The following is a 71,529-nucleotide window of genomic DNA, read 5'->3' on the forward strand; positions in this document are numbered from 1 at the left end:
TAAGAAAAAATATAATCTTGTGAGTACTTGAGATTATTAATTTTCAATTGTTAAAATTTATACTTATTGATAATTAAAGATATTATTAATCAAAGATTAGCAGTGACATATATGCCTAAGAGAAATAAAGCAAATATTAAAAACGGAAGAAGTATCTTTAATTTTGTAATACTCCCTCATTTTTAAATACTTGCTCCATTTCTCCATGCGCGGAATTTTAGGAAAAATTGGAGAAAGTAATAAAAATATGAAGGTAATGGGGTACTGGGGTTAATGAAAGATAAATTAGAGGAAAGAGAATCTAAATGTAATAAAATATAATTTTATTGAGTCTTATTAGTTGAGAGAAATGAATTAAATATTATAAAAGCTTTCCAAATAAGGAAATGGAGCAATTATTTAAAAACGGCCGGAAATAAAATGCAGAGCAAGTATTTAAAAACAGAGGGAGTAGAAAAATTATTACTCCGTAAAATATTATATTTTAATTATATATTTTAGAATTATACTACTTCGTATAGGGATCCTAACGGAAAAGTCATGTCACTCCTTCACCACCTCAAGATCCTCAGCCTCAATATGTGTTCACCTAATTATGTCATTCAAGCTCCCACTCCCAGGTTATGTAGCACAGTAGCAGGGTTGAATGTACTCCGTATACAATCTTAGCCTTATGCTTTTGAAACTATAATGTCATTAAATTTTCTAGTATATTTTATTTTAATTAATCATGCAACTCATTGAACTCTGGATAGATTGTCTGACCAAAATGAGGTCTAATCCTAAACTCAGAAAAATTACTACCTCCATTAATTTTTATGTGCAACTTTGGAGAGCTTTTCGATTTACGAGGCAAAACTTGAGGGGCAAATATTAGAGGAAGTAAATGAAGGTAATTAAAGTGATAGGAGAGAGAAAGTAGGCCCACCCACTTGCAAACTTGATAGGGAAATACTGGCAGTTTTTGGAGGGATTTGATTTCCCCCCAAATTTTCACCAAAAATTCGAATTGGTTGAATTTTTTGGTGAAAATTTGGGTTCCGTCCTTATTTTAAAAAAAATTCAGCAGACATTCAATTATTTTTTTTTTTTAAGGAATTACAGCCTTCATTCAGCATTTAAGAGGCATTTAAATACAAGCCTCCACCATTCATATACATTCAACAGTTACAAACTTAGAGTTTCCTCAAAAAAAAGGAATTTGTTCATCCAAAAGTTAGCACTAATTACACATGGTTAGCCCATTAAATACCCAAAAAAAACCCTAAACTGAAATTAGTGCTGCACATTAAATACCCAAAAAATCTTCATAAGCTGCATCTCCTTGCATCCTTCATCTCCTCCAAAAAAAACAGCAGCCACCCCTACATCATCGAGCTGAAGCTAAAAAAAAACAACTCAGACAACACATGGCAGAATGTGTTGAAGCTTTGTTTTTCGATGTTGATCAAATTCTAACAGAAGAAGAGCTGGCATAATTGTACTATGATCATGAAGAAAATATGCAAGATCTAGGCTTGGAGGACTACGGATCTGGAGATGAGAACATGCAAGACACACAAGGAGAAGAACATGCCCAGCAAAACACACAAGCTGAGGCTGATTCCCCAAAAATGGAACAACCAATTGAACATGGGACTCAACTTACACAAAGAAAGCAACTCACCATGCAAAAGAAAAGAGAAATTGTTGGTGCAATGTTGGTCAAAATGCATGAGGGGAACTTACCAAGGGGTCACATGAAAAATTTATCAGTTCAATTCAATGTTCACAAATCAACCATCACAAGAATATTCACAGACATAAAAAAAACAAATGGCGCATGGGAATTTGATTGATGTCAAGACTAAGAAGTATGGCAGAGCAGGTCGAAAGCCAAAGGAATTTTCTAATGAATCCTACAGTCAGTCCCTTTGCATTTAAGGCAGACAGAAAGGAGTTATGTAGCAGCATTGAAGATCTCTCATGTTACTCTTCACAATCTGAAGAAAAAAGGAAGGCTAAGAACACACACAAGCAGCAACAAGCCAGCATTGTCATCAGACCACAAGGTAGCTAGACTCAAATGGGTTTTGTCACATATTAATCCAATTACAGGTAATGAGGACCCCACATTTGTTGATATGAACCATGTCATACACATGGATGAGAAATGGTTCTATCTGAACCCTAATAAGAGGAGGTTTTATCTCCTACCAAGTGAGGAAGATCCATATAAGGCAATACAATCCAAAAGATTCAAGCTCAAGGCAATGCTTATGGCCTTAATTGGGAAGTCATTGTATGACACAAATGGGGAACTACTCCATGATGGGAAGTATGGCATATACCCATTCACTGTCAAATAACTAGCAAAGAAATCCAGCAAAAACAAAGTAGCAGGAACTTGGGAAACAAAGGCAATCCAGAATGTAAACAGAGAAGTGATTAGAGATATGTTGCTGACAAATGTCATACCAACAATTATCTCAAAGTGGCCTCAGAGTCTGGCCAAAAATGTTGTCATCCAATGGGAAAATGCAAGGCCTCACCAAGTTCCTAAGGATGCAGAGTTTATGGCAGCAACAACAGCACATGGGTTCAACATTCAATTTGTTTTAGTTGCACATAAGAGTATCTTTAATTTTGTAATACTCCCTCCGTTTTTAAATACTTGCTCCATTTCTCCATGCGCAAAATTTTAAGAAAAATTGGATAAAGTAATAAAATATGAAAGTAATAGGGTATTGGGGTTAATGAAAGATAATTAGAGGAGAGAGAATCTAAATGTAATAAAATATAATTTTATTGGGTCTTATTAGTTGAGAGAAATGAATTTAATACTATAAAAATTTTCCAAATAAGGAAATGGAGCAATTATTTAAAAACGGCCGGAAATAAAAAATAGAGCAAGTATTTAAAAACAAAGGGAGTAGAAAAATTATTACTTCGTAAAATATTATATTTTAATTATATATTTTAATATTATACTACATCGTATAGGGTTCCTAACGGAAAAGTCATGTCACTCCTTCACCACCTCAAGATCCTCAGCCTCAATACGTGTTCACCTAATTATGTCATTTAGGCTCCCACTCCCAAGTTATGTAGCACAGTAGCAGGGTTGAATGTACTCCGTAATTTTGTATACAATCTTAGTCTTATGCTTTTGAAATTGTAATGTCATTAAATTTTCCAGTATATTTTATTTTGAGCTCTTTCCGTAAATATTGTTGAAAAAATTTGCAATTCCGAAAATACAGCTTGTATTTTTTATACTCCCCAATTACCGTCCACGTCACCGGTTCAGGGGAAAATTATATGAAACCGATTTTTTTACAAACCGCTAATTGAAGTAGCGGGTTATTGTGAAAAACCGCTACTTCAGGTGGTGGTTTTCTTATAAAAAACTGTTACTTCAGGTGGCGGTTTTCTATTATAAAATCGCCACTTCAAGTAGCGGTTTATATATAAAGAAAACCGAGGTGGCGGTTTATGTTAAATGATTTTTTTTAAAATCAGTTTCCCCTCCTCTCTTCGATTTTTCACATACACATCCCTTCACTCAGACATTCCCAACAAAACCAAAACGCAACACTCCCTCCTTCCCAAAGCTGGTTGCCGACAGTACATTCACCGCCGGAAGCCGCTGTCATTGTCGGGAAACGCTGCATTGTTGACGAACGTAGGTGCCGACGCCGGTGTCAGCCAAGGAAGTGGGTGGTGGTCCTTGCTTTTCCGTTAGTTGGTAAGTGATCGTTGCCCTAATTTTTTTATTTTTTTTGGTCCAATGCTCGTGAATTTGGTCTTCAATATGGTGAATGCTCTTGAAATTGGTGTTGGTCGTGAATTTAATGATGATGTTGCTCTTGAATTTGGTGAATTGTAGTGAAATTTTGGTGAATGGTAGTGAAATTTTGGTAAAATAGTGAAATTTTGGTAAAGTATTGAAATTCTGAATGTTATTGTGTTTATCTATTATTGTTTTTATTTTTGAAATTTGTGAATTTGTTGTTGTTGTTGCTTGTGAATTGTGTGAATGGTAGTAATTTTGGTACAGTTTGTGAAATTCATAATGTTGTTGCAATTTGTGGTTGTTGTTGCTTGATATTTTTTTTTATTTTTTTTTTTTTGCAATTGTCGAATTATTTGGTGAAGGTGTTGTTTGGTGAAACCAATTGCGTAGTGAAGTTGTTAATGTTTGGTGAAACCAATTGCCTGTATCCTAACCTCATATGCAGAGGTTCACTTGAATGGTTTAAGTATGTGTTAGAGTGTAGACTATGTGAGTTGTATGTGAATGTCATCATATATTTTGCTTAAGTATAGCGTAGTTTATTCATGGTTGTCTAAATAGATTTTTGCAACACTAATATCTTTGACTAATCATGGTGATTTTTAGAATGCATCATAGAGGTACCAAACTACCCTCTATATTGCTATTGGGGTGGAGAAATTATCCACAAAGATAGCGATGTAACGTATAGGGGTGGGAATCAAAAATTTTGTTTTTGTACATCCTGGGATGACATATTCACAAGTTCTGAATAAGCTGTATGAAGAATTGAGTATTGATCCTAGTTTTGTGGAGTTGAAGGTGTTTATGCGGTATCCTATGGCTGGGGCTTATGTCGCAGTTCCGTTGAATGACGACAACGCTCTTAAGGCCATGTGGATTGCTGCGACTTAGAGTTCTTCTATTGCAATGCAATTGTACATTGAACAGGTTCCAAAGGCGCCAGTTATGCAAACTAACACTGGTTCCTTTCCGGGGATGGAGTTTTTTGGTAGTGTGGATCAACCGTTTTCCCTTACTAATCAAAGTGTGGGCGTAAAGTCATTCACAAGAATGCTTGTTGATCCACATTATATCAATGAACATCTTTCACAGTTTAGGTCTCCGGCCTCATCGCCTAATGTTGGAACCTCAACAAGCACACAACCATAAGGCATTCTTGATTCTCTTGACCCAAACAATGTTGATGTTTTTGGGGATGCGGAGATGAATGATACTGATGAAGATGATGATGAAGATGTAATTGAAGCTCGTGATAAGGCAATTAAAGACAGTGCTCCCACTACAGACTTCAATGAAGTGCCGCAAGTTGACCCATGTTAGTTTGAATAACTCATGGATGACTTGGTTAGGAAATTCAACATATAACAATGGGGGGGAATTTGAGGTTGGACAGCAGTTTGACTCATTGCAACAACTAAAAGATGCTGTGATATCTTACTCCATAGCTAGAAATCAAACAATTCGAGTTCATACTCGAAGTGTTTCGCACCAGTTCTTGATCCTTGCCACTGGTCAGCTTACAATGGGCCTACTACTATGGCCAACCGAGATTTGAAAAGAGGCCCAGGCCGACGGTCCACTAGAATCCGAAATGAAATGAATTACCGTCCCTATCGTGTGAAGAAGGCATGCAGTGTTTGTCGGTGACCTTGGCATAACAAGAGGACATGTCCTACTTTTAGTGGTGGTGTTGGATCATCTGGGTAACGACCATTACGTATTGCTAACATGACTAATTATTTATTCTTGTTTAATATTTAAGTTTTCTTTCGCACGGTTAACATTAATTCAATTTTCTGTTATCATGTAGGTCCCATGGATCCGGTGATTCGACCAGGCCCAGTTGATCCATCTATTCTACGGTTGCAGACTTCCCATAGGAGTCATGATGTTTGGACTGGCGTGGCTGATAGAGTTCTCTCAATTAGGGAGCATGTGGTCAGCGTGGGACGTGAGTGGAGGGTAGAGGGTGGAGTACTAAAGTACGTTAGGCTTGCTGGGTTTTACGGTGTGCATAGGATTTTGGGATGAGGGTTTCACTACTAGAAAACAGTCAATCAACGATAGAAAAAATCCTTCGGAAAACCTTGAAATTCCGTCGAAAATGCCCTTTTCCGACGGAATTCCGTCGGAATACACTTTGTAGGAATTTCGCGATATTTCGTTGGAAATTTCGTCGAAAAAGTCTATTTCGACGGATTATCGACGCTTTTGTTGACTTTAAGTGAAAATCCGTCACAAGGTTCCGTCGGAGTAAGATATGTTCCGACGGAAATTTCCGTCGGTGGGGGAGACGTTCCGACGGAAATTTCCGTCGGTGGGGGAGACGTTCCGACGGAATTTTCCGTCGGAAAAGTAAATAAAAAAATAAAAAAAATAAACGGCACCACAGTCCCCACCCAGATCCACCCCCGCCACCAGCCCACACCACCCACCACGTCCCCAACCCAGACCCAGACACCCACCCCACCCAGACCCCACCCCACCCAGACACCCCACCCCACCCCGACCCAGACACCCCACCCTACCAAACCCAACCCAGAACCACCAAATAACCCACCAAACCTCCCCCACGCCACCCACACCACTACAACCCCACCCCATAACCACCGACACCACCAGAACAGCCCACCCCACCACCACCGACACCACCACCATTAACCCTAAAAATCGGAAAAAAAAACCCTAAAAAATTCAAAAAACCAAAATTAAACAAGGAAAATTAATAGAATAGTATAAATATATAATTGTCTAATAAATTTTATAAATTAACATTACAATTACATATACAATTAACTAGATCTAAACATTTATTCACAAAAAAAAAAAAAAAAAAAAAAAAAAAAAAAACTAGATCTAAACACAAACCTAAATTACAAGATCTACAATTGATGTTTAGGTTGTTGTTGATGAAACCGAGTCAAGCCGCGAAGCCTCACACCACCAGCAGAGGCGGACACCTCACACCACCACACCACCAGAGAGAAGCCGCGAAATGCCGCATCAAAAGGAGGAACGAGAAACCGAGAAAGGGAAGGACCGAATGAGCAGTTTGAGAAGAGAGAGAAATCGAATCTAGGATTGTAATGAAGAAGAGGAGAGAAGGAGGAGATCGAAAAGATAGAGAGGGAGAATGAGAGGACAACCAGAAGAGAGGAGAGAGAAAGAAAAGAAGAGAGGAGGGAGAAAGAGAAGAAAAGAGGCGGGGAGAGAGAAGAGGTGAGGAAAGAGAAATGAATAGGGATGGGGGAGGGGGTCTGTATATTTAGGAGTTTAGGGTTTTTTTTTTTTAAAACAACAAAATTCCGTTGGAAATTTCCGACGGAATTAAAATCCGTCGAAATTTTCCAATGGATTTAAAATCCGTAGGAAATAAATATGTTCCGACGGATTTTATTTCCCTCGGAATTTAAAGCTAATTTCCGTCGGAAGGAATTTTCGGAGGGAATATTCCGTCGGAAGCAGTAAATTTCGAGGGAAAAAAAATCCGTCGGAATATTTTCGAGGGATTTTCCGTCGCAAGCCTATATTTTTCGACGGACTGTTCTGATAGACCCAAATTCCGTCGGAACGATTCCGTCGAAAAACGACCTATTTCTAGTAGTGTTATTGCTTGACCGTTCTCTTCTTACAACGTTGGTTGAGAGGTGGAGGCAGGAGACACATAAGTTCCATCTTGTGGTTGGAGAGGCCACCATTACTTTATACGATGTCGCCATGCTGTTAGGTCTGAGAGTGCACGGCCCACCTGTCATTGGACCTCCGTTTGAGGGATGACATGACCTAGTTGAGGAGTTGCTAGGAGTTCGACCTGGCGTTGATGATAGGGGTAAGCCGTTTTTGGAGGGATCTACTTTGAAGTTGACGTGGCTCAGACGTCACTTCTCACAGATGCCAGAGGGAGCTGATGACTTGACCATTCAGCGACATAGCCGTTCTTACATTCTCACTCTCATGGGATTTATTCTCTTCGCCGACAAGAGTGGCGATGCTGTGTCACTCTACTAGTTGCCGTTACTTCGGGACTGGGAGACAGCTTCGACCTACAGTTGGGGGAGTGCAACTCTTGGTTTTTTGTAACGGCAACTATGTCGAGCATGTCAGAGACGATCGTGTCAGATTGGAGGCCCACTCATCCTACTTCAACTGTGGTCGTGGGATCACATTATTATTAGTCGACCATACGTTAGGAGGCCTCGAGATCCGCCACAAGAGGACCTTGAGGATGAGGATGACCTTTTGGGAACTCAGCATCAGCGAGGTGTTGACCTTTTGGCGTGCAGGTTAAATGTTTGCTTTAAGTTCATGTTCTGACAGTTCTGTCTCTCGAGAACTATTATTAACGAGTTTTTACAGGTGGTTACGTGTCCATCTCTCGTGTGCGCATACTGCTTCTGGACTATCATATTACCGAGATGCGTTTGACCATCAGCGTGAAGACCAGGTATAATCGGTGTTTTTTTTGGTGCATTGTTTTTCGTTCATTATATTAATTATATACATGTTGACATACTTGTTTTGGGAATTAGATGATTTTGCAGCCATATACTGAGGCGGTGATGGATCGACTTCAGGAGATTTGTCGCTCACACATGCACATTTGGCGTACACGGGCACCTCTGATTTTCTTTGACGTCGTTGAGTTCCACCTCCCAGACTGAGTCCTTCGTCAGTTTGGGTTAGAGCAGCTGATCCCACAGGCAGTAGACACGGACGTTGCTCTACACAAGAAGGATCGAAGGGGACAACGTAATTGGGAGATTCGACATTCGGACCATGTACACGAGTGGAGTCGACGAGAGGCATTAGTCGTCCAGGGAAACCCGTTCACTGGACTTCTTCCCTGGCCATGACAGAGTACATAGCTTGGTATCGTCGGATCACGAGACTAGTCATTACCCCACCTTCGCAGGATTGCCCCCCGAGTCATTACCAGCCAGCTACCTCTGACCTAGTGCTTGTATGAACTTCATTTCATTTCAATCTAGTTCTTTCGTTTTTTATTTCATTTTACTAACATTTAAACTACACTTCAATGTAAGCACATGCATTTGCTGATTTGCACGTGCAGCTATCGGGAGCTACTGATACCATCTCTCACTTGCCACCAAAGACGGCTCTACCGTTTGCCATACAGACGATGCAGGGTCTTACATCATTTTGTGGGCAGACCTTGTCTAGGGTGGGGCATTCACACCTTATTCAGCAGCCTCGAGCGTCCTCTTCGCCATCTTCTTCATCTTCTACTGTGCACACTAGGCCGATCAGACCACCACCTCATCGTGGAGGCCATTCATCACGTGCCTTCCGTCCACCGACTCCCATTCACCCTCCCTTACATGCTCCTCCTCCTCCTCCTTCTCAGCATACTACCATCACATCTCCTCCATTGGTGCACCGCCAGTATTAGAGAAATCGACGGCGTAGCAACACTAGGTCTCTGGTTGGAGTTGGAGTTGGCCTGGATGACATTCCAGAGGAAGAGACAGCTACATTAGCTTCATCGTCACTTCATGGGAAGAAGCAACACCCGAGCTAGATGTATATTTTGGAACTGATCTCGTTTTTTTGTAAATGCTTAGAATTGGATTTAGTTATACTTAATCAATTGAAAAATATTCGACTTTGCAATTTGGACTTCCTCAGATCTTCATAAACTGGTTATTTGTGGTGGTTGTGTTAAAGATATGCTATATATATGTTTTACAGGTATACTTGCAGATTAAATAAGTTTGAAAAAAAAAAACAGCAAAAACCGCTACATGAAATAGCGGTTTATAAAGTAGAAAACCGCTACTTGAAGTGGCGGTTTCTTAGTAGAGAACCGTTACTTGAAGTACCGATTTACTTGGAAAAACCGTTACTTGAAGTGGCGGTTTCTTAGTAGAAAACCGCTACTTAAAGTAGCGGATTTCGCTGGACCGGAAAAAAAAAACCGGTTTTCGTACCAATGCTTACGTGGACGGTAAATTGGAAAAAAACAAAAAAAGAGGCTGTAATTTGAGAATTGCTATTTTCTTAACATTATTTTGGAAAGGCGCTCTTTTATTTTAATTAATCATGCAACTCATTGAACTCTGGATAGATAGTCTGACCAAAATGAGGTCTAATCCTAAACTCCAAAAATTAGAATAAAACATCATCAATTTCTCATTCTTTTCGAGGTAAGGTTATCCATGACTACTTATCATCAAGGCTTTTTTTGGATCTATCTACCTAATTCATCAAGTACAATCTTTGGATTTGTTACAATGATAAATCTGACCAAAGTAACAAAAATAATAGAGCTCGTAATACTTATTATGCTCACATTTTTCAGAAATTATTTTGGGAAATAACAAAAAAATTATTTTGGGAAGGCGCTCTTTTATTGAACTCTGGATAGATAGTCTGACCAAAATGAGGTCTAATCCTAAACTCAGTAAAATTAGAATAAAACATCATCAATTTCTCGTTCTTTTCGAGGTAAGGTTATCCACGTCTACTTATCATCAAGGCTTTTTTTGGATCTATCTACCTAATTCATCAAGTACAATCTTTGGATTTGTTACAATGATAAATCTGACCAAAGTAACAAAAATAATAGAGCTCGTAATGCTTATTATGCTCACGTTTTCCAGAAATTAACACACAAAATAAAATAAAATAAAATAAAAAAAATTAGAAATATCATCTTTGTTTTTTTGACAAGAGAAATATCATCCTACTTTATGAACAAAAGACATCTTCATTGATTTAAAAAATCGAAGACATCTATAGTTTATAGGATGTTCAATATTTGCACATGCCGAAATCTTGAAAGAGATTTATATATTTTCCAAGATATACTAAATGTGCAATTCTAATTATCTTATGAATAACAGAAGAGTTCCATAAAATATACGAACAATTAAAAAATAATAACAAAAATCAACAAACAATTACGAACTAGAAAGCAAAGATCAAGAACAAGCAGCAAAAATAAAAAAACTAAGACAATATGAAAAATATGCTACGAATTATTTTAATACTCAAGAGAAAAATTCCTCCATTTTTGGGATGGAGTGAGAAAAGAAAGAAAAGGTTGCATTTATAGAGGGAAGAAAAAATAGGTGGATTAGGTTAGGCAAGAAGATCTGTTTTAATAGCTGGGCCGCACTCAAATTTCTTGCCCAATTTGGATTATTTCATTTAATTTTCTGCCTGATAATAATGATTCCATGTGGCATTTACTGCGCTGTCTACGTTTCTATCGTAGGGTGGTACGCGTCTCTAAAATACACTCATTTCGTGATAATCGTAACACTTTTTTTTTATTTATACATAATATTCCTAATATTTTGTTATTTAGAGCATCATTATTGGTGAACACAAAAAAATGGTTCATGGGTCACTATCACCATTTCTCTCTCATCCAAATCAACCCATCAAACCATTTACAATATTCACTCTTAACAATGAACACTAAACAATGGTTCATCATCAATACTCCCTACCCCACCTTATTTTATTTTTGTAAATATAATCTTTTTTGTTTCATAATTATAATTTATTAACCCGATGTCAATGTAATTAATTGACGTATTTAATATTTTAATCGTGATTACTAATTAAGAAATTATCGCATTTTTTTATCAGCTTTTTAAAAAACTAATTCTTGTGATTAATATTTTTTAAACAACAACGCAACTAATTTTAATTAACAAAAAAAAAAAGAGGTACAAATCGTGATTACAGTTCTACAACTATAATCTAGTACATTTTATTTAACAAAAAAAACAACTACACATCGTTTTGTAAGATGTCCTTAGGGATAACCATTTGTTGTAAACCTAGTTGCCTAAGTTTTCGTTGTTACCAAATTTATTCCATATATGTTCGACCAAGTCGTTTTTTAGCTGCAAATGAGTCTGTTGATCCTCAATCTTTGTTCTACGAGACAAGTATAAGCCGATATCCACAATACGATCAGTACGGTACTCGGTAGTGTCCTCATTAGCGTTGCCTCCAGTATTCATAAACTCATTGGTATTAACGTTATTTTGATACGTCTCTCGTTCATCTTCAACGATCATATTATGTATTATGATGCAAGCGAGCATGATATTGTGGAGTATGTCGGTATCCCACGCCAAAGACGGCTTTTTAATAATGGCAAAACGAGCTTGAAGGACCCCAAATGCGCGTTCAACGTCTTTCCTTGCAGCTTCCTGGTGTTTTGCGAATAAATGATCCTGACGAGTTTGTGGACTCGTAATGGATTTCACAAAAGAAGCCCATCTAGGGTAGATTCCATCAGTAAGATAATACCCATTCGTATAATGATGACCATTGACTACGAAGTTCACAGGAGGTGTTCGACCCTCTAAGACGTCTTCGAACACAGGGGATCGATGAAGCACATTAATATCGTTGCAGCTACCTGGCATCCCAAAGAACGAATACCATATCCATAGATCTCTGTCCGCAACTGCCTCCAGTACGAGAGTTGCAACTCCTTCTCTTCCTTGATACTGCCCCTTCCATGCGTGTGGACAGTTCTTCCACTCCTAGTGCATACAATCAATGCTGCCTATCATGCCAGGAAATCCACGTTCTTCCCCAATACGTAGCAATTTTTCCATATCTGCGATGTTTGGACGGCGTAGGTACTGATCACCGAACAGGTTGATGACACCTTCTGTAAACTTTTGGAGTGCCAATCGTGAAGTTGCCTCACTTATATGGACATACTCATCACAAGCGTCTGAAGCACACCCGTAAGCTAGTTGTCTAACGGCCGCAGTGCACTTTTGAAGTGGAGACAAACCAAGACGACCTGCCGCATCTCGCCTTTGTTGAAACCAGGGGTCATGTTGGGTCACTGCGTTAAGAAGGCGCTCAAACACATGTTTACGCATTCGAAACCGGCGCCGGAACAAGGAACTTGGATAAACTGGGACTTCCGCGAAATAGTCATTGTATAACCGTGCATGACCTTCTTCGCGTCCCCTATCCTTTCGGGGCTCAGTAGATTTGCGTCGGCGTTGCTGAGTGGCAGCTTGAATAATTGGTGGAATGTACTCATGCATTACGTGTTGTATCATAAGACACACTTCATTACGTTGTTGAACTCTAAGCTCCCTTCCTTCATCATCCGAGTTAGATGAAGATGAAGAGGAATCGGTTGAGCTTTCGTTTAAACTGTTTGAATTCATTTTGTACGTAAGAAATGTAAGATAGAGTGAGGTTTGCTAATAGTAACTGCAAACGATTTATGTGTTTGTGTGTAAAAAAAATGAAAGAATGGTGTTTATTTATAGTGAACTAATTTGTAATTCTTCTTCAGAAATAACTGAATATAAAGAGACAAAGATCACATGGGCTATGACAAACAATGAATTACAACCACACATAAATTGAATGGAGAAGAAGGGTTTCACATGGCTATGACCAACACTGGATTAGAACCACGCAGAAATTGAATGGAGAAGAAGGGTTTCACATGGGCTAACAAAGGGGAAATTAAGATACTGACACAATTATATATAAAGAGACAAATTTATAGAGGGGAAAAAAATAGAGTCGTTGGTAATTTTTTTTTTTTTATTTGTATTTTGTAAAATATATCCGTTGTAAAATTACAACGGATATATTTAAAACAGTACACACGTGTCAAGCAGCGGCTGGGCCAAGTGGCGCGCTCCCAGCCGCTGATTTCTATTTTTTTTTCTGACCTTTAACAGAAAAACAACGTCGTTTTGCAACATGAAACAGCAAAACGACGTCGTTTTGCATGAATATCAGTCCAAAATATTGGTGGGGACCACAGTGAATTAATTCATGCAAGTGCTTGCTCCTGCAATCGAACCCATGACCACTCAACATGAACAATTAAAGAGTTTGCCATTAAGCCACCACCTTATTTGTTCACTCATTGTGAACTATTAAAATGTTCACCCTTAAAGATGCTCTTAGGCCCGTTGCTTTCATCTAATTTTTGCCAAACTGAAATCATTTTACTGAACTGAAATTATATTTACTGAATTAAATTATATGTGCTAAATTGAAATTATTTTTACCGAACTTAAATTATATTGCTGGACTGAAATTAATTTTACTCGACTGAAATTATTTTTACTAATTTTCAATTATATTTCCTCTTTAAAGATACTAAATTTTATTGAACTAATATTTTTTTTATTTAATATCATTTTATTAAGATGAAGTGAATAAGGCCTTAATAAGAATCCATAAGACTATAATTTTTCTTATATGAATCACTAATATTAATCAAATAGACTTTAATGGTGAATAAAGTCAAAATGTTTCACTTAAAAGCGGAGGAAGTATTTTCAATTACCATATTTTGCCGAAGTCAAATATTTTTTACTAAAATTAAATCATTTTTGTTGATCTTAACTTAAATTATTGTTTTACAAATGAAGTTTAATTTATTTAAAATTATTACAATTTATATTTTTTGGTTATCACTAATTGCTTTTTTTTTTATTTATTTAAATTAGTAAAAATGATTATAATTTATATTTTCTGATTATTACTGATTGCTTTTTATAATTGCAACATTTCCTATAATGGAAATACTCTATAGTCCATCTATTTTTTTGAAATGGAAATGTTTTGGGTAAAAATACACAAGGCCATGTGGCCCAATTAGATGGTGACAAGTGTCACCTTCAAAGAGGTTCAAATTGAACTAATCCTCTGCTGCCACGTGGCATCCCCTATCATTGGGAAAAAAGGCGGCCTTTCTGGCCCAATTCCCAAGATAGCCCACCATTCCTAGGTTTTCGTAACCTAGGATGGCGTCACGCATTTCGAGACCCTATAAATAGGGAGATGTTCTCACCTGGGAGCACATTCAGAATATTCACGAAAACAGAGCAAATCATTAATTGCAAATATCTCTCGGAATCCGAGAAAATACTTTACTTTCCGCACTTTTTACAGACTCCATATACGTTCTAACTTGATCGTCGGAGGCAGAACCCCACCCAACAGGAGTATCCGTTGTTTTGCAAGTATATGCGTCCAGAATCCGGTCTTGGAATTGTAACTCTCATGAGGGACACAAAAGACCCCGAAACAGGAAATACTCTATATTTTAAAATGGAAATACTTTATACTCCCTCCGATTTTTATAAAAGTGTTTTATGTTGGCCATTACACTTGCCAACACGTTACTTTTTATTTTATTTTTTATTTTTTTTATTTTTACGGGGACTAATAATATCTCTAATTAACAATAAATATAAATTATAAAAAATTATATTTGACTAAAAATATCTCTAAGATTAACTCCAATAGTAAGCTAATTGTCAAATTAGCTTGCCATGTCACATACACTTTTAAGCTATACTCCGTATCATTTAGCTACTTTGAGCTCTAATGACTAGCTATTATATTACTACTTAAATGAATCCTACCTCCTTAATTAACTTTTTTATATCATTTTATTTATTCTATTTTTTTTTGGCAAGTTTTTTTTCTTTGCTTGGCCAAGCTAATTGTATTTTTTAGCTCCAAAATGATCAAGCTAGTAGTTAGAGATTATTTACTATTACAAGTAAGTCCCTAATTACAACCATCGGAGTTGCTCTAACTATCAATGAATATAAAAAGTGAGTACTGTATTACTATATCTCTATCTTCACATAGTCTCCACTCATACCTAACTCACATTTTTTTAAAATTGTTTTTCTTCTCTCATACCCCTTAATTTTACATAAACTATTCAATTATGGGTTTCCTTCAATTATTATCATTTTTTTAATTTCTCAACAGACCTCTCTTGCACAAATTTTTAACAAATTCAACCCACCGCATAAAACTTCATGCCGATCTAAGATTTTGGTGAAGTAAAATTAATTTTACTTAAGTGAACCCAGGTATATTGATTTATGTGTTATTTTAGTATTTTACTTTTATCATTTAAAGAATAAAAAAAAGCTATAATTATGTTACGAGGGGAAATATATTCACAAATTTACCCTCGTTTACGTTCGTATATACACCCCGATTTTGAGTGGTAATCTATAAAAAAAATAGTCGACCCAAATAAGCTCCAGCCCTTCCATCCGAACAAAAATAGAAATGGAGCACAACTTCAATGGCGGAGAAGAAGACTCACCAAAATCAGTCGCACCAGAAGAAGAGCTTCCTCAGCTTCAATGGAGGAAAGAGACTGTACCAAGGGTTTTCATAATCGTCAGCTCCAAGCTTCCTCAGCGCGACCTCATCTCTCTCTTACTCGTTAGCCCTTGGCTTTATCGCACTCTCGCCTCTAATCCTTCTCTCTGGCAGGTCGTCTTTTGTCTCTCACATTCTATCAATCAAAGAGTTGTTTTTGATGAATTTGCAGAGAATTTGGTTGTTTATGTGGTTGAATTTTCTTCTGCAGGTTCTTGATTTTCATGAGTTGAACAATGCCGGAAATCGGCTAGTAGCTGCTCTTTCTCTGGTTAGTTTGATTGCTCGATTTTGCGCAAATTCAGTTCAAATTACATTAAGATATTGGTTACTATTATTGTGATTTTGTTTGAATTTGAGAACTGTAAATTTGAGTATTGTTGTTTGTTACTGAGTGTGAAGCTGCTCTTTTTTCAGTATTTGTTCGAGTTTCTGCGATTTGCAGTTCAGTTTTACAATCGATTCAATTGCTATGATTGAATTTGTATGAATTTAATATTGCAAAGTTGAGTATTGTCGTGTGTTATTGAGTGTGATTTTACCTGCTCTTTCTCTGATTATGACATTTGCTATTTTCTGCGATTTAAATTCTATTTTATTTTAAATTCAATTTGATTGCTATGATTGTGTATTTATATGAATTTAAGAACTGCAAATTTGAGTATTGTTGTGTGTTATGGAGTTTGATTGTCGTGTGATATTTGCTGCTCTCTTTCTCTGGTTAGTTAATTTGATCAATTTTGCGTGATTTCAGTTCAATTTTACACTCAATTTGATGCGGTGTTTCTATATTTTCTTTTTCTTTTCTTTTCTTTTCTTTCTTTTTTTCTTTTTTTTTTTTTTATGATTTTAGAAAATTGCAAAATTTGAGTACTGTTGTGTTACTGGAATTCTGTTGTGAAGTTGGATAATTGATTAGCTGATGCTGAAATTTATTGTTGCAGCCTAGGTATAAGCATGTGAAGCAAATTAACCTTGAATTTGCACAAGATCTTGAAGACAAGCATCTTGAACTCCTCAAAAATAAGGTGAGAGCTGAATTTGAGAGGTCCATGTATTATTTGATTGTTTAGAAGTTCGGTAGGTTTGTTAACCCTATTAAATGGCTTGAGTGCTTTCCATCTAGTATTGTAATGCAAAAGACTATCAAAGCATTTCATAACAAAGTTTTTAAGAGCTAAAAACACCTAACGGGGGAAGGAAAGTGGTTAGTTGTATTATATATTAGTTTACACAGATGTTATGGCAACACTTTTTTCAACCAATATAGGATGATTATTTACTAACATGGATGGCTACCCTTGTAAGATTATACGGTGGCCAATACCATTAGTAATTTTGGACATGTTTGTAGCTCTTATTATGTAGTGAATCTGAAATTCTGAAGAGCTATTTTGAAATTTGATATTAAGATACAAGAATATATATAGCTTTAAGTTGATCCTATGTTGCATAGCATGGTGGGACTAGGAATCTGTAACTAAATCATTTATATTCTTTGGCATGCCTGGATCCTCTTTAGTCTTTACTGATTAAGAATGTAAAAGTGTAAGGAAAACTTTTACTCAAGGAATTATTTAGATTTAAGAGTATATTTTTGTCATATTTTTTAGTTTAGCAATATTCCTTGGGTAATATTGAATTGCAACCCAGTTGCTAACTATGTTGCACGGATACCGACACGGACACGGACACGGACACGATACGGACACGGGAAAACGGCAATCCTGAAATAGGGGACACGGGTACGGCATATAACAAGGCATATAATATATCAAAAAAACGAGAATTTGACAACCTATTCAATAAAACACTAAATAATTAGCCTCAAAACACACAATTTTGTTAAAACAAGTAAATAAACAAAGTGTACGAACGTAGTCTCATACATATCAAGAAACCATCAAACCAAATACATGTCTTAATAATAGTTTTACAAATCATAAATAAAATAAACAAAAGTACTAATAGTTTCATTCTTCACCATCACCAAGTACATCATCAAAAATCATATTCTCCATCTCGGGTTCATCAAGTGAGAGCTCGGCCATCTCTAGAATACCAACCTCTCCTAGGTTGTCATGCTCATCTCCACCCACATCCCACAACTTAGATCTCCCCTTAGTGTATTCTTCACTTCTCCTAGAAAGTAATCGAAGGTTGTTATGAATGTATACCAAGTCTTGAGCACGTTTAGGAGTAAGCTTATTTCTAGTGCAAGAATGAATAAACTTATAGGTGCTCCAATTCCTTTCACTACAAGAAGAGGAAGAAGGTTGACCTAATAGCTTATAAGCCAAACCTTGAAGCATAGGCACTTGGGAACCATAAGTTGCCCACCAATTTTTAGCATCCATCAAAGCCATATCATGCATGCAATCAATGTTGAGAAAGATCCCCTCTGATTTTTGTGAGAATATTGCAAATTCCGTGTTGATCTTGAATCTTTCATCGGGACTTTGGAAAAGCCTTCGAAAGCATTGTAATCTTTGTGTGGAAATTTCATTGTCGGCATTTGGAGCAACTCGTCCCGGGACCTCATTAAGCCATTCTTCCGTGTAAAATCTTTAACAACAAAATAAGAATAGCCATAAGAAATTAAATAAAAAACAAGGAAAAATAAATAAAGATGAATTAAATAAGTAAAACTTACCTTGGATTCAAAGAATGTGCTAATGAATGAAGTGGAGTACTACCCTTACTCCAACGACTACTAAGAATCCCTTTAACTACATTAAAGAAGGTAGATTGTTCATAATCTAGTTTACCCTCTTTCTTGTAGATGGCATCTTTCACCTTTTGAACCATAATGTCCCATCTTTCATAAACCAAATGCAAGGAAGATTTGTCGGTGTCACAAACCCTAATCATCTCATAGATTGGGCGTGTAAAATCAAGAATGTAATCAACTTTTTCCCACCATATTTCATCCAAAATCTTTTCCCTTACATGTGAGGCTTGCCCGCGTCGATCATCCTTGTATAAGGACCAATTCTCACTAATAACCATTGATTGAAGTGATGTTTTAAGGAGTTTCAACCTTTTAAGCATGCACACAATTGAAGCAAAACGAGTGTCGGCAATGCAAAGTAGTTTTAATGGCGAAAACTTATTGAACATTGAAAGCCTCATCGAATGATTCATTATGTAATTTTTAATGAACAAGGCATCTGCATGAACTTCCGTTATCCAATTACATTCATCATATACTTCAACATTATTCAACACATTCTTAGCTGCACAGATGCTTTTCATTGCAAGATTAAGTGTATGAACAACACATGGTGTCCAATATATATGAGGATACCTACCCTCAACCAATTCCCCTGCAGCCTTACAATTACTTGCATTATCTGTGATTATTTGAACAACATTTTGATCTCCAATTTCATCAATCACCTCACTTAGTAAGGTAGCAATGAAATCTTTGTCCTTAATCTCACCCGAGCAATCAATAGCTTTCATAAACATAGGACCCGTTTCAGAAGCAATCATAATGTTAATCAAAGGCCTTCTTTGTGGATCACTCCACCCATCACTAACAATGCTAACACCTTTTGTTTTCCATGTGGCTTTCATAGGTTGTAATAACCTATCCACATTTTCTGTCTCTTTACAAAGCAAAGTTGTTCTAAGTTTGTTGTATCCGGGAGGCTTATAACCAGAGAGATTAGAATTGGCAGCCATTGTATATGAACTAACATAGTAAGGGTTTCTAGCAAGATTAAAAGGCAACCCCCCTGTGTAAAACATTCTAGCAATTTCAGAATCCAAGTGGTCACGAGATTTCACATTAAAAGCATCAGAAATTGTATTTTTTGATTTCCTCTTCTTTACATTATCAAATGAACCTAGTCTCATTGATGTAGCTTCATTTGATGTGTGAGAAGATATGGGTTCATTTGAAAAAGGTGGAACTTTTGGTAACAAAGATTTTTTATAATCCTCGGATTCACGATGAAGCGATCTTAGTTTAGCAAGGTCATCAATTTTCACTTTATTACAAGTTTGAATCCCTTTCCCTTGTTCACCTAGCAAATGAGCTTTCACTCTAGTGTATGAACCATTTTTAACTTCGCCGCAAAAGTTACATTTCCAATTATAATTTCCTCCACCACCCGATATTTTATCACCCTTAACAACAAACTTCCACAAAGGGTAGGGGTCCTTAGACTCAGATGAATTACTACTACCACTAACATTGCACGAAGCAGAGGCACTAGAACCACTAGAAGACATTCCTGACAATTTCAACAAGACAACAATACATTTTCAGCAAATCAAACATTTATAGTTTAGCTCAAACAACACAATCAAATTACACAATGCACATGTGTTATATGTATAAGTTTATAGTGTAAATGTTAGAAATATAGAGTACTGTTTCATTTATATATACAGTATCCACATGCATATTATTTCTCCAAAACAATGGGCACTAACATACACAACATATATGATATATATCAATGCACTAATGCAGCAGTTGAAGGGCAAGCATAAAGTTTAGACTAAATGATCACAAAAATCACAAAAATGCACAATAGTTTAGACTAACTGAAAGTCTGAAAGCAAGTTTTTAAACCCAAAAATGGTCAAAACTCAAAAGGGGTAAACAAATAACAAAAACGAAAACCATAAAACACTACATATCTCTTAATCTAGAACATAATATTGAAGTAATTGAACCACAAAACGGCAAAACCATGATACAAATTACTGAAATTAGCCAATTTAAGCAAATCGTGAAGTGAAGGAATGAAATAAAATTAAAAATTTAAAACGAGAATGAGAGATTGAGAGGAATACCTGAGAAAGTGAGAAGGCTGAGAGCACCGACGAGAGTGACGCCTGGACGGCGGCGACGAGCGACGATCGAGCCGACGAGTGACGGGCTGACGGCGAGTCGACAAAGGATTGAAGGAATAGAGTATTAAAGTGGCCAGGTTTCGTGATGACTGAGGAGTGAGGACTTGCGAGTTGCGACGAGCGACGAGCCGACGACTGACGCTGTGACGGTGGACGGTGGGCGACGGTCAGGCGACTTCAGTCGGCGGCGATTTGGGTTTGAGAAGGTTGAGGAAGAATGAACTCGTGAAGAGGAAGATTGAAAGCAGGAGGGTTTGAGAAAAAAGAAACTGAGGGAGTTGGGCTGGAATAACAAAATGGCGTGTCCAACATAAAACGGGCCGTGTCATAGGGAGACACGGTCCGTGTCCATGACGTTTTTTTTTTAAAAAAATAGGGACACGGATTTTGAAGTGTCGGACACGTATCGCACCGTGTCCCACCCGTGTCGGTGTCGGACACGCGTGTCGACACGGACACCTCAGCTAGGTGGCGTGTCCGTGCTTCACAGGTTGCTAATACTCATTGATTAGTACTTTAAGGCTATATTGTCTTCACCTAAAAAATTTAGAAGTTTTGGAAAGACAAATTTAGATAAGTTCTAATCGTATCATATCAGTTTTACTTTTTACAAGTGTATACTCAGTTCAATATACACTACAATAATCTCTAATAAGTTCAAATTGATTCCAACAAGTTTATAGTAAGTTTAAATAAGTGAATATCAAGTGAAATAATCATTGGGGGTGCATTTATTTCTGTAGGTAAAAATTAGTTAGTTTTTTAGTTAGATGATAAATGTGTAATCATTTCTGCTGTTTGAAATAGTTGAACATTAGTTTCAACTGTAAAACGATACTTGAAAGCAACCAAAAGCTCTATTTACCAGTCTTACCACATGTACTATGGCTAATATATTGGCCTCACTGCCTCAGTTTTGAAGTGAATCTGTCTAAATTTATACTTGTAAATTTGCTTATTTACTGCGGTGCCAAGTGTAGCTAAAAAGAGCAAGGGCCAGGTTATTATTGTTGTTATTTCTGTGGTTTATCTTATTTTTTAATTTAAGGATTTGAATACTGCATCATATGTGCTCTGCTTTACCATTATCTGTTGTGACTTAATTCCATGATTGGGCAGTGCTCCAGCTCTCTTCAGAATTTAGAGATACTGAACTTAAATGGATGCCAGAAGATATCTGATCAAGGAGTTGAAGCCATTACTAGCGCATGTTCAAACATGAGAGTCTTTTCAATATATTGGAATGTTAGGTATGTATCTAATGTATTCATTAACAGTTTAAGTTACTAATCTGGAATACTATCTATGTTCTGGCTGATAATTTTATTGCTTGTTCTAGGGTAACGGATGTTGGCACGCAGCATCTAGTTCAGAATTGCAAACACGTTATCGATTTGAATTTCAGTGGTTGTAAGGTATAAATTCATTTAGATATGATTCTTGTTTATCATGACATAATGTTACTCAATTTGGTAGACCCCTGCAAACCACTAACAGAAATAGACAATTTAATACATGAAAATGGTGCATTTTGGCCTATTTTACAAACTAGGTAGCGAAGTGCATTATCATCCCCAATCTCTTACAATTGTATTAGTGAATTAACAGTGCATGAGATATATCCTGTTTTCTTTGTATCAACGAGTTGCTTATCACAGTTGCAAAATTTATTTATTTTAAACTTTTTGTTTCTAGGTATTACACATAGATTTATCTCATTCTTTAGTAATCTTGATTCTTGCATTTAATTTGTGTAGACAGTATATACTCATGGATTCCAACAAAACAGTAAAGTAGACTTTTCCTTCAATCCAAATATTTTTACATTCGTTCAGCTTAGCTCATCAATGAGCATTACAAGGATTTAAATAGAGAATTAGAGACGCAACCCCTTTGCAAGGATATCTAGGTCACACATCTTGCAACCACTGAAAGTGTGACAACTAGCCTTAGAATTTTCTACAACCTTCCCTTAGAAACAGATAAAAGTGACAATAGACTGTCTTTTTCTTCCAAAGCAAAAATACATAAGCCGGAGGATGAGGCTGAATTTCTTGTGAATGGAACCCCAACCCAATCACTACCACAAAAAGCATTGAGTTGAGCATTGGACTAACAAGCAGGACTTGATTAGGTGATTTAGAGAGATACCACAAAACACTTTTAGCTGATTGGAAGTAAACTGCAGAGCCTGAGCACATGTACTCTATTAGCAATATCAAGCCATGTCATTGTTAATTACATGAGTTTCCCATTATAGGGATCATGATGAGATAGTTGCTCACAAATTTTTGCTTGGAATTCTTTGAGTCCTGCGATTAGTTATCCCATATTCTTCTTGTAAATCTATTACTATATTTTAAAAATAATTTACTTGAGGAGTTGAGGTAATACTGTTTATAAATTCTTAACTAGATCTTTCTAATTATAGGTTCCCTATTAAGATTTTGGTAGTGGTGACGTTAATTATTAGGAAAATTGGCTTAAAATAATCCCAACTATTATCAGTGGGTGCAAAATAATACGACCTCAGTTATTTGCTTTCAGTAGTACCACCTTTTGTAATATATGTGCAAAATGGTGCGCCATCAGAGAAGGTTCAGGAATATTTCGTCCATATTCATTATTATATTATTTTTGTATTAATTATTAATATTTTTCCAAAATACATAATTCCTACATTTTTATTTACAATAACACATTATTTTGACATGACACACACTTTACGAGAGAGATTAGACTAGTTAACGTACAAATTAACTAACAAAATTTTACCACCAATAAGAAAAAAGTGTTATGTTTAAAAAAAAAAAGTGTAAGTTGCTACGAATAAAACTCGTAGCATAATTTGTTCGCTTACATAGTATAATAATTTTTTCAAGCATGTCAAAAGGTGTGTTGTAAGTATAAAAAACAAAGGAAATATTATGTTAATTTTTGGTTTTTAATACATTTTTTGAAACTAATTATATCAATATAATAATGCATTTAAATACTTTATTTACTTTTATAGGAGGAAATTATTAACATAAAATGTGTTTTGGAAAAAAAAAAACTTTAATATTAAAAAATTATAATAACTATAATATAATAATGAATATGGAAGTAATATTCCTTAAGATGCCTTTATCGGTGGTTGGCATACCATTTTGCACATACAGTGCAAACCTAATAGCAAATAGTTGAGGTTGTATTACTTCGCACACACCGTTAATAGTTGGTATTATTTTAAGCCAATTTTCCTAATTATTACCTACATTTCCAACCGAATGAGATTTTACCGACATACCAAGATGCATTGAAATTCACAAAGAAAATCACCATAAGCCTCAACTTTCAAGTTCTGTATTCTTACAACTACAATGGTTGGTATTTGCAATGTAATGGTGGTGCTAGAGGCAGAGGAGAAAAATATAGATATTAGTATTGTGGAATAGCCAACGTGAAAACATTGTAGTTGCAAACTTTTCATTAACAAAGGTTGTCAGTTTGATGATGATAATTGGTAAAATGAAAAGCCCTTCTAGGAACCATTTGTTTACAAATTGACGCCTAGAGTTCTTAAAATTATTGGAAGTACAACCATGGGCGATACATTTAAGAATAGCTGGTAAAGGTAGTTCCTCATTCCTGAGAAAGACGACTTGGCTAATCTTGCAGAAGGCAAAATTCTTGAGACATTGGACAAATGATGTGCTTTACCTCGCCAATGTAAACACTTGTAGTGTAGATACTAGATAGTGTACATTCAATGTTAGAGATTTGGTTCTTATCTAATATCCATGTGTAGATAATAGTTTTTTCGTCCTTAATAAAGTGTGTAGGTCGTCAATTTCTATAAAGGCATCTTGTATTTTTTGGTCTTATACATTGAATTAGGGTGTGTTCTATTTACCCGATTTTTAGTTATCTGAATTTATCAACCCTTATCTAAACTTATTTCAACTTATTAAACCTTATTAACACTTATTTGACCTTATTAACACTTATAAGATCATATTAGACATTCTTGGAACTTACTGTATAATATATTGGTAATATAAGTATATAACAATATAATAAAAGCATTAATATATGAAAATATTAGCATTTTTATTATTTCAATTAAAAAAAAAACAATTAAAAGTGTATGTAGTAATAACACCAAATGTAATTCTATTCTTCTAAAAGTTTGTTTCATAATCATCATCCGTCATCACTTCCTTCTTCCGTATCATCCTCTATGACATCTCTAACTGACTCCCATATATCTTTTGTTATTTTTTTTTCGAACACGGTTCATAGCTTTTTTTCTTAGTTTATCATACATATTATAATCAGTGGCATCATCTTTAAGATCTTCCATCTATTCTTTAATATGCCGAAACATCTTTCAATTGTTGTACGTAAAGAGGATTGTTGAAAATTATAATGCTCTAAGTTTCCAACAAGTGGACCCCTTTCTTCAAAATATGGCATATGCTCTAAGTCTGTTAAGATGGGGCTTTAATATCCATAGTATTTGTGGATATGTTGAGTCAACTAAAAAGTATTTTCCTATTCATTATTATACACTAAAAATAAGGTAGCATATTTTTCTAAGTAATAATAATTTTAAACTTGAAAAAGTACTTGAAGGTGGATGGGGGAATTTCTTGGTAACATCACCTAAACAATGTGTCTAAACTGTCGTGTCATTTGCTCTTCCTTATAAGCCCACATTAAGAAAAGTAAATAACATGTTAAATGAACACGAAGCCATGACACTCCATGTTTTGTTTCCTTTACGTCCTCTATATGGCTTAGCACCAACGTCATCAACAATTTCTTCTACTACGTATATGAGTATCATCTAAAGCTCCGACACAATCCTAAGAATGAAGATTTTTTTTTTAATTAAAGAACGATAAAAATGTAGCTTGCTAGGATAAACATTCTCACTAAATTAAATTTGTTACCTTGAAAAATGGCCAATATAATGAATTATTTTTAATTTATGGTGGTAATTCATTGAAACTCTGATATGGTCAAATAATATCACAAGATTATGAAATCAAAGCTTTAGATGAAAAAAACACATTAAAGATTATAATATCACAACATTGCTCTAAAGTAGATATAATAAAAAACACGAATACGTAATTAATAATATGTGACTCTTCGTACTTACCTTTGTAACATAATAAAATAAAGTTCCAGAAAATCACAATAAAAACACATTTATCAAAATAAAGCAGTACCAAATTTTAACTTATTCCATATTGAAAAAAAAATGAAACTTACGCACCCAAACTTTATAATAACATGTGCTAACCATCTTACACGACTTATTATGTTAGTTTAATAATCATGATCTAAACTATCATTGAAGCTAGGCCTATAACAATCATCGGGGAATTGGATTTTTTCCTCAAATAGAGGATTCTCGTTGTCCAAAAGAGAAAAAAAAATCACTTTCATTTGGATTACGTAAGAACTCCAACACCTGGAATATAAAAGACTTTCTGTAATTGCTAAAATGCTAACTGTTGAATCAATTTTTCATATTTTGATGGAGATGGTCTAGATTGTCTTAAAGGAACCAAGTTGCATGTTTCTTCTTAAATAATCCATGCAAGTTTCAATGTCATCTTTCACACTCTTTCTACTAGAGGTAGCAGTGCAATATGAACTCTTACATCTGTTAGAAGATATGATCTTGCTTTCATAGCCTGACCTTTCAACATCTTCCATATCATCATCTTTGGTTCTAAGTTCTTCATCAGAATCCCCAGAACCTTCCTTAGAGTTATCTTGAACAGGAATCATGTGTTGGTTGTGTTTGGTTTGTATGGTCCCAACAAATATGTCATACAACTTATTCTCAAACATCTAGGATTTCTTTAGAAGGCTTGAAGAATTCTTATAAGCCAATACAAAAAGAAAAAAGTTACATATTATTCCAAGTAATAACAAAAATATAAGTAGGAAAAGCAAAAGTCATAACCCAAATACCTTTATAAATGCTTTCCACTTCTCATCTTTTGGATCAATCACATGGTAACCTGTTTACTCATTCCAACCAATTCCAGTCCAACTTTTAAGTTCGTTCCAAGCTTTCCTTTTGTTTCTTTTCAAAGTCTTTCCCTATTTGTGCATTCAAATGTAATAAATTGTGTCCCAGTTGTACATGCCACCTTTTGGCCTTTTGTTTTCTTTTACTAAATCCAAAAATATCTCAATATCCTCATTGTTCCATGATGTCCTTTCCTTGGAAGTCATTGTAGTTTTGTTAATAAATAAAATATTCAAAGCAATATTAACTAGTATAATACTAATATGGGTGATGTTGGGACTTACAAATAGATGTTAAGAGCAAAAATGCACAAAGCAACAAACAGTCTAAAGTATTACTTTAAAAACAAAAAGGTACACAACTCATTTAGTCATTTTAGAAGTTCGTATACGTATATATGTTTTCTTATATTTAAGGAGTACTACGTATAAGTTAGCAAAGCATATCCTTGTTCAATTCACTTACCATCCATTCCATCTGTAATAATATGAGAAAAGCAACTGCTACTTTGCCTCCATATTTCATCTGAGAGCTAGTGAAGTTCAATTCACTTACTAAATAGTTCTTATTTTTAATTAATGAAATCTCGTGATTGAAAAAAAAAAAAAAAAGAATTAGGACTTCTACTACATATGTTATTTACTTGATTCTTTGATTTCTTATGTTGTCCTTATTGTATCTTTAGCTTTTCATGCAAGTACGGGCTACAGGATGTGATGTATTGTATTTAATATTTTTTAGTATAGTATAGAAGCTAAAAATACTACGAAATAACGTATGTACATGTAAAAGAAATGAACAAATGTGATGTAAAAAAAAAAACACGTCAAGCATGCATCTATATTCTGTCTCACTAGTGCTCATCTAAATTTGTCTATCATGTATTCATGTATCACGTATTACACTAACATATGGAAAAAATATTGTCAATGATAATGTAAGATAGAAATCATAATTTTCCTAACTAAGATTGTTTTAGAATCAGGCTTAAAAATTCCATTGAAAAAAATCAATAAAAATCAAAAATAGAAATTAAAGGCATTATAAACTTATGTAGCTTGTTTGTCTAAGTACACTGTTATTGATACTACCTCTGACAAAACCTGAAATATGTAGTATGAAAATAGAAAATTAGTATCAAAATAATAAAGTGATTTAAGAAACTCATAAACAAGCTCTCATACCTTGGTGTTTTGTGAAGATACGCCTAATTTTAGTTTTTGAATAAGAAAAAGTATGTGTATATATATTATAGTAATGGTAACAAATTGAAGAAACTAAAATCACTATTTTATAGCTTAGGAATAGTAGATACTTTACTTTTAACAACATTATTAATCTTTATTTTATAGCTAGGAATAGTAAATATTTTATAGCTTAGGAACAATTATTAAACTTCATTGTTAACAACACTATTTTATAGCTTAACTAAGTTATTAATCACTATTTAAACCTCAATGTCAACAACACTATTTTATAGCTTAGGAACAATTGATTATTTGACCTATAACCATCATATAATCATATGAATAGGTTTATTTATTTGCTTGACTTTTGTTTAAGCAAAACTTATATGATTGTCATGTCAGTCTTATCATAACTTATTCCTCCGTAACTTATTCCTTCGTTTCTTTGTGGTTGCAACACACACTTTATCACGGTATTTAAGAAAAGTGGACCTCACATGATATAATACACTTAAAATGGGGTTAAGAGGTTGTTAGGAGCATAATCAAGTGGACCATGAGCTGAAAATAAAGATAATAGTACAATTTTCTCCATTAAAACCTTTTCTTTTATAGTGTGTTGCAACTATTATAACATTTCCTTTTTAGGAAAGTGTTGCAACTATAAAGAAATGGAGGAAGTATAACGTTACTTTTTTTTTTTTTTTTGGTAATGCACACGTTACTTTATTCTTGTATGAAACAGATGATAATACAGCAATAAAAATAGACAAAAAAAAAAAAAAAAAAAAGCAATCTTGATTAGTAATACTCTATCTAATTGGTGGTTCGTGGAAAGAACATAACTTATAGTTTTAAAAAACATCATGAATTTATAAAATAACACAACATTGAAATAAAAGAATGATTTTTGAGGAATAGTTTTTAAAAAAGATAATTAATAAGTGCTAGTTGAAGTTTACCTCACATTAATGTCAATTTATATCAAAATATTCAATTTTCTAGATTTTCTCTATCTTAAATTATTTTCATCTAAAAATAATTCTAAGGTTTCATTTTCAAATTTCAAAAATTCAAAATTCAAAATTTCATTTTCAAAATAAAATGGAATAACATATTATTCAAGTGTAAAGAACATAATTTGTACTCCCTACGTTTTTTTTATTTGCATCACTTTCCTTTTATGGGTGTTTTTTTAAATGCATCACTTCTATATTTGGTAATTTTATATTATATTTTATCATTTCTCTCTCTTACTTTAAACCCCACTCAAATTATTTATCATTTTTCTCTCTTCTATGGTCCCCACTTAAATAATAAAAATATCTATCCTCTCTCACATACTTTCTCTTTGATGGTCCCTATCTTACTTTTACTATAATAATTTATTCACTCACTCACAATATTATGTTACTTTCCTAAAACTCCATGCATTCCCAAGTGATGCAAATAATAAAAAAAAAAAAAACGGAGGGAGTACTTCGTATTATATAATGATACCCAAAAAACATGTTTTAACTATATACCTTAAAGAACTTTCTTTGTAATGTAAAGAACGTATAGTTTAGACACAAAGAACATATTGGTTAGAGTTATTTCATTCCAATTAAAAAATGAATATGAATCTAAGAAATAAAAAGAACATTCATCATAATATAAAAAAACATATCTTCAACCTCCGAAAATAACACAAAAGGCAGAAAAAAAGATTAAAAAAATGAAAAATTGAAAGATACCTTTTCTCTCAATAATGAATTCGTCAATTACATTTATGGATTAAAAGATTCATTAGAACGATAAAATCAACTTTGTAATAACATTGAATCATTTCGAAACTCAAAATTTACCAAGATTACTTTCTCTATGTAAACTCAATTTCACTTTCTTAATAAAAAATGAAATTTTGTTTGCCAAAAGTAATATGGAATGTAAATAATAAATCAAATCCATAAATTAAAGAGTATAAATAACAAATCAATCCCTTAAATTTTGTTTTGAATTATTTTGCTCGTGTACTTTATATTTGTACACAATGTTCTTTCCGCGTTTTTTAAACCCTTGTATTTTGATTGGGTGGTACACCCAATGGTACACCCGGGTATATGATGTAATTTTCATACTCTATAAAGTATAATAAGTGGAAATAAGGTGAGGAGTACGTTAATTTTGAACTTATTAACTCTGAACTTATTTGGAATAAGTGAATATAAGGTGATCATGCCCTTAATTTCAATGACCCATGGATGTGTATGTAGCAATTGTAGTGATGTAGGATGTGCCATGAACATGAGTCAAGGTATTGGTTTCTGGTCGGTTGACTTCAATGTGTACATGTGCCTCAAAACTAAGTCGAAAAAAATGGCTCACAACATCTCCTCCATCAGCATCAATCTGTCTCAACCAATCTCCATAGTTGTAAATGCGTCTCCTCCAAGTTTTGTGAAAGGGTGTAATAGAGTATATAAAATAAACCTAGGCTTCAACCATTAGTTTAAGCTTTTGGTTGAGTTACCCCTTTAAAAATTAGATTAAAGAAAAATACATTCCATAAAAAAATAACTCTAAATATATGTATAGAAAATGGCAATAGGACTCATAGTTTAAGCGCCTATGCATGTACCATGGTATCAAAAACATAAACCATGCTTCTTGAAATATACGCTTGATCCTTGTGCCATGATCCAAGTGTATAAACAAACTTTTTGATGAATCAAAGAACATAGAAAAATTTACCTCTCACTCCTACGTGGAAGGTTTATATTCCCTGCCAATGCTTTCGAAATTTATGCGGACCGTCGCCGCATTAATATCAAAATAGTATCAACTAGGAAGTTTGATTTGTTTGCCTTGTCTAAAATATGTCGGAAGTAGGTGTGTGGTGGTATTATGGTTATTAGTGGTGAGAGTGGGAGGGGGAGGAGGAGAGTGGAAGGAGTATAAAAAGTAATCCAAGGGTAACATGGTTATTGTATATTTAATGTTAACTTGGAATTTGAGTTCTTCATTTCATGCAAGTTGGATGTCTTGATTGTGTTTCTACTTTTAGAAGAACTATCCTATGTCATTTTACTCGAACTCTTTACCTCAAATTTCAGTCTAAGATCCTTGACACTTGGACATGGGTAGAACATTCGGACACTTCTTTTAGGTAAAAATCATGCAAAATTTTCAATAAATAAGCAGTTTGGACACTTGAACACCTGTACTCTAATCAAACATTACACATGAGTCCAAGTAACATCGATTATATGCATCAAACTCCATAATTTAGTGATATCTTTACTCCATATGATTATCTGATTACAATGTAACTATAAAGTTGCATTTCCCTTTTTCTTTTGTTATCTTCGAATTTGACATTTGCTGTATTTATGTATATCAATCTCTCCAATCCTTGTAAAGTTAATCGTAAACTACCCGGATTTGAATTCTGGGTTCCGGCGTTCAGAGGTCTAGAAATCTGGCAGATCCAAAGCCAGGGATGGTTATTTGGGGTCTAATCCGGAATTGAACTTGTACATTGGACCCGATTGTTAATTGGTTCGGATCTGGATCCTGCAAGGCCGACCCAAAAATCTAATTTGTTGCCATTCCTACATGCTTCTGACTAGTTAGCTACTTAGCTATTGGTCAAAACTTAAGATATAAAATCATGTGCTTGGGTTGCTCCTCAGTGAGTAAATTTGTGCTTCTGTTTACTTTCCTTTTCCCATTTCTAATGGATAATTCAATAAAATGTGATCCAGAATATCTCTGACAAAAGTATGCAACTTGTTGCTGACGCTTATCAAAAACTCGAGTCATTGAACATTACAAGGTAATTGTAGTATAGGCATTGCAAGAATCAGACTAATGAAGGGTGTGTTGGTTGTAATTCTGGTGATGTGTCTAATTCCCATATTACTGCTTATGAAAACAGGTGCATCAAGCTCAGTGATAGTGGCTTGCAGTACATACTGCGCAGTTGTTCCTCTCTTAAGAGCCTCAATTTGTATGCCTTGTCTAGGTAATAGATAATTTCATATCTGACTATTCTTTCAATCCTATTAATGCCTAATGCTATGTTCTTATACTGACAAATTTGTTTATTTTATTCAGCTTTACTGATGAAGTTTACATGAGTATGTCACTTCTTACTCAACTCAGGTTCTTAGATCTTTGTGGAGCTCAGGTAGAAATATTTTCTTTACGATAAGACAATTGTTGAAACTCTAATCTTATAGGTTTTTGGTGCTGTAGAATCTGTCTGATCAAGGATTAATGTGCATTGCCAAATGCAATTATTTGGTCTACCTTAATTTATCTTGGTAAGAAAAGCTAAAGGCCTCCTCCAAAGATATTTGCTAAATAAAACAAAGTTGCAAATACATATCACCTTGCAATCTTTGCCTTCAACAGGTGTGTGCGTGCCACTGATGCTGGAGTCATTGCCCTAGCGGAAGGATGCTCCTACCTTGAGCTGCTTAGGTAATTTACCATAACTTGAAATCATTTAGGGACCACCTTGTAGGTGTTGTAGCTCTTCAATCTTTGTATCTCAGGATCTAAAACTGTGAACTTTTGTTTGCAACGTGTTTTTTGCTCCCCCCCCCCCCCCTCTCAATTTATTAATATTGTTATTGTGATTGTTATTATTATTTTTGTTATTGTTATTGCAGTGGTCTATTAAACAATAATTTGCAAACGTCGTACATTATGGTTATTTAGAATGTGAATTAACTAGCCTCTCAGTAGTTTCTGCATTGATATGTAAACCTTATTTTTGGCATCAATCTGATGTTTCTGAAGTAAAACTACAGCTTGTTTGGAATTCTTGGGGTGACTGATCAGAGCCTCGAAGCACTCTCAAGGTCATGTTCGAGTACACTCAAAACTCTTGATGTGAACGGGTGCATTAACATTAAGGTACGTGTGTATTCTACAACCGTCACTTACGTTTTGGAGTGAATGGATGCATTAACATTAAATTTGTGTCTAGTCTAAAACTCCCATTAATATGTTGGGGTGCCAATATGTCAAGTACATTATGGGACTTAAAAAACCAAGTCTAGTCTGTAGCATATCTTTGACATCAACTTTTCTTGCTTTTCTGAAAGATCATTGCATTAATCTACCTTTTTTCATTTTTTTAGAGAAGAACCCGTGAAGAACTGCTTCAGCTGTTCCCACTTTTAGAGTGTTTTAAAGTGCACAGCTAGTGCAATGCTTGTTGGACCACATCCTGATATCAATCTGTGTCTGGACAGTTTCTGCTTACAGCTTATGAAAACGTGCTAACGAATACATTAGAGCACATTCCAACTGTTGGATGAATCACCCGTAGTGTTTATTGTGATGCAGCAGCTTTTTCCCAGAATACAATTGTGGGAAAAGAAATTTTACATTCCAATAGTGGTAGAAACTCATGAGTCATTGCCATGATATGTTCAGTGAGTGATTTTATATCTTCATAATATGCAGTTTCACTAGGAAGTTGATGTGCACTTATTATGGGGTGCTAAATTCCTTTCCAAGTTTCCAGATATACACAAATTGCAAAATCGAAACAAATCCAGAATCAATTGGAGTCTCCAATGAAGATGGAAGAGAAGCGTTCAGGTTCAACTTTTGGTTTTTCTCCCATAACATTGTTTCTAATTAGATGTAATTTTTTATTTTTTGTGTTTTTTTTGGAGAAACTTCGTATTCAATGTATTGTGTGTTGATAGGCAACTATTTCTTAAGTGACACAGTAGGGCCTTTATTATTGAATGAAAATGTATGTTGAATGAGTGAGATGTTTGAATCGTTTGATACATCTTATCTATTTGGAAATTTTGTCTAGAAAAACCTTTTGAAGTGAACTTTTTGTTCGGTGAAACCTTTTAAATTTTTTTTGGCTAGGAGAAACCTGTTTATAAATTATTTTTGTTGAGGACAACCAAGTGGCACTTTTCGATGTTGACTCTCCTTTTTCCGGCATTGACTCGCTTTTTTCCCACATGTGCGTGTCACGTGCCTCCTATTTTTCTAATCACACCCCCTCTTTTCCTAATTCCACTCAAAATTCCCTCCAATTAAACACACTCTCCCTCTCCTCTGTGAACAAGCATCGAGGCAATTAATCACTTCTCTGCCATGGCTGCTACATCATTAAGTCCATGAAGTCCTCTTTGCCACAGGGTGGCCACACCCACACCTCAAATCACCACCTAGAACCATAATTGCTGCATAATTGAGAAAATTTTTAAAAGGGGGAAAACCCCTAATTTTTTTTTCAACTATCGAAAACATGAGAGATTGATAAATTAAGCACTTTCCTCTAGTCGAAACTTGTTGGGAAAGCCTTCAATTGCTTCGAATCAACTGAACTCCAACAATGGCTGGTTCACAGAGAGGAGAGAGAGTGTGTTTAATTGGAGGGAAAATAGATTGGAATTAGGAAAAGGGGGTGTGATTAGAAAAATAAGAGGCACGTGACACGCACATGAGGGAAAAAGGCGAGTCAACGCCGGAAAAAGGAGAGTCAACGTCGGAAAGTGTCACTTGGCTGTCCTCAACAAAATAATTTTATAAACAGGTTTCTCCTATCTAAAAATTTTTTTAACAGGTTTTTCCGAACAAAAAATTCACTTTAAAAGGTTTTTCCAGACAAAATTTCCTATCTATTTTAGTACATGTGTAACTCCCAAAGTTTGAAAAGTTTGAAGGTCATTAAGGCTAAAACTTCTTGAAATCTACCTACATACGCAGCAAACTTAATTTAAAGTCATGACTCATAATGGAAGTCTTTTTTTTTTTTTTTTTTGAACGGTGTTGTAAGGCACATAAAGGAAGTCTTGACGACTAGATAAAGAGGGTGTTTATATGGTGTTTGGTTTACATTTGGGTTATACCTAATCTATAATCTATAATATTATTAAAAGACAACATCATACCGTCATGTGTCACTGACTTCCATCTTTAATCCTTTCATTCCATTTGTTTTTCACTGATATCTAATCTTCCAACTTTTATATATGACATAAGTATTTTAATTTGATTCAATTTATTTCGATAAAACAAATATATTTCTTCTTATTTTTATTTATATTTACATTTATAAAATAAATTGGTATTCAAAAATTTTCTACATGTTCTATAAGTAATATTTCTTATCATATACCTAATATATAAAGCTAAACTTTTAGCTAGGTTAGGAGAAAACAACACTCGACATTTCAACTTTTCGCCAAGTGTCGCGTCACGTAGATGACAATTAATTATTAATATAACACGCAGGTTTTATTTGAATATATTTTTTGAAGAATGGGATAAAAAAGTTGGATAGATTCAGTAAGATAAAAGTTATTTTAGTGTTTTATTTTCAATAAAATTTGGATGATTTAGTAGGATAAAAAAGTTTTTTTTAGAGCTTTATTTTCAATAAAACTTTTAGTTTAGAATTTTATTTTCAATATAATATCAATTTTTCTATACAAATGACGGATCCAGAAAGGTACAAAAGGAAAAAATAAAAAATCAGAGAGTATTATTAAAATTAAATCAATATAAGCCAAAGTTTGAAGTCTTTGGGGAAAATCAATCGTACATAAGTATTTTAAATTCATATCAATCTCCTATCTAGCTACCATATGGACAGTCATATTACCCGCCCATCACACATGAGTATAATAAAAAATAGGATATTTTGGATTTTAACACCTGACAAATACCCGAAAATGGGTTTTAACACCTCCAAAAAAAAAAGTTTTATTTTAACACCAGACAAATGTTACGAAAATGGTTTTTACCACCACTTAACGGTTTCCGTCCAAAAATTCCGTTAAGTGGGGTCTACAGTGACACGTGTCACCATTTTACTTGTTTTCAAAAAATAAAAATAAAATAAAAAAAAACATAAAAAAAAATCTATTTATTTTTAAAAAGCTCAAACAACCAGAATGCAGCCACCAACGGTGGCCCTTCTTCCCGGCCAACCCCTGAACCACCCTCTCCTAGCCCCTCGTCACCGGATTTCGCCACCGGACCTTTCTGAACACCGGAATTCGACGTACCCTCGCTTCCCGTAGCCGAAATTTGAGAACCCCCACTAAAAATCGCGCCCAGAAAATCGCGCCCAAGCGGTGGTAACAACCTTCCTTCCCCAAAAAAGCCGGCGAATTTGGCCATTAATGGCTGAAATCGATCGGTTTTGGGGCTGAGTGGCCTTAACCGGCCGATTTCGGCCATTAATGGCCGAATTCGTGGCCGAATCAACGGCCAAATATTCGGGCTTGGTGATGGCGGTGGTCGGGCTAGGGTGGTTTAAGGCCGCGGGAAAAGGGTGGGGATGGGTTTAGGTCGGCCGGCGAGGGAGGGGGGAGGTGGTGCGCTGGCCGTTACGTCGCCGGCTGTGGGTCAAGCTGAAGAAGAAGGTTGCAGTGGTGGGGCGGCGGTGGGGCTAGGGTGGCTGGGTAGTTTTGGGTTTTTTTATTTTTTTTTTATTTTTTTTATTTTTTGGCCAATAAGAAAGCGACACGTGGCTCATGCACCTACTTAACGAATTCTTAAACGGAATCAGTTAAATGGTGGTAAAAACCATTTTTATATTTTTTGTCAGGTGTTAAAATAAAAGTTTTTTTTGGGGGTGTAAAAAACCATTTTCGGGTTTTTATCAGGTGTTAAAATTCAAAATATCCTAAAAAAATAAAAAATAAAAAAACATTAAAATCACAACCCATCCTAAAATTATCATCCAATAAAATGAAAATAGGTGTAAATCCAAACTGATTTCTTTGAATTGCTTTGACCATGCTACTTTGAGACACTTTCAAGAACTACATTAGATAGTTTTTTTAAAAAAAACACACACAAATAACAAAAAACTACATTAGATAGCATAAGCTCATTCCCAAAGTTACCCACAACTTAACTTTACGAGCGGTGGTAATATATTCTTTGTTTTATAAATATGATTATCAAGTGATCATTAATACATGAGAAGCAAATTCGAATAACATAGATATTTTTCTCATATATATAGTGTATAATTTATATAATGATATTGCGATCTTACAAAAATCAATAGTATTTTAATCAAAATATCCAAAATCAAAAGAGCAATTATATGTCTTTTTTTCACAAATATGTTTTAAAATTTGGCATATAGATAAAAAAAAAAGTTTATCTTAATATTTAATAAATTACACGGGCATCACACGGATATAAAACTAGTTTTTATATAATAAATTTTATTTATTTTTATAGAATAGTAATGGATATAAATTTATTTGCCTAATATTTATTTAGTATTTGTATTTTGCAAGACAAATATAAATAGATAATAGAATACGTATTTTGTTATAAGTTGTCAGGCTCCTTATATATTAAAGACAACTTTGATTGTAGGTCATTAACATAGTGCAAATAGATAGTGCATACAATCTTTATGTACTAAAAATGACTTAAAAGTTATATATTGCAATCATAAGTTTCCTTCGCTCCAACCTATCATTATTCTAATAATTAGCATATTTTTTCTTCAACAAAATCAATCCATTAATAAAAAGTCATCCGACATTTACAAATAAAATCTAAATTAACAAATAAAATAGAATCAATAAAGGTTTCGTCATCAAATTTACGGTCGTTGAGAATATCTTGCACTGTGGTACATCCCTCGCATACATCGTTGAATATGTAGTCTTTTCGGAGAGACGGTTTAACGATTTGTTGTAGCCGTAAATATGATTACTATCTGATTCGGTTGAACGTATTTGAGAATTCGACAACCGCTGCGATCCTGAACAAATTTTTACCAACAAACTGATAATAGGGTAAACATGATTTTTTTTTATAAGCCTTGACACATATATAAACTCTAACAAAAACCAAACAACTATATATACTAACAAAAATAAACGACTCCACCATAGGGAGAAACTCTACAATAGGAAGACGGGGGATTATCTACACTACTTGTGTAGATTTATCAAAACCTAAAATGCAACGCTATAGACAAACAAGAAAAAAGGGTTGGAAATAGTCTAACTTCCGAAGAAATTAAACTATTTCCGGCTTATACGGCAAAAAATTATAAACCCTAGAAGAGAAGAGAGAGGAGAATTTAATTCATTTTAGAGGTGATGTATCCTAATAATTAGCATGAACAATGCATAAAGTGTCTAAATATGAAATTCATAAACATATTAGTCAAGACAACATTATGTAGGCCAAAAAAAAAGCAGAAATATCGACGCTACTTGCCGAATATTAGGTCATAAAAATGAAACATTCAAGGGACTATCTTAACCAAATGTTTATGGTGATAGTTAGAGCCCAAAATTTATTTTATACTACTTTATGACGCTTCTTTAGCTTACTTAAGAACTCTTTGTGTTTGAAGTGTGAATGTAGTATGATCTCCTAATATCTATGGCTAAATTTTTCACATTGATAATGAGAGATGGATGAGAATTGAACCCATGACTTTTTTGTCACGCTAACTCCAACATCATGTCAAAGGTCTAACCCAATCAAAAGTTAAAACTGATGATTGAAGCCTCTGTATAGGTTTAATACTTTATTAATAAATATATGACAACATTTTTACAACATATAAATCATTAAGAGACGTTGAAAAAAAAAAAAAAAAAAAAAAAAGACGTTGTTATTAATAAATATATGACAACATTTTTACAACATATAAATCATTAAGAGACGTTGAAAAAAAAAAAAAAAAAAAAAAAAAAAAAAAAAAAAAGACGTTGTTGAATAATGATAAACAAAAAATATGGAAAGGGGATATAAGTATTATTATGTAGTAACTACTTGCACTATTATAGAATTGATGTTGTGATTGAATAGATAAATCTAATAACAAATAATTTAATTGGCAGTCTAAATAATATATCAATGGAAGAGTTTCTTCCAATATATTGATATAAAAATTGAGCAATAATATTTGTATAACACAAACTATTGGGTGCGAGCACCCGCACCCAAGTGTTTGTGTGGCGAGAAGGGAGCGGCGCTGAGGAATTGATCCTTCATTTCAGATTCAACCTTAAACCTCCATTGCCTGCTAACTCCAACACCTGAAACCAACAATTTCAACCTCCATTTCAGATTCAACACCCCAAAAAAATAAAAATAAAAACCAAAAAAATTCAAAAAAATTCGGTAAAAAGGGAGACAATATTTGAATGTACCTCAGCAGCAAGGTATTCGAGGACAGCAGCGAGGTAAACGGGGGAAGCGAAGCTAAGATGTTGAGCGTAACGACCTTTTTTTAGGAAACGATTGATTCAATCGACGGGGAATTGAAGGTTTGCTTTGACAAATTGACGAACGACCTTCTTACGGTCATCGTCGCGATGGCCACCAACGCCTTTGGTGGTGGTTTCGGTTGGAGGTGGTGCGATTTTGTGAACGCTGATGGTCGTGGGTTGGGCGACAATTGAGGATCAGCGGTGGTGGTTTGATGGTGGCTATATATTGGGCGGCAGTTGGGGGAATTATTTGTTTCATTTCTTATTGGGGATATGGAGAAACAGAGAAAAGGAAAGAGAGGAAGAGGGGGAAAGAGGAGAGAGAATGAAATAAAAATAGTTTGTACTTGTATATACTTTGTACATCAGTCAATACAAGTAACAGATCAGCCAATTCATGTTTGATATCAATCAACATTAAAAATATTAATAAAAACGTATCAGCCAACAAAAGATACATATCAGCCAACAAGAAGAATATATCAGCCAACAAAATACTTATCAGCCAATCGAATGAATATATCAGCCAACAAATGAAACATATCAGCCAACAAAAGGATGATATCAGTAAACAAAAGCAATAGGTAAGCCAACAAAATAAACATATCAGCCAACAAAATTAAACATATTAGCCAACAATTAAAATATGCATATCAGCAAACAAAATAAATGTATCAACCAACTAAAGAAACATATAAGCCAAATGATGTCTGATATCAGCCAACAAAGGAAAAGAAAAAAACAGCTAACAAAAAAAATATATTAACCAACACAAAAATCATATCAGCCAACACATGAAACATATCAGCCAACAAGTAAAACATATCAGCTAAGCCAGTCGCACGAAAATTTGCGTGCGGGCATCCACACTCAATAACTTCTCTTTGTATAAATAGAACCAAAAATATTGGGATACTCACAAAAACTTTTGCATTTAATTACATACCAAAGTACACACGGAAGTTTATTGGGTCTAAATTGAAAGAAAAATGGGGAGGAAGCACATTTAATTAACATAATTTTTCTTCCTTGCCGCAGGTATTACTTTTTATTTATTTATTTCTGTTTTTATGATAAGGAGAAGGGTCCTACCAGACCAAAACCTATCACAGGTCAACCCGACCTAGAGCTGGGCATCGTGCCATGTCGGACCGTTGCTGACTGTGCCAGGAGGAGGGTCGTGCCGGGCCTGGGTGATGGCAGGCCGTGCCGTGCCGATCCACCAAATGGCACACCTAGCCCACGGCATGACATGGCCCACGTGACTGGTGGGCGAGGTCGTGTCGGGCCGCGGGCCAACCCATTATTTTTATTTTTATTATTTATAATTCTTTATATTATTATGGTTCTTTTTATTATTTTTATTTTTATAATATTTCTTTTTATTGTTTTTATTTTTATTATTTATAGATTTTTTTAATTATTTTTATTATTATGGGTCGTCCTGGCGGGCTAAAAGTTCGTTCAGTCCGCGGGCTCGTGCCGAATTTTAATTTTTTTGTTCACGGCACGACCCACGGCCCACCCCTTGTTCCTCGTGCCGTGTTGCTAGCGGGCTCATGTCGTGTCGGGCCGCTACCGTGCCGGCCCGTCCCATGCCCAGCTCTAACCCGACCCGGGTTAGCGAGCTAGACAATTTGGGAGTGAGGGGAAGAGTGAGGGAACCCCCACCCCAAATTGCCTCTAGTGGGGTTTGACCGTTTGATCTCACAACCTTTTGGTTGTGAGGTGACAAATCTTACCATTAGACTAAATTTTGCTTGATATTACTTTTTAATTAATCCGCTACATACATGTATATGAATGTGTACTATATGTATTTTATTTTTATTTGTATGTGCTTATAATATTGAAATTGCGTATTATACATACTAATGATATGTGTTAAGTAATTTTTTTTTATATATAGTGATTTTTCGTACTAATAATATACGAAGTAACAATATTTTCGACAGTGATGGTGCAAATGCTATATGTGAGCGCACAATGTCCGGGTGTTCAATGCAGTCCTACTACAGCTTTGTTGTGAAGAATTTGCATGTATTAACAACTTAGACAATATGTGAAATAAGTTAAAATAAGTTGAACTAAACATGACCTAAGTATAACTATCTCAATTGTAGAGTCTTGTATACTTTTAATATGTGTAGCAGACAGGAGCATGACAAAGATATTTTCATTATGATATAAAGGTTCAAATTAGACAATATAATATATTTTAGATAAAACAATAAAAATAAATGAAGATACTTAGGTTCCGCACACTTCACCTTATTTTTGCTGAACTGAAATTATTTTTACTGAACTGAAATTATCTTTGTTGAATTTAAATTATTTTTATTGAATTGAAATTAATTTTACTCAACTAAAATTATTTTTGTTTAACTGAAATTATTTTTACTGATTTTCTATTATATTTATTCTTTAAAGTTACTGAATTTTACTGAATCAAACTTATTTTTACTGAATTGAATTTTTTTACTTAATACTTGCTCCGTTAATTGTTATTTGCAACAATTACTATATTTGGATGCTAGGCTTTAATTGCAACAAAAAATTTTCTTTCCATTTTCGGTAAGTTTTTTTTTTACCAAAATGACCAAAATACCCTCACTTAAAATTATTAGCACGTAATACTATACATAATTACAAATCATTATAACCATAATTTAACTTAATTATCTCATCCAATCAAAAATCGGATTCATCCCCATTATCTTTCTCTCTCCTTCTTCTTCATCTCTCATTTCCCCATTTCTCTATCCTCTTTCAACCCATTCTCATCAATTGAAGAAGAAGACCACCTTTTAGTTATTCAATTTCAGATCTGTGTTATGGGGGTTGTGCGGGTGATTCGTGGCTGGTGGTTTGGTGGGTTTGTGGTTCGCGTGGGTGGTGGATCATGGTTCGTGGGTGGTTTCTGGGTTCATGGGTGGTGGATCGTGGGTTCATGGGTGGTTTTTGGGTTCCTAGTGGTGGATTCGTGGGTTCGTGGGTGGTTTTTGAGTTCGTGGTGGTAGATTCGTGGGTGGTTTCTGGGTTCATGGGTGGTTTCTAGGTTTGTGGTGGTGGATTCTGGGTTCACTACTAGAAATAGGCCGTATTCCGACGGAATCGTTCCGACGGACCTAAATTCCGTCGGAAAATTTGAACTTTCCGACGGAATTAGGGTCTGTTAGAAAATTCCGTCGGAAAGGTACATTACGACGGAAAATCCATCGGAATTCTTGCGACGGAAATTAATTCCCTCGGAACAATAGGCTTCCGACGGAATATTCCGTCAGAAAGTTTAATTTCCGGCAGAATAAAAATCCGTCGAAAATTTCCGACGGAATATTCCCTCGGAAGTCCTAAATGTTCCGACGGAATTTCCGTCGGAATCTTAATTAAAAAAAATAAAATAAAATTAGAGAACCCTTCAAAACCCAAACCCTAAAACAGCCCAAACCCCCCTCCCTCATTTCCGCCACTCTCCTTCCCCTTTCTCCTTCTCTTTCTCTCTCCTCTTCTCTTCCCTTTGTCTGTTCTCCTTCTTTCTTTCACTGTTTCTTCTCCGTTCTCCTTCTTCCTCCTTCATTCTCTTTTCCTTCTCCTTCTTCTCCGTTCTCCTTCATTCTCTTTTCGTCCTCCTTCTTCTCCGTTCTCCTTCTTTCCTCCTTCATTCTCTCGTTATTTCCGTCTGGTGGGTTAAGGTGGCGCAGCATGAGGTGCGGTGTTTCATGGTTTTTTTTGGTCAAATTCGACCATGAAACCTCTAGATCTAGAGGTTTCATGGTCGAATTTGGCCATATTAAACCAAATTCGAGGTGACATTCAAAGCAAAACTCGATTTAAAGGTATGTTTTTTTTTTTTTTTTTATATTTATTTAACACATTGTTCGTTGCTTGGATTGTGGTTGTGGTTTTGAGCGGTTGTGGGTGGTTTTTGGGTGATTGCGGGTGGTTTTTGGGCGGTTGTGATGGGTGGGTTCGGGTTAGGGGTTAGGGTTTGGTGGGTCTGGGTTAGATGGATCTAGGTAAGGGTGTGGTGGTGGTGGTATTTTTGGAAGGTTTCGGGTTTGAGTGGTGGTTGTGGGGTGGTGTGGGTTGGTGGTACGGGTTAGGGGGACTGGTTGGTTAAGGTGGGTGGTGTGGGCTGGTGGTCCGGTTTAGGGGCAGGGGGGCAGTGGTGGTGTGGGTGGGTAGGGGGGTAGTAGGGGGGCAAGGGGTGGGGTGTGGGTGGGTAGGGGGGTAGGGGATGGGCTGGTGGTGTGTGGGGATGAAGGCTGGTGGCGCTGGGTGTGGGTGGGGGTGGTCTGGGCAGGTGGGGTGGAGGGCTGTTTTTTTTATTTTTTATTTTTTTTATTGACTTTTCCGACGGAAATTTCCGTCGGAATATTCCTCTTCCGACAGAAAATTCCGTCTGAAATTTGTGGCGGAATTTCAATGAAAGTCAAAATCAGCGCCGACAGAATTGGATCCGTCGGATGAACGCCTTCCAACGGAATTTCCGTCGGAAAAGGTCGAGTTTCCTACAAAGGGTGCTACGACAGAGTAATTTCGACGGAATTCCGTCGGAAGGCTTGATTCCGACGGAATTTCCTATGTTTCGACGGAATTTTTCCGTCGGAATCCAGCTGTTTTCTTGTAGTGGTTCGTGGTGGTGGATTCATGGTTGGTTTCTGGGTTCGTAGTGGTGGATTCATGGGTGGATTTTGGGTTTGTGGTGGTGCGTTCTGGGTTCATGGTGGTGGTTTCTAGATTCATGGTGGTGGTTTTTGGGTTCGTGGTGGCGGCGTGGGTGGTGGTGTTGGGTGGTTATGTTTAATTGTGGTGGTTATTTTTGTTGGATTAATATTAAGTACATGTCCTTACTTTTCAGTAATCATGGTTAAGAAACATTACCTTTGGTTTCTGATGAGTCTATTTTATATGTATTTTTATTCTTTGTTCCATGGTCATAATTATGCTTATTTGAGCTTTGCGGAGCATTTTTTATTACTATTTACTAATATACGTTTTCTAGTGTTTTTGTAGAGTTGGTATTATTTTATAGGAATTTACAGAATTATGATAATTCCCGAGGTTATTGAGCCACTACAAAAATATTAGAGTTTGATCGTATTTTATTACCGAATATTTTAAACCTAAGACCGAGTTGAAGGAATAAGTTGGCTACGAAAGTTCATGATAGTAGTATGGACCAAACAAGTATGACAATCCAATTTACTAGAATGAATTAGAGGGAGTTTTGGGCCTAAAGCAAACGGAAGCCCAATCCCAAGTGATCAGCTGTTGGGCGTTGAAAAAAGGCGGGCTCGAACGGTCGTGAGAGTGGAATGTCGGCTGCTTTTGGAGTTTTATTCTGAATGGGATTTGTAAAAAGCCCATTTGCTTGGTTATATAAAGGAAGGAGTTACGTAGCTTTAGGGTAGGAATGGCAACGGATCGGATTCGGGTCGGATGGAGCTTCACCCGCATCCACCTGAATCCACCATCCGCTCCACCCGCATCCGATCCATCCGTCATCTGCGGGTGAAACGGGTGGATTGAATGCTTAGCAGGTGATAATTATAATCCTACTCTATCTATTTATTTTTTTTAAAAAAAAACCTTTTAGCCAATATTAAACTTGAATAGTAAACTACTTCGTATTAATTAACTCTCAATTCTTTAATACAACAATAATCAATAAATAAAAAAATTATGATCTTACTTGCAATTGTTACATAGTAGTGATAGTACAGTATATTGAGGGGGGGAGGGGGGGGTGGGCTTTAGTTTTATATTTTTTAAAAAATAAAATTAAATAAAATTTAGAATTTTTTTTTTAATTTTTTGTAGAACTATACGTACATATATAGTACTATATATGAAATTGCGAAAAAAATAATAATTATATTTATACGGATAGATGGAAAATCTGGTGATAACGGATGACAGATCGGGTGACGGATGAAACGGAGCTCCACCCAAATCCGACCCGATTCGTCACCCGCTTCATTTGTCATCCTCCCTTCATCCATTTAACGCGGATTTTCGTCCATTTATTTATTTCGGGTAAATCGGGTTTGCGAATATCTATTTAGAATTGCCATCCCTACTTTAGGGGAGTAGGTTTTAGATTAGATTTTTGTTCTTTAGATTAAATTTCATAATTTAGTTTAGTTCTTGGTTTTTTACGCAAACTACAGTTTTTAGTTTTTATTATTGCTTTTCTTTATTTAGTTTGGAGGATCTTTAACTTTATGTTTAATCTATTTTGTTTTTATAGTAGCTTGTTATTGCTTTCTTATTAGTTTTATTATTATTGCTTTAATTATGCTTAATTTAATTGCTTTGATTAGTTTAGATTTAATTATGTGCGAGTAGTTTAATTCTAGGGTTCTTGGGGAATTCATAATTAATATGAAGGGATGAATTATTTTGATTGATTATTGATGTTGCATGATAATTTCTTATTGAATTGTTTTAATTCTTTGCAATTGGATTATGAACGAGCAAGTGTGATTTGATTGTAAACGTATAGCAATATTGAATTGATTAATCGAGCAGATGTTAATTTGATATTAAAGGCTATTTTCAATAGGAATTTAGGTCTAGTAAATTGCGAGAGCATGTTAAATCTATGTTGATTAATAAATTGCGAGAGCCTGTTAATCATGTTATGTTTGCAATGTCAATCGTTGATTGTTATGTTTTATCCCAGAGTATTAATTATTGGTGAACCTGTGACCCTAGGGCTTTTATTATTGATTGCCCCCTTATTAATTTTTGTCATAATATACTTCCCACAATCTTATTTGTTCCCTAATAATTCGGATTATAATAGATTAGAATTAAAAGAACGTTGTTTCCCTGTGGATTCGACCCTACATCCTTATCTATATTAGTTAGAGGTATTTAGGAATCACTTTTGATTAGGTGATACGACTTTATATGTCAGTTTCGCACACACCCCCTTTTTTGCAATTAACAATTAACGGAGGAAGTTTTTTTTTTTTAAGGTGAAGTGAACAAGGTCTAATATATTATTTTATATGAAATTCATTGAATATAAAGATTAGACTTTTAGAGGTATGTGGTGAGAAGTTAAAATAAAGATATTTCTATTTATATATTGGATACTTTGAAAAGAAAATTAATATTTTAGTAATAAAATGAAATATCTATATAAATAGAACCAAAAATTATGGAACAACACTCACAAATTTTTTTCCTCTAAGAACTACAAACAAGAACTTTCTTTTTTTAAGTATTTTTTTTAATTTAATTTGTAAGACATTAATCACAAATTAATGGTTGTTGATTATTTAAATGCTAATTTTATAGATTCAATACCAGCCAATCAATTATACAAAGTACTCCGTAATATTTAGATAAGTTACTATTTTATCATGTAAAATAAAACGAATAAAAATTGGCACCCATATAATCTTAAATTTATTACTTTTATATTTTATTCACTTATAAATATTGCTGAACATATAAAAATTGAACATACAAACTTACAAATTTATAGTGAATCGGGGCATTGTCCGAGCTAATAACTAGTTTGAATTGAAATTTCATTTTGAAAGGTCGAGTTTAATCTGATCCAAATTTTTCCGAAATCCAATCCGATCCAATCTCAATTATTTTTTGATAGTTTTAATCCAATATAAAATTCAAATATAATAAACTACCATTTTTAGGGGGGGGGGGCATTGGTCTATATTGGTGCACAATTCATGTTTTTTTTTAATAATGCAAGTTAAAAATAATAAAATAAAATAAAATTGAATATTACAAATTGGTCTACATTGGTCATACACTCTACAATCTTGAAATATGCCTTAGGGAGGACTAAAATAGTCTAGTTTAGTTAAGCTTATTGTGGTGTATATGTTATTAAATTTAAGTAGCTTTAAAAAATATTTTAGACTTCTAATATAATTTTTTGTTTGGGTTATTTTAATCCAAACCAATCTGATCTGATCCGGGAATATAATATTTTTTTGGAAAAAAAAATAACGGATCCAAATTAATTTAGTTTGGATTGGATTAGATTTCAATTTTTATCCAAATAGTGTGCAACCACAATAGGACGTTAAAAATAACAAACAACCAAGAATTAGTTTGATCATTTGACCAAAGCTCTTATCTTATCCAGAAAATATGAACAAGAGATACATGCCTATGGCCTATGAGCCTATCTAAGCATCTCCATAAACTTTATTTGAACAGAAAACACCTACAAGTTGATTAACCATCAATTTGTTATGTAATTCTACACATAAATATAAATGATTTCCTCAAAGAGAACTAGAAGCAAGAAGGGTGTTGGGGGCATGTACATAACAAACAATAGGAGGGAGTGGATAACACGAAACCTGCCATTAACAAGTTTTAAAAAGCCTTCATAAATATTAAAATTTTAAAGTATCCAAACATAAAAACCAGATCATGATCGTTGATTTAGACAGCAATTTAGAAAACACTAAAATTACAAGCAACAGAGCAACTAGGGATATCTCAGCATGCCCTTACTACACATGCAAGACCCTGAAAAACCATGCTCCAATTTGTAAACGTAAATTTCAATTTCAGCCAACAGTTGAGCCCTAACACTTACCCCAGAGGGCCCAAAGGGAATGACCAGATGCAAGACAAATCACTTACATAGCTCTGCACCTAAATCCAAACAACAAAATTACGATCAATTATTTTAGACATCTCTTCACAGATGGTAATATGTTTCACTTCAAGGGTGAATAGAGGGAAGTGGGTATTCAGCAGCAAGTATAAAACACACAACACCGGAGGATATTGTTACAGGAATTAAAAAAAAAAAAAAAAAAAAAATCAAAATCTTACCTGCAGTTATACAGATTCATTTTCTTCTTGGCAAGCATATCCTTGAGCCTCCCTGGAGTGGCAACAACTATATGAAGACTCTGCTTAACAACGTCCAATTGTGATTTCATATCCACCCCTCCAATGCACAGTAATGGTCTCAGTTCTGGCCATCCATCCTTCTTTAGCAGAATCAGAAACTGCTCCACAACCTGGTAAGTCTGCCTCGCGAGCTCCCTAGAAGGGCAAACTACAAGCCCAAACGGGCCTTCTCCATGTTCAAGAGGCATCATTTCCTCTTCCTGCAGGGCCAACATTGTGAGGGGCAAGACAAAAACCAATGTCTTCCCCGAACCAGTAAATGCAATACCAATCATGTCTCTGCCAGACAAAATAACAGGAAGCCCTTGCACTTGGATTGGTGTGGGTTGAAAAAGGCCCTTCGATTTTAACTCCTCCAATACAGGTTCAGGAAATCTCATCTCCTTAAAAGTCTTGATAGGCGGCGGAGGGTCATCACCATCAACAATAATATGCCATTGCTTCCGAATGGTGTCACAATGCTTCTTCGACATCTTCCTTATGGCTAAGGGAGGTTTCCACCCAGTCCAAAGAGGCTCTGTTTATGTTATACCTTTTGCCAGCTCACGAACCGACATCAGGGATTTCTTGTCTGAAAGATTCTCAATCATTTCCTTTTCTTGTAGGACAATTTGCTCAGATGTTTTCTGTGCACATATTTTGTACCAAAAAAAGCAAATATCACCATCTTTCTTTTGCTAAGCTATAATGAATTGATGATCAATATTCATCAACACGCGATACGCAAGAAGAACTAATTAATCATGCGGGACGCCAATTATATAATTTTGGAGGAATATGAGTAAGAACACCAATCTTGTAACAGGGGATATGCAACTGAAATTGTAATGTTTAAACATGGCATATCAAATTAAAATCTTCCTCAAATTCTCAAAACCACCCTTATTTTTCTCTAATATCCCCAAATATACTTCTTTTAGGTTTATGAGTTTCTAGACTAATTGAGTGTAGTTTGCTCATTTCTTTGCTTATTTCTTTGCTCACACTACAAACTTGTGTCTCCAAATTACATAAATGAACCTACGTGGGATTTGAACCCACATCTTTTGTGCATTTGCACAATGCTCTACACTCGAGCTAGTAGGCTAACGTATTTAAAACATTCAAACACACTCACAAATGAGCATTAATTTGACAAAATGAGCAAGAATCATTTGCTCATTTGACAAATGAGCATTAAATAGTTTGCTCATTTGACAAAAGAGCATTGAATTCTTTTGCTCATTTGATAAATGAGCAAAAATTATTTGCACATTTTTGCTCACTTGATAAATGAGCAAAAAATTATTTGCTTATTTGACAAATGAACAAATAATTATTTAATGCTCATTTAAATGAGCAAATAATTGTTTGCTCATTTGATAAATGAGCAAAAAATTATTTGCTCATTTGATAAATGAGCAAAAAATTATTTGCTCATTTGATAAATGAGCAAAAAATTATTTGTACATTTTATCAATATAAAATGTGTTTCCTAATATCAATATTGTTACATTCATTCCTGACAACTAACCAAATTTTACTTACAACCAAATAGATAATTCTGTTGTTCAGAAGGTATAGGAACTTCAAAGTCCATGTTCACTTATTGTTTTCAGCCAGAATGTTTGAAATTGTCTGCAAGCCCTTTGGAAGATCTCCCCCAAAAACTGGTTTAGCAGGTTGGGCAGACATCGTGACATTCACTTTTCTAACCCAGGGAAGTGCTGCCACCTCCTCATTTGCTTTCTACTCAAACTGCAAAAACACAACAATTATATACCCCGTATTAATGCATAATGATTGAAGCCCAAACACACATTACAAGGCAATAGGCGGTGTAGAGTCAGTTAGAGGTTAGTGTATACTATATAGAATTAAGGCAATAAATTATGATAGTTCTACATGACATATCAAACATCTACAAAAATGCTCCAAGGAAAAAATATGACACCAGAACATACATCAGCAACAATCAAATTTGTAACATGGAATTAATTTATCATGTCCTTGACTGGACAGGCTGGGGTTGTAAGGTCCAAGCGAAATGACACCTGAAATCAGAGGTTCAGAGATCAGAAAATAATGATAAATTACAAAGTTACAAGAGCACAATATTATTTAGATGACCTCTCCTGAAGTTTCATCAATTTGTAGATCCTTCACAAAGCCACAAGAAACAATGGCGGTTCCAAAGTCTGGATCTATGATTTGAGACAATGCTTTGAGGACATCACTCTCAGCTTCTTTAATTGAAGATGTTGAAGCGCCCACTGAGTGTCAAAAAATAAAGACATGTTGACATACATGACTATGTGAGTGACTAGACAGAGAGGTATTAGGCACAAGTTTATGTATTCGACAATTAAAAAACATTCTATTAATTCAAATTTGAAAATGGGAATTGAAATTATACTATAAGTAATTAGCTTAAGCTGCTGCAAGGCAGTTCACTAACAGGATACCTTTGTTTATTTAATAACTGTTATCCATTTGATCATATATTGAACCAGAGATCAAAGGTCAAATATCATATAGTAAGAAAAATAGAGTAACATCCTAAAACACCCAAACCAGCCAATGTTCAAAGGCACCATGAGGACAACAAACCTTATACATCAATAGGAAACAAAACTTATTGACACATGTAAGACAACTCACAATCAATACAACTGTAGAAATTGATGCTGAAAATGTCAGAACACCTAGAAGCTAGAAGCTGAGACTCAATACAATCTTGGGGAATTTTAAATAAGAAGAGCATCAATTAAATATGTACTACATTTGAAATTGATAAAATCAAACTAAAATCAACGAAAATTACCTTGATAAAGAATCAATGAAGCAAAATTAAAACTAAAATCATCTAATAAGTACTCAAATATAGAAAACGCCAGGAAAAAAAATTGAACGGAAATTGAATCAAAAATCGCAAAAAAATTGACAAAAACCTTAAGTAATCAAACTTTAATCAACGAAAATCAAACTAAAATCAACGAAAATTACCTTGACAAAGAATCAATGAAGTTAGAAGCAGAATTGATGAAGAATCAAAGCAAAGGAAGAGAGCAGTAAGAAGGGCACAGAGAAATTGAAGGAGGAGAGAGAAAAATGGAGCGTCGAATGAAGGAGGAGAGTGAGAACACTGGAAAATTGTATATGAAATTACATTTGATTGGGATAAATTGTAGCCAATGGATGCAATTGATCCAACGGTTGTAATATGTCTTCACATATAATAGGGTTCTCACATAAGGGAGGTGGTCTCATATGATCATATATGTGTGTGTGTGTGTGTGTGTGTGTGTGTGTGTAGCATAAGTTGATTGTCCTTTTGCTTTTATGACAACTATTCTCTATTGAGGCCCTAACAGTTTTTTTTTTTCCTCAGATATTTATGCTTGGATGAGGCTGATCGACTAGTCGATTTAGGATTTGAGGATGACATCAGAGAAGTCTTTGACCATTTTAAAGCTCAGAGGCAGACAATCCTTTTCTCTGCTACTATGCCAACAAAGATCCAGAATTTTGCTAGAAGTGCATTGGTTAAGCCTATTGTTGTTAATGTTGGTAGAGCTGGGGCTGCTAATCTTGACGTCATTCAAGAAGTGGAGTATGTTATCAACTTGTTGGGTATGAGAAGTGTGGAGAACGGTTCAAGAAGGCAAAGGGGGTGCATAGCTTAGGATTTTAAACTATGGGCTATTGCTTGGTGTTAAGCAATGGTGAATGGCAAAGGGCTGACTTCAAATGGACATATCTCAATATATAGAAGTGGTATTGAGATGATTCAAGTTGGAGGTGATAGCTCGTCTCAAGAGCTTTCCAACGAAAGGTCATAAGCTCGATTTGGTCAAGAATCGAGGGAGTTATGGCCGTTTTACAAAGAACTGTCCGCACAGTGCGGGAGTTCGACCGAACTTTTGAAAAGTTCGGTCGAACCTGGATTTGAAAAAGACTATGCAGCCTTTTGACTTCTAGAGGAGGTTCGGTCGAACCAAAGAGGAAGTGTGACCGAACCACTTGAAGTTCGATCGAACTCTTGGTAGGTTCGGTCGAACCATCGACCCCCTGTTCCAACGCTGCAATTTTTTTTATTTCGCTCGGGATGTAATCTTAGCCGTTGATCTTCTTGCACTATATATGATCATGTTTTTTCATTGGAGAGAGAGCAAGAGGATGAAGGAAAAGATGTAGAGAGAGAGCCTCAATGTAAACCCAAACACTTAGGGTTTGAGTGTTTGAGAGGGTGAGTTTGGGGTGGAACTTTCATGGTGATTGAAAACTTTTAAACTACATTAATCTTCATCAAAATTGTTACTCCATAGTGGATTGGTGGGTTTTTCTCCCGGTTCTCCGGTTTCCCACGGTAAATTCTCCTTGTCTCGTTTACTTGTTTTTCTGTCTTCGTTGTTGTTAATTGTCGTTAATCGCAAACTAGCTAGCACATTCGCTTAATCCTTTCACAACTATGACATGCCTGCTGAGATTGAGAATTATGTCCATCGTATAGGTCGGACAGGAAGATGTGGGAAAACAAGAATTGCGACAACATTCATAAATAGAAACCAGAGTGAGACTACACTGCTTGATTTGAAGCATCTTTTGCAAGAAGCCAAGCTGAGAATACCACCAGTATTGGCTGAACTTGATGACCCAATAGATGATTTAGAGCAGTAAATCTCTGTTACTCACTGCGAGAAACATTTTTGTTTCTTACAGTGGCAGTTTCGTAAATAAAATGTAAGTGGAGTCCAAGGGTGTTCGTATTGTGAGCGGCTTTGTCACAGGATCCAAAATTGCCCAAAATTGGAGCATCATAAGACACAATAGCTTGTTAATTCGAGAAAGGATTATTTTGGTGGTGGGGGCTATAGAGGAGAAATCTGATGCTTTTCTCTGCTCAATTTTCTTAGTTTTCTTGTATTTTTTTACATCTTGATGTTTACTCCCCGTTGGTATGCTTGAAATCTTATGTTCTTTATAATACATGTATGAAGCTCAATGTTTCACGATAGTTTATGTTGTATAACAATATCAATATTACTTTTGAGAGATGAAGAGAGAAAGATGATCCAAATTAATTGATTTTAGATATTTACTAGATTTTGGCCGGTTAATTCTCCGTGTTATTGTATGAACAACAATATAACTTTTCAAAGAAAACAAACTTAAATTTCATAATTGATTATTGTTAGCGTTTACTACTTTGATTCTACACAACTAGAATCAAATAACAATGGTGGACAAACCCTAGAATGTGTATAGATTTCAATAAAATATACAACACCAAATACTTAACGTATTATCACAAACCAAGCACTAAATTAACAATATAATTCAGAATTTACAGCAAAATAACACTAATGTGAAAGATTCTTTACTTGCCTCTCTCCAAGCCGAAATCCACCAAGAACATGATAAAAACAATGACCACGTGAGTCTTCTATACCGGATACTTGACTAAGGCGTGTATACACTTTCCTAAAGTGATAATTTCCCCCCACCACGGTGCTTGGGTTGAAACCGGAAACTCACTTTGAGATACAATAGCCAACACCACACTCTAAGCATAAAGATGTGTGATAAGATGATTAAATTCTCAAACTATAAACTTAATGATGGAGAATTAAAGAAGAGTTTGCAAGATTCTTCAATAAAATTGTAGATAAGAGAGAGTTTTTTTTTAGAGAGGAATATTTTGTTCTATATTTCGAAAAAACGAAAGCATCGATACGATATATAGGAAATAACCGCAAAAACCGAAGACGAGCGAGGAGGCGCGGGCACGCCACCACAGCCGCGTTGGCGCGCCACCCCTGCGCGCGGGCGCTCCTCCTCGTTCTTCCAAAAAACCAAATTTCCAGAAACCTTGCGCGATTTAGGCGCGGTTTAGGCGCGGGTCGCGCCAAACCATGGCGCGGGCGCGCCTCCAAAACTTGACAGATTTTCCAGATACTAAGCGCGATTTTGTCGCGCTTTTGGAGCGGTCCGCGCTTGTCTTTCACGAGCGCGCTAACAAGTGGAGCGATCTCTCCACTACAACACTCTAAATAATCCAACAATTATAAAGTCTTTTGTGTTTAAATATGTTTTTGAAACAATATGACAATTTTATTTTAGTGTATATGGTATATCTTCAAAAATTGACATGTATCATACATCGATCCTGTTTTAATGTAATTTTACAATGAATCCAATTGTTACGGGTCGTACACTTCAAATCCTTAAACAAAATATGAGGTAAAAATCTTACCAAGTAAATCAAGCCTTCCTCAGTTAAATATGTTAGGTATCTTATTAACTATTACAAATTCATAATTAGTTGTGTCAATAATATTGAGTACAATAGTTTACTTTAACAGGGAAACGTATATAAACACAACAATACAACATTCAGAGATTGGAATAGCTTAAGTACTCGGCTACAGATTGAATAAAAACATCGAAAAGAAACACGTAAGAAAAAATGCGTCAAATATCATCATTTTACGCCATATATTCAGCTTTCCGCCATTGGAGCTGTAACTTGTGGGATCCTTACCAGTAGCATCAGCTGCAAGAAGCACCAAAAGAGTCATATATTCAGCAAATTTTGAGGTTTAATTTAACACTCAAGTACGTGTCAAATACTCCATAAAATTGTTATTACTTCTGTCCTTTAATAAAAGTCTCATATTGGAAGATAAATTGTACCGAAGTATTGTTAGTCAAAGTAGAATAAAAAAATTAAGGTAATGAGAATAATTTACTTCCTTTGATTGGATAATGATATATGTAGCTATTAAGAATAATTTGAGAAATTTTATGATAAAATCATGCGCAAATTAGTGTAATTACGTTTTTTTTTATTGTCATAAATCTTTTTTGGCTCACACATGGCCTAAGGGTTATGTTTATCATTTTCTTGGTTATAACCATGATGTTTCAAACAATGTCACTCTTTATTTAATGATAATGTAGTACTCGTAGCAATTATCACCTCCAGTAATATTGGCCGATTCAATGAAAATCCGAGCTTCAGGAGATTTAGGGTTCAACTTAAGGAGACCTGCGCCAAAACAACAAAAAGAAGGTAAACGTAACGTATGAAGTGTGCGACCTCAATATCATGAATGAGGTTATAAACACATATGAAGGATCACACCAAATTTATTCAAGTACATGAGTTCAAACATCTTGCTAGTGACCTCTCACAGATTAAGCGGTTAAGCCAGCCCAATTTCGCAAGTCAAACTTGAGAGTAGAGGGGGGAGGTAAGGGAATCCCCCTACTTACAAGCAAATGTTGTTGGTGGAGCTCAAACTTGTGACCTCAAAGTCACAAGGTAAGCTTTCCACCAACTCCACCAAGCTTTGATTGGTACATTTAAGACAATACTTATATACTATTCCGTAACATTTGTTTTCACATACTCCGCATTTAAAAATAAAAAATAAAAAAATAAATCAAAGTGAAGCATGTAAATAATGCAAAAAGTCAAAATGATGCTAATAATCTACGACGATGTGTATGAGTATATATCAGAGAAACAATTCGAGTGAGATAGAATTTATCAATGAGCCGGCTAAGCTGGTTACATACCTATGCAGTCCAAGGAACTCGAAACAGTATGACACATAGAAGGAAGCCTAAGAGCAAGAGTTCCATTGAGCTTAAGGCCGAGGGTAGGCTCATTTCGATCCTTAACAAGTATGCATAGACACTTTTTGGTAATATTTAGCTTCTTGTACAAGACCGTGCAGCACTGCGAAGATGGCGCTTTTACCTCGCCGGTTACATAGTTGAGGCAAGATGAAAGACTGACTAGTTGTTGTTGACATTCATCCTTGTCCTTGCTGAAGTCCGAGCTCACAAAAGCTAGCATTGTTGCTAGTACTAGCAACAGAAATGTAGCTTGATTAAGCTTCATTAAACTCATTTTTTGAAATGATTGATTAATTTCTTGATGTGTTAAATTTGGCCATAACATTAATATATAGAGCTCTTTTTTGTTCCGAATGCATGATTGTATGCCACAATTTTGTAGCTACTAAAAGCAGTTCTTTTCACCTGGCAGAAAGCAATAGAATTAGTAAAATAGTAATAGAAAACTACAAGTCTCACCCCTCAAGTTAAAATAACGTGAGATTCAGGGAAAAAAATCATCTTATAATGTGAAATGTCTTGTACAAATAGGTATACCATAACACCTAAATCAAATAAAGTTTTGTTTTTCCTTAAGCTTCCTATATGGAAGCCTCGCATTCGGATTGGTTATTCGTATTTACCACTTACAAGCTAATAATGGGGGACAGAGCCTTTTAAAGAATTGGTATTAGGGTAATGTTGATGTTACTAAATAATTCTATATTTTATTCTCTCTATCCCAAAATTAAGTATTTATTTCTATTTCATGGTCGAACTTTAAATTTTTTGATCAAATATTCTTATTAATATGTATATAAAAATAAACAAATTGTATCGTTGAATGCGTCTCAGTGTGTATTTTTATAATATTAATTTTTTATAACTTTATTAATTGAAGTTAAAAATATTGATGATTAAAGATGTGCGTTGAAAACCTCGTTAAAGGAAATAGACACTTGATTTTGGAACATAGAGAGTAATAGTTTATTGATGAATAGTTTTTAGACAATTCAATATTTGTAACAATAACTTGTAAGCTTTAGCATATTAATTCGTGCTTAGAATTTGTTTTCTTATGAAGTGAATAAGATTTATTTTAATTGAACATGTAGTTGTTCAAATTAATTAAGAAATTTTAATTTGACTATAACCACCCTACAATTATTGTCAGTTTTAGATATTATCACCTACATTATTTATTATTATAATTAATCATCAACTATTTTTTAAAACATCCAATTTCCCCATCAGATTGTCCAACCCCTCCTACATGACTTCCCTAATATATTGTCAAAGTCAAGTTTTAGAAGGATTTTAATATTGTTAGTAGGATTTGTCTATAGAATGACCAAAAAAAAAAAAAAAAAGAAAAAAAAAAGAAAAGAAACATACTCCCCCTTGTCCCCGAAAGAATGACCCTTATGGCCAAAATTTAGTCTCAAAATAATCATCCCATTTGCATTAAAATACTCTCCAATTTGCAAAATTATTTGTGCAAAGTTAGCTTCCACATATAAATTTTGTTTTTTTCATGTACTTTTATTACTTTCTTTCTCTACTTTTTTGCAAACCCCATGTGAATTTCACTTTCTAATGTACTTTTACTACTTCCTCTTTTACTTTCTTGATTCCCGTGAATTTTGCCCATAAGTCATTATTTCGTGACAGAGGGAGTAGTATTCTGTACTATACATAACGTAATCCAATCCGCTACGGATTTTCATTAAGTTATTGTGTTCATGTTAAATTGTGAGTGTCATAGGGCGTGTTAAGCACTAGTATTTAGGTAGGTAGTTTTTTTTTTTTTTTTTTTTTTTTTTTTTTTTAAAGAAAGCTTTTGTGTAGCTTTTAGCTTTTTCGACTTGGTCAAAACGATACCTAATAAAAACTAGGCATGTTCGGCAAGGTAGTGGTGAAAGTAGCTTTTAGTGTTTATTGTAGCTTTTGCCAAAAGTTGAAACTTTTAATATTTGAATAGCTGTGGGATTTTTTTTATTTTTTTTAGGAAAAATTATCAACAATAATCCCAACTTTGCTCCATCCGTCCAAAATAATCCCAACTTTCGATTATTTTTAATAATCCCAACATTATACTTTATCCGCCCAAAACAGACCCAACCAGCCATCCAACTTGCTATTGCAAGTTGCGGACATGTGTCATCTTACGATATGTTAAAAAAAATAAAGGAAAAAAGAAGAAAAGGAAAAGAAAAAGAAAAAAAAACCGTCAGCCTTCAACCCAACCACCGCCACTACCGAGCCCAACCCCCTGACTCTCAGACGCCCGCCGCCACCCAGACACCTTCCCCCTCCCCCGGCGCCGGCGCCGCCCGAACCATTCTCCCCCTTCCCCTTAAACCACCATCCCCTCACCCCCAAACCCCACAAAACAACCTAAAAAACCCTTCCCACGCCCGACCGCCCCTTCCCCCACGCTCGAAACCCTAACAGCTACGCTAGGGTTTCGAGGGTGGGGAAAAGGGCGATCGGGCATGGCTTGGGTAGGGTTTTTTTAAGGCTATTTCGTGGGGATTTGGAGTGAGGGCCGAGGATGGTGATTTAAGGGGAAGGGGGAGGCTGACGGCGGGAGAGGGATAGGAGCGGCGCCGACCGTGGGTAGCTGGATCCGGCACTGGCAAGGGGAGGGGGAAAGGGTGACGCCTACCGGAGGGGATGACCTGGGGCGGTGCGGGGGGATATGGTGGTTTTTATTTTTTAATTAATTAGTTTTTTTTTTTAATTTTTGACCAATCACAAACCTTAAGAAAAAAAAAGAAAAAAACTACCTGTTTAATAGGTCATCTGGGACTGTTTTGAACGGATGAAGTATAAAGTTGGGATTATTAAAAAATAATCCAAAATTGGGGTTATTTTGGATGGACGGAGCAAAGTTTGGATTATTCTTTGACAATTTTTCCCTTTTTTTTTTATTTTTATTTTATTTTTATTTTTTTTTCTTTTTGGTGAAAATTAGTTGTAGAATTTTTATCCAAAATTTTCGGAAATAAAATCCTATTTTTGTTTTTCTATCCTTCAAATTTGAAATATTGTTTTTAATACTTATCTCAAATGCATAACGTTTAAATAAATTGTTTTGCTATTTATCTCATGCCTAAGATTATAAATTTATATAGCTACATATGACTTGATCTTATTGTGTTTTGCGTTTTTCATTTCAAATTATTAAAAAAAAACAAAAAGAAAAGAAACTGCATTCTTTACAAAAGACGTAGCTCTACATCGTATCTTATTGACTCTATTATGTTATAAAAATTTGACTAATAATATAATTATAATTTTTGTAATAATGAAATAATAATTTTAATTTAAAAATCTATTGAAACTCAACGGCTAATTTACCGAATAGACAGCTAACAACTACTACGACAGCTTACAGCTACCCACACAACTATTTTTGTCGAACACGAAGTATCCGAAACGAGTGTCTAATACTTGCTAAGTATCCAAAATGAGTGTCTAATACTTGCTTCCAAAAGGTTTGTGTTATCTCTTTTTCATATGAGGTTGAAGAATTATCATACCATCAAACTCACGAAGTGTTGCTAGTGATCACAACAGAATTGGAATCGACAGTTCCGAAACCAAAAATGAATTTGGAGGTTCCGATTACAGGTAAACCGATTGCAAACTTGACGACTGTACTGGTTCCCAATTTTTTTTGAACGTAAACAAGTTAGATACCTGATTATCCAACATATATTAATGTACATACTCAAAAATTAAATAAAAAAAAGCATATACGTTTAATTAAAGGCGTCAACTCATATAATTGGAGCGAATTTGGTTAAGTCAATACCAATTTAAGTTTGGGTCATGCTAAATCATTGTGCCCATACAAGTCGAAATCTTGATCAAGTTATTTTCAAGTTGAGTCAAGTCTCATTTTGACACCTCTAATTAGATAGTGAAAACCAAAAAACAATATTGAAGCCATAAAATAAAAAATGCATGGCCCCACTATTTTATATATAAAAAAATAATAATTAATCAATAAATAAATAAAACTAAAAAAAATAAATAAATAAACTTTTACATTCTTGCATTCAATCCTTTTCCTTAACACAAGTGTACTGGGAAATAACAATTAAGTAGTAGAAAAAAAAGATAGATTTTTTTGTAATGAAAACAACCCTACTAGACCGAGACCTCTAACAGATTAACCAGCCTATCTACAAAGGTTAGGCTCTTGTGGAAGGATAAAGAAATCTCCACCCCCAAGAACCACAAGTGGTAGGAATCAAATATATGGTCATGACGTGAAGCTCCTACCAACTACACCAAGTATTATTTGGGCAGATAAAACATTAAAAATCTCTAATAGAATTATTAAACTTTTAGAAAATTTGCAAATTATTACCGCGTATTAATGTCATTCTGAAAATCATTACCGTGAATTAAAAAACTTGGGACTTAATCATAAATAGTTTTAAGAAATTTATTTTACTATCAGGCTCCACTTAAGATCTTTTATGACGTCACTTTAGACCCTTAACTCACAATCAACCCTTGGTTAAGCTTTAAAGCATAAAAAAAAAATTAAAAAAAAATAAATAGATTAAAAAAAAAAAAAAAATCTCCCTGACCCATGGTTATCCCCTTAACCCAACCCATTTTTCTCTCTTTCTTCTACAATTTGACTTCAAATCACATATTATGCATATTTGATAATTAATTCAAAGAAAACTACAAAGGCCCTATGTTAATCAACCAAAATCGTAATCCATAAACCCTAAATTGCAAAATCCCTAAAATTCGAAAAAAACCCTAAAATCGAAAAAGTAAAAGATCAATTTTTGAAAAGCAAATTAAACGTTTCTTGAAGGATATATGGGAAGAATTAGTGTGAATTTAGTGTAGCAAACTAAGAGGAATTTTACAAATGGTGAAGAGGAAGTTCGATGAGGGAGAAAGAAAAGAAAGATAGGTTTTATTAAAGTTAGTTGAGAGCCTTAAAGAGGGTGGGGGTGTAACCATGGTTTCGAATTTTTTTTTTTTTTTTTTTTTTTTTGGCGTTTAAAAACTTAACCAAAGGTTAAATGTGAGTTAAGAGTCTAAAATGACGTAATAAATGGTCTTAAGTGAAGTTTGGTAGTAAAATAAATTTTTTAAAACTATTTACGATAGTAATCCACAAGTTTTTTAATTCGCAACAATAATTTTCAAAACGACATTAATACACGGTAGTAATTGACAAATTTTCCTAGACTTTCCCATGATATACAAACTTTTTAAATGATACAAATCAATAGGTAATTGACTAATTACATATAATTGTGCAGCCTAAAAGTACCAACAATCTACTAATGGCACTCATTACTCAAATTAGTCAAATACTCATTACATAATGAAACAATTGGTACAAAAGTTACCATTAGAATTTTTTTTTTTTTTATTACTATTCTCTCTTCAAACTCAAGTAATCCCTTTCTACCCCAAGAATATCCCAAACACGCTCCCAGTCTCCCAGAATTGCTCTAAAGAATACGAGCAAGGTAGAAATTATAAAGATGACCTTGCGTCAACTTTACGTAGACCAAAAACAATACGAATGATAGGAAAAGTTTAAGCCGAACTTCAGTACCTTATAAAACTCATACTAAAAATCATAAAAGTAGCCACAACGCATAGTATTCTCTTCGTTCATAGTATCCAGTTATCCACAAGATACAATTAATAACTTATCACAAGTTAAACAGAGTATAAACTTATCACCATTACCGCAAAATGTCACCCCCCGAACCAACCATGACTGAAACTCTTTATCATTTTATCAAACATCATCTACTCTATTAGAGTATTAGTACCCCGTTTGACTTTTCATCTATTCGAGGGTCAAAAATGAAGAGACATTAATTAGTACAAGGTTCTACCTAAGAATAAACGAAAAATCAACTTCCAAAAGTATCTGTAATCTAAGACAGAATTGCACATAATTATATTAACAGCCCTGTAACCTGACTTGCAAACACTTGCAGAGATGTTCTACTAATTTATATGCTAGTCTGCTGATGTGCAAGTACAACAGATGGGAACTACAAGAGCTGTAAGAAATAAATTGCAGGATGAAATTGCATACAGAGATCTTTTGAATGTCCAAAAACCATTTTCCACATTACAGGTACTGTACAGACATCCAAGGAACCCATTCCTGATCATTGAACATGGCTACAATATGATGAATTCTGGCATCCCATTGACATCAATAGGGTCCCATAAAAAATGAAAAGGAATCGAAACAATTCACATATGCAACCAACACAAAGACCAATCTAAGATGAGAAAAATATTGTAAAAAAAGGAGGTATTTGCACCTTGAAAAGGAACTGGGATGACTATGATACTATATTTTGACAGAAGCAGATAATCAACTGTATCTTTGTTATCTTGCTTTTGTACTAAGAAAAATGGGGGAAGACTATTACCCACTAGAAAAATACAAGAAAACCTACAGAAGTGAGCCCATCTGAATTGCAAACGCTACTGTATTGCTGTTGTAAAAACTTGACAGTAAAAAACATCACTACTCACATCGAGCCCACAGATAAGCTGTAATAATTTCTATTATAAAAAAAGGAAAATTTGAATAGGATCATATTTTCTATGGGACAAGGAAACATGATACAGGGCAGATCATAGCCGGATACCCCTTATGAGGTGATAATACCTGGGGAAGAACACACAGGCCTGATCCACCATTCTTAATGACTTCCAAAAAGATTATCCATCAACTCGCCTATTTTTTGTCAACATATCTTCTAGGCAGCCTGTTGATAGAAGAATATTCATTAGCAGACTTAAGCAGAAACAACCAATTTAACCAAACATATAAATAGTGTAATAATATTAGCAAAGTATAATGCTTAGCTAAAATAGACAAAAAATTCTCGATCCAAAATATGCAGTACATGGAACTAATTCTGCAGGTACATAACTGGATACTTGCTCAAATTCATATTCTAAGCACTAAACTTTTATTTCTTCCACATTATTGATAGTGTCAATGGACTAGTAAGTTTTTTATTATATCAATGCATTAACCCAAACTTCATAAATAATTGGTATAACCATACAATAGTTAAATTTTTTTTTTTAGGGGGGGGGGGGGGGGGGGTAAGGCAAATGTATTGCATACCCCTCGAGTGCTAACGTCGAATTCTTGATTTGCAACGAAATTCGGCTAAAAGTGCTATATGATCTGAAGACCACTCTGGAGAAGGAAGAGCTGTGTCCTTCCTTAAGCTATCCTCATCCAATAATTCAAGTAAAGATTCCACCGTCAAAGAGTCCGCTGAAACCACAAGTTCAGCAAATATGGATGAGCTACTCTCGATGCAAATATTTAAACAACGATAAATAGCCCACAAAAACAGTACAATAACCATCATTTACTACCTGTGTAGAATATGTAATCATGGGTCCCTATAAAATCTCTTGTGCAATTTGTAAATAGGGGCTCATTTGTTGAAGGATCCATTCTCCGCCTTTGCTGCTCTAAAGCTGGTCCCATCCCTCTTGCAAAGGATGAATATGCACTGACCTAGAAGTTGTAAGTTATAGCTAATTAAATTAAAGCCATGGACAATAGAAAGATCAGAAGCACAATATTGGTGCTGAAATGTTACCAGTGGAAGCTGGTGTGCAAGCTTTGTATGAGGGCGCAATATTCCTAAAGGGTCCACGGCTAAATCGGGATGTAGTGGATCAACTTTACCCATTGCAAGAAGTGCATGAGGAGCACTGTAATGAAGGCAGATAACGTAGTTTCAATAAATCTCATAACATTTCAAATGATAGCAATATTCCGAACACACTACTATCAAGATAGCAGCAAACAGACCTTGCAGGAGTTGAATTAAAGTCTCCACACACCAACATTGGAATATCAGCACTGTTAGCAATCTTTTCCAACCCTTTCAATAAAGTATGAACCTGAAATCAAATTTATTAAAGATATTAAATGAAATAGTCAAAGGACAGAGATAAAGATACAGAACATTTGCTTCGCATACCTGCCAGAGTTTGACGTCCTTCAGTTCTTGATGCACATTTACATGTGTATTTGCCTGATCAAAAAGACAAAAGCAAAAACAAGATGATTAAAATTCTACATATTTTAGATCATTGGATGTTTCTGGATCTAAGACTACATGACAAGAAAAGAAAAATGAACAAGTTACAATTCCCCATAAGTCATATAAAGACCTCGAGAAAGTGAGAAACGTGAACAGTAAGGCTGTTGAGGGAGATTAAAAATTATACTCAGCTGTCCTAAGGGCAGTTAATCTCTTTCTTCATCGGTACTATAGTGCCACAGCTTGCAAATTGAAAGGGAGATACACAAACACGTTAAAGACTTTCCCAACGACTACTAGAAGGTCTAGAACCCTGCCCAAGTCCACTCTCCGTACTCCCTTGACCTCAAAGAACAGGTACAACAGCCAGCTAATCAGGGAAGATAATATGATGGCATAAATAAAATAAGTAGAGCTGTAATTAGTCCGAGCAAATTAAATAATCAGATTGGCCAATCGTATAAAGTTTCACGAAATAAAGGCTTTATCAAAGATATAAAATTATAAAGCATAAACTACAACGGAGACATTTAAATAGAGTTTGGAATGTAAATAAGAACATCAGTAGCTTAACACCAAAAGTCACAAAATTGAAATTTTTCATAGTTGGTTATAAGATTTAAATTTTGCCAAGGCTACTAAACTTTAAGTGACCATGCACAGCTTTAAAACTGTAATAGCCTTTATGCCCTCTGATCCCTCTTAATGCAAGAAATGGTATCTGATAAAAAACATCAATGGTGGTCCAAACAAATGCCTCTTATAATAATAATTAATAGAAAGTATGCATGATTCCTAACAAAAGAAATTTTTTAAAAAGAATTAGGATTTTAAAAGTAATTGGTACTCACAACACAAAGAAGCTGTCTTTTTCCAGGGGTATCAGCACCCTGTTGACTGAATTTGGCTTCCAAGACGGCGATTAGTGCAACATTATCCTACAAATTAAATCACGAGAGATTTCAAGCCCGGTTATAACATATACACAAGTTAGGCGAAAACAAAACTAATATTTAAAATTATATGTAATAACATATACTTCATACCAAGAAGACATTACACTGACCTTGACAAGTCGATTCAAAGCAGTTTTCTTCTGGGTAGTAGGAACTACAGCCTCTGTTAAAGACTGTGCGGCCTTGTTAAACTCGACCTATAAACAAAGCTAATATCCATCAGAACACAACAGATCTGAAACATTAAGAAATTGTCAATAAAAAGAGAAAAAACAGACCTCGTATTTTTTTACATGGGTAAATCTGTCTCTTCGGAAGAATGTGGCACAACCATCAACTGTATGCGTTACCTACAGAAAGCGTCAAAATGAGGTTAGAAGAATAGAGGGTGTTAAAAGAAAAACAATTCAGAATATATACGTTGTATACCTCTGATGTTTTCCTCTTATATAGAGCATGGTAGCCATGTTTGTCAAGCTCAGGAGCAAAGAATTCTTCAAAATGATCATATTGAACCTGCAATGAAACAGCTGTAGCCATCATTAGCAAGCAAGAAATGCCTAAAAAGCATCGCTAAGATGATAATCAAGAGTACGCAGAGTCTCAAGGAACTGCTAGCATTTCAGGAAATCTATTCCAACTAAACACAGGCCGACAATTAAAACAAACTTAGATTATACTCTACTCTAAATTAGTTTCTTTATACTAAAAAACGGGGTCATTAGCAATGATTTAATCACATACTTCCCTCTTAATCAAGATCTTTTTGGAAGATATATTTTTTATTATACATTAAGATTTAATATCTATTTCATAGTAAGCTATAGGGGGAGGCTCTTGTGAGAATTCCTCCTTTATGTGAGAACTCTTTCATATGTGAGAACACTCTCATGTTCTAAATTTTTACTCGTATGCTCTAAATTTTAAAATACGTGTTCTAAATCTTAAATGAGTTCAATAAAATGTTTTAAATCATTACTCACATGTTCTAAATCTTAAATTATTTGTTCTAAATTTTAACTTATATGTTTTAAATTTTAAATAGTGTTCTAAGATTTTTTAAATATGTTCTAAAGTATTACTCGTATGTTCCAAACTTTTACTCACATGTTCTAAATTTAAAATCTGTTGTTCTTAATTTTTATTCACATGTTCTAAATCTTAAATCAGATGTTCTAAATTTTATTCAAATTTTCTAAATTTTGAATCAGGTTTTTTAAATTTTTCAGCACACGTTATAAATCCAAAATCAAATGTTCTAAATTATTACTCACATAGATGTTCTAAATTATTACTCACGTGTTCAAAATTTTAAATCATGTGTTCAAAATTTTTAATCATATGTTCTAAATTTTTACTCACATGTTCTAAAATTAAGATCAGTTCTCATATAAGTATGTTTTCTCACATATGGGCCTATTCTCACCGGATACCTCCGCTATATATATATATTTCTCCAATTTATTTCACTAACAACATTTCAATTTTCAAGGATGTTGCATATAAATCTGAACACACCGATTGGGAAGAATTCATACTGAAGATGACAAATCTACCCTCAATTACCTCTACTAACATACACATTGCCTTTCTCCTTTTATTCTACATAAATGGATTTAGTGATCCACTACCCCACTATTTCACTTTCCATGATTTCTGTGCACTACCTTTCAGTACGAAAAGAGAAATAAAAACAAAGTGACAATACTATCTCCTAACCATTGCAAGTTCTCACTTTCTTATGTAGTTAATACATTCTGAAACTAACACCAAAAAGACAATGCCATCAATAACAAGATCTCTCAGAGGTTGATCAAAATATTTTTTTTTTTAAAGGGTAAATAATTATTACCCTATTCAAGTTGAAAGGCAATTGATCATAACCATCACAGAGTCCCAGTGCATACAGGAAAAAATCATAAACATTGACAAACTAACAACAAAATGAAAAAAGACTATTAAGCATAACCATCACAAAGTCCCAGTGCATACAGGAAAAAATCATAAACATTGACAAACTAACAACAAAATGAAAAAAGACTATTAAGTTAGGAGCAAATATCTGTACCTCCTGAAGACATACAATGTCTGCACGATATGTAACAATTTCTCGCAACAAATTTTGTCTGCGATAAGGCCAGGAAAGGGCCCACGAAGGACAGTAACTATATGTATCACTAGTGGCACATGCATCCGCCAATATATTGTATGAAACCACAGTAAAAGTCCCAGCAGTTGCAATACGCCCATCAGGATCCAAATGTCCCATTACATCCGCGCCACTAACTGAAATCATGCGACGAGGTGTCGGTGTAGGTGCAGGGATGACACGAGATGTAGTAAGTGTCATGGGATGTCCGACAGTTTGCTTTGTCTCAGCATCTACAACAACACATTCAAATTTCAAAACATGACCAATATCATCAGCGGATGGTGTGTATGTCTTAGAACGTCCAACTTCAAACCATGTTTCACTGCCACTCCTCTGGGTAACAGCAACAGGATATAAAGGTGTAGAGCCATTGGTCAAGTTGGGACTAGATGCAGAAGGAGCCAAGCCGGCACTCAGTACTCCAGAACCTGAGCTATTAAAGCGTCCAAACATATCTTCCTCTTCACCCCCATTCTCATTAACAGCACTGGCAGCACGGTCATGCAAAACACGATGATGCTGCCAAGCATCTGAAAAGCACTTGGGAGAGCAATGGTAGCTTTTCGTCACAGGAATCTTGGCCTTAACACAACCAATGCACTGCAGAGTGGCTTGCTCAGTCGGATGCACACTACAAACAGCAACTTTTTTGTCACTCTGTATACGATACCTGTTAACAGCGCATAAATAGATCAGAAATGATTTACGAAATTACCCAATCAGTTCAAAAACTGTCAAGACTGATTAATTACCACATCATCAACAATGATCCTTTGAAGAACCTTTTGCATCAAAACAATACAAATAAAACAATCACAATTGTCACATGCATCATTTGAAAAAACAATATTCCCTTAAAACTTAAAATAACTATACTTTAGGCAGTGACAGCAAATCCTAACCAATTCCCAGAAATCCATTTTGGACGCTGCTCAACATTAAGATCAACAAGACACCCACACAGATGCCCAAAAAAATCTGAACAATTACGATCATTACTTGGTTCTTTATTGTCTGAAGAGCAGCATGCCTTCTCACTTTTCATTGTTTAATGTAAGTTTGTTTAATAATTTTTTTATTGGTATGTAATTAGGCTACCTAGCCCCTTGAAGCACGACTATGTTGTGGTTTTAAGACAAATAGGGGTATTTGCTATGTTTTTTCCCTCTTGTTTTACAAGTAACAACTTGCTAAGATTATCATGGGATTTGCCCCTGATATTAATAACATAATAACTTGATGATCTGGTGATATTAGACTTGGTATCCTATAAGCTTTCAATTATAATTGATGTTAGTCACCGTCAATCATTGTTAGTGCATTATATAACATAACATACTATACACATAATGCAAAGAAGAACTTGAGACACCTGTATTGGTTACTATGAAAGGGGAAACACAAAGTAAAACCACTAAGACCTAGGTTATACATTGGCCCTCCTTAAGTTGCTTTCTATGAAAAATGACTGTCCCACCGTAAATAATCATTATTATTTCACTTTTCCCTCTCACAAGCAAACACAGAGAACAATAGGACAGGAAAATAAAAAATTACATTCACACAATCAACAACCACCAAATTGATGAAAACCAAAGAGCAAAAGATACCACAGTAGGATGTAAACAAACTAAGAATTTTTGTACAAATCTCAAGCTTGAACATGAACATTACGATACTCATTCATGAATGCTCGTGAATAATTCAATAAGTTACCTTTGATGAAAATCTAGTTTGTTTATGTACATGAACAAAATGCTGATTTTTTCCCAAAATATTAATTGCTGATTAGTTTCCATTTCAAAAGATTGTTAAATAAATAAAATTTGAGGGGAGGGGGAAGGCCAACATTAAATTTGGCCCAAGATTTTTGTAGGTACCAGGTGCCAAAATATATTCTTGTTTCTAATATGTCTTTCCACAATTTAATACAGATACTCACAACTTGCTAGTTCCAATAATTAAGCTTATCTCAGTCCACTTTCGAACACAATCACATGAGGTATGATTTTCTCTTTGATTCCCCTTTGATTTCAGTTTAGTCAACAAATATGGGGATCAAGTAAATTGAAGTGTAGAGAAAAAAAGGAATAGTGTCAAGTAAGAAGTTCATACCCTCGGCAAAGTGTCAGGTGTCCGACACAGAAATACAGAAGTGTCAAAACTATGCTATAAGCTATCTCACCATTACCATCAGCTCCATCACCAACCAAAATAAGGAGAGAGAGAAAGAGAGAGCGAAGACCAGAAAATTGAAAGAAACCAAAGAATTGTGAATACCAGGCTCTCTGCTCTTCTACACAATATAAGCCTAATACCCTTCAGCTTCATAAATAGTTGCATATAGGGAAGAAATGGTAAACTGAATATCACAAACTAGAATTAGAAGTTGTTTAGTAAAGGCCAATCCATCTAAACAAATGTTTAATTCATTACAAAAAACAAAATGACATCTGAAGGCTTCTTTATATATACGCATTATAGAAGAATCAGCCAGCATATTTTGTCCACGCTCATGCTTGAATGAAATCGCAACTCAATTTATAAAAAATTAACAAATAATGGCAACAATCTGGCATGTAACACGACCAATGATCGACTGTGACAAACATCAATTACACTTAAAAGCTGATAGGATACCAAGTTCAAGATTGACAAATCTTCAATTTATGTGTTATTAATATCAAGGGAAAATCCCATGATAACCTTAGCAAGCTTAGCGACAAATACTTATTTTTAAAAAAGCTAAAAACAAAGCAAATACACCTATGCGTTCCGAAACCACAACATTTTTGCAACACAACAGGGCAAGCCAAATGACATACCAATGCAAAGATAATAAACAAATCTGCATTAAACAAGGGGAAAAAAAAACATGAGAAGACATGCTTCTCTTTAAACAATACGGTACCGCTTAAAGACGGTCATTCCTGCTTCAACAAAAAGCTCAAGATACATTGAATTACAAACAAATTTACAAAATCTTGCCTCCAAATCAAAATCATACAAGGAAAAAAATCACACTTCCAAAGGAAAAAAATATCAAAACATTACAAAAATCATAGATAAAAAAATCAAATAATTATTATAACACCTCAATCAATAAAATCTCAATTAATACAAACACGAAAACTATTATAATACAAACACAAACTAGTAAATCATAAATTATACAACTTACCACTTATATCTTAAGAACTGACCGTCAATTGGAGCAGTCTCAGGAACATCATCGTTAATGACACTCTTATCGGGTTTTCGAAGTAGAACATACGGCGAAAGCTCACAACCTACAATGGGAATGTCGGACGGGAGGTGCACTCTAACCACGCTCAGCATACTTCTTCTTCTTCTCTATCTATCAAATATGACTTAGAACTATCCAAAACAAATCTTCGAAACCCTAAATTTTGAACATTAATGGCTTCCAACCCAGGAAATGGTAGGCGGAGACCAGGCGGATCCGCCATTTACTACACCTCAAAATTCGCCAGCCTCGATTAATTTTTCAATTAATCACGAAAGATTAAAACTTTACGCAAACCCTAAAATTCAATCAGCAAAAAAATCCAAAAACAGTGAAAACACAAATTATTACAACACAAAATTAGACAATTAATCGATGAAATTGCGATGAAAAAATTCAATCAATCAACCAATTATAGATCGATTGATTGAAAAAAGATCGAAATCTGAGGGAAAATTGAACTGGGTATGTTTGATTTTGAAGGGGGGAAATGAAAAAGGAGAGAGAAAGGGAGTTTTGTAGAGAGAAAAGGGGGGATTTGGATAGTTAGGGTTTTACAGAGGAAGTAGAAGTCGCTCGAATTGTTTGTGTTGGTCGTCTCTCCATTATAATAGGAATAGAGGAATATGATTTGGGGAATTTTGATTTTTTGAGAGAAAGAAAAAATTTTGGAGAAGGGGGGAAAGCCAAAATGTTTAGAGGGACAACTTTGTCTCTTTAAAATTTTTGGGTTTCTTTCATTTTTTTTCATTTCAATCATTCCCTCCCTCTTCTTTATATAATTGTTCTTTTTTTAGGTCACAACACTCACAAGATGCTATGGGTCTAGTTTGCGAAAAAGTATTTTAAAATTTTAATAATGAAACTGAGATTAAAAGCGGTTCTAATGGAAGGTGTTGTGTCGTTTATGGAAGTTTTGTGATGTAGTCACCATCTGATTTATTTATTTAACAATTAATTATGCTAATACTAATGTCTTATTTAGCATTTTAAACGATAATCTATACTAATATATTAAAAGGCGTTTATAAAAACTTTCATGTGCCACATAAATCGTTTTAAATTACGTCACGTCACTTCACAAATACTTCCATGACGCCACATCACAATACCCAACATCTCTTTTTGCCACATCATCACCAAAGCAACCCACATTACTTCGTATAAAAATATAAAGTTAAGGGAATTCGAATACCCAACCACTTATAACAAAGTTGGCTATTTAACCATCTTATCTCATTATCAAGCATGTTATAAATTTGAAAAAGAAATGTACATAAGTGTAAACCA

General features: G+C 34.7%; 7 protein-coding genes across 10 annotated transcripts; 2 read left to right on the forward strand and 5 right to left on the reverse strand.

Annotated features, from left to right (window-relative positions):
* Positions 1-11,589: 11,589 nt before the first annotated feature.
* LOC110704674 lies at positions 11,590-12,954 on the reverse strand. Its single transcript, XM_021882492.1, has 2 exons — positions 12,318-12,954; positions 11,590-12,179 (listed from the first exon to the last, which is right to left on the reverse strand). The coding sequence occupies exons 1-2, from the start codon at positions 12,952-12,954 to the stop codon at positions 11,590-11,592; spliced, it is 1,227 nt and encodes a 408-aa protein (XP_021738184.1).
* A 2,720-nt stretch (positions 12,955-15,674) lies between these two features.
* Positions 15,675-34,699, forward strand: LOC110704817 (F-box protein At3g58530-like). Of its 2 annotated transcripts, none has more exons than XR_002508011.1 (12): positions 15,675-16,060; positions 16,158-16,217; positions 16,891-16,974; positions 21,935-22,065; positions 22,155-22,230; positions 31,783-31,853; positions 31,956-32,042; positions 32,135-32,207; positions 32,276-32,343; positions 32,435-32,503; positions 32,825-32,941; positions 33,169-33,285. XR_002508011.1 is itself a non-coding variant. In XM_021882638.1 (12 exons), exons 1-12 carry the CDS (start codon positions 15,851-15,853, stop codon positions 33,232-33,234), a joined length of 1,101 nt encoding a protein of 366 aa, XP_021738330.1. In that variant the 5' UTR covers positions 15,689-15,850; the 3' UTR covers positions 33,235-34,699. The 2 variants fall into 2 exon arrangements, 1 of the variants encoding a protein (XP_021738330.1); XM_021882638.1 differs by having other exon boundaries at positions 15,689-16,060; positions 32,836-32,941; positions 33,169-34,699.
* On the reverse strand, positions 17,680-21,304 carry LOC110704816. 3 transcript variants are annotated; one of them, XM_021882637.1, is made up of 4 exons: positions 20,756-21,304; positions 18,600-20,187; positions 18,249-18,511; positions 17,920-18,088 (listed from the first exon to the last, which is right to left on the reverse strand). In XM_021882637.1, the coding sequence occupies exons 2-4, from the start codon at positions 20,183-20,185 to the stop codon at positions 18,018-18,020; spliced, it is 1,920 nt and encodes a 639-aa protein (XP_021738329.1). In that variant the 5' UTR covers positions 20,186-20,187; positions 20,756-21,304; the 3' UTR covers positions 17,920-18,017. The 3 variants fall into 3 exon arrangements, with proteins under 3 accessions (XP_021738327.1, XP_021738328.1, XP_021738329.1); XM_021882635.1 differs by having other exon boundaries at positions 17,680-18,511; XM_021882636.1 differs by having other exon boundaries at positions 17,680-18,511; positions 18,600-21,304.
* Positions 34,700-47,515: 12,816 nt separating the features above from the next.
* On the reverse strand, positions 47,516-48,656 carry LOC110704675 (DEAD-box ATP-dependent RNA helicase 35-like). The gene is made up of 2 exons (XM_021882493.1): positions 48,103-48,656; positions 47,516-47,618 (listed from the first exon to the last, which is right to left on the reverse strand). The coding sequence occupies exons 1-2, from the start codon at positions 48,654-48,656 to the stop codon at positions 47,516-47,518; spliced, it is 657 nt and encodes a 218-aa protein (XP_021738185.1).
* Positions 48,657-51,273: 2,617 nt separating this feature from the next.
* LOC110704676 (DEAD-box ATP-dependent RNA helicase 35-like) lies at positions 51,274-52,842 on the forward strand. Its single transcript, XM_021882495.1, has 4 exons — positions 51,274-51,317; positions 51,554-51,795; positions 51,883-51,963; positions 52,676-52,842. The coding sequence occupies exons 1-4, from the start codon at positions 51,274-51,276 to the stop codon at positions 52,840-52,842; spliced, it is 534 nt and encodes a 177-aa protein (XP_021738187.1).
* Positions 52,843-54,389: 1,547 nt separating this feature from the next.
* On the reverse strand, positions 54,390-56,176 carry LOC110704706 (protein YLS3-like). The gene is made up of 3 exons (XM_021882518.1): positions 55,747-56,176; positions 55,145-55,213; positions 54,390-54,718 (listed from the first exon to the last, which is right to left on the reverse strand). The coding sequence occupies exons 1-3, from the start codon at positions 56,132-56,134 to the stop codon at positions 54,588-54,590; spliced, it is 588 nt and encodes a 195-aa protein (XP_021738210.1). The 5' UTR covers positions 56,135-56,176; the 3' UTR covers positions 54,390-54,587.
* Positions 56,177-60,822: 4,646 nt separating this feature from the next.
* LOC110704818 (carbon catabolite repressor protein 4 homolog 1-like) lies at positions 60,823-70,987 on the reverse strand. The gene is made up of 12 exons (XM_021882639.1): positions 70,174-70,987; positions 66,909-67,662; positions 65,270-65,356; positions 65,119-65,190; positions 64,951-65,037; positions 64,736-64,822; positions 63,822-63,875; positions 63,650-63,741; positions 63,435-63,549; positions 63,205-63,349; positions 62,945-63,100; positions 60,823-62,576 (listed from the first exon to the last, which is right to left on the reverse strand). The coding sequence occupies exons 1-11, from the start codon at positions 70,329-70,331 to the stop codon at positions 62,955-62,957; spliced, it is 1,797 nt and encodes a 598-aa protein (XP_021738331.1). The 5' UTR covers positions 70,332-70,987; the 3' UTR covers positions 60,823-62,576; positions 62,945-62,954.
* Positions 70,988-71,529: the final 542 nt, after the last annotated feature.

The sequence above is a fragment of the Chenopodium quinoa genome, unplaced genomic scaffold, assembly GCF_001683475.1.
Source record: "Chenopodium quinoa cultivar QQ74 unplaced genomic scaffold, ASM168347v1, whole genome shotgun sequence".
In the NCBI taxonomy this organism is placed as follows: Eukaryota; Viridiplantae; Streptophyta; class Magnoliopsida; order Caryophyllales; family Amaranthaceae; genus Chenopodium; species Chenopodium quinoa.

Coding starts and splice junctions, on each gene's coding strand:
- LOC110704674 (XM_021882492.1), bottom strand. CDS start 12,954: ATGAATTCAAACAGTTTAAACGAAAGCTCAACCGATTCCTCTTCATCT. Junction 12,180..12,317: donor CATGATAGGCAGCATTGATT/GTATGCACTAGG, acceptor TTGGGATGCCAG/GTAGCTGCAACGATATTAAT.
- LOC110704817 (XM_021882638.1), top strand. CDS start 15,851: ATGGAGCACAACTTCAATGGCGGAGAAGAAGACTCACCAAAATCAGTC. Junction 16,061..16,157: donor CTAATCCTTCTCTCTGGCAG/GTCGTCTTTTGT, acceptor TTTCTTCTGCAG/GTTCTTGATTTTCATGAGTT. Junction 16,975..21,934: donor TTGAACTCCTCAAAAATAAG/GTGAGAGCTGAA, acceptor ATGATTGGGCAG/TGCTCCAGCTCTCTTCAGAA.
- LOC110704816 (XM_021882635.1), bottom strand. CDS start 20,185: ATGTCTTCTAGTGGTTCTAGTGCCTCTGCTTCGTGCAATGTTAGTGGT. Junction 18,512..18,599: donor GCACATTCTTTGAATCCAAG/GTAAGTTTTACT, acceptor TTGTTGTTAAAG/ATTTTACACGGAAGAATGGC.
- LOC110704675 (XM_021882493.1), bottom strand. CDS start 48,656: ATGTCGAAGAAGCATTGTGACACCATTCGGAAGCAATGGCATATTATT. Junction 47,619..48,102: donor ATGAATCTGTATAACTGCAG/GTAAGATTTTGA, acceptor TGTTAATGGCAG/GTTTCGTGTTATCCACTCCC.
- LOC110704676 (XM_021882495.1), top strand. CDS start 51,274: ATGGAGCGTCGAATGAAGGAGGAGAGTGAGAACACTGGAAAATT. Junction 51,796..51,882: donor GTATGTTATCAACTTGTTGG/GTATGAGAAGTG, acceptor CTTGGTGTTAAG/CAATGGTGAATGGCAAAGGG. Junction 51,964..52,675: donor TGAGATGATTCAAGTTGGAG/GTGATAGCTCGT, acceptor TCCATCGTATAG/GTCGGACAGGAAGATGTGGG.
- LOC110704706 (XM_021882518.1), bottom strand. CDS start 56,134: ATGTTATGGCCAAATTTAACACATCAAGAAATTAATCAATCATTTCAA. Junction 55,214..55,746: donor GAGTTCCTTGGACTGCATAG/GTATGTAACCAG, acceptor GTTTTGGCGCAG/GTCTCCTTAAGTTGAACCCT. Junction 54,719..55,144: donor ATCGGCCAATATTACTGGAG/GTGATAATTGCT, acceptor TGCTTCTTGCAG/CTGATGCTACTGGTAAGGAT.
- LOC110704818 (XM_021882639.1), bottom strand. CDS start 70,331: ATGCTGAGCGTGGTTAGAGTGCACCTCCCGTCCGACATTCCCATTGTA. Junction 67,663..70,173: donor CAGTTCTTAAGATATAAGTG/GTAAGTTGTATA, acceptor CGCTGTTAACAG/GTATCGTATACAGAGTGACA. Junction 63,876..64,735: donor AAAGACAGCTTCTTTGTGTT/GTGAGTACCAAT, acceptor CTTTTTGATCAG/GCAAATACACATGTAAATGT.